This window comes from Salvia splendens, chromosome 12, assembly GCF_004379255.2.
Source record: "Salvia splendens isolate huo1 chromosome 12, SspV2, whole genome shotgun sequence".
Lineage (NCBI taxonomy): Eukaryota > Viridiplantae > Streptophyta > Magnoliopsida > Lamiales > Lamiaceae > Salvia > Salvia splendens.
In genome coordinates, this window is record NC_056043.1 from 1452482 (window position 1) to 1523774 (window position 71293).

At 36.4% G+C, this 71293-nt stretch overlaps 7 protein-coding genes and 1 pseudogene across 11 annotated transcripts; 4 read left to right on the plus strand and 4 right to left on the minus strand.

Annotated features, from left to right (window-relative positions):
• Positions 1–450: 450 nt before the first annotated feature.
• LOC121758902 (probable protein phosphatase 2C 58) lies at positions 451–3816 on the plus strand. 3 transcript variants are annotated; one of them, XM_042154340.1, is made up of 5 exons: positions 451–615; positions 2379–2630; positions 2693–2969; positions 3058–3211; positions 3297–3816. In XM_042154340.1, exons 1-5 carry the CDS (start codon positions 580–582, stop codon positions 3421–3423), a joined length of 846 nt encoding a protein of 281 aa, XP_042010274.1. In that variant the 5' UTR covers positions 451–579; the 3' UTR covers positions 3424–3816. The 3 variants fall into 3 exon arrangements, with proteins under 3 accessions (XP_042010274.1, XP_042010273.1, XP_042010275.1); XM_042154339.1 differs by having other exon boundaries at positions 464–615; positions 3058–3215; XM_042154341.1 differs by lacking the exon at positions 451–615 and adding an exon at positions 647–1211 and having other exon boundaries at positions 3058–3215.
• Positions 3817–8034: 4218 nt separating this feature from the next.
• LOC121758077 (zinc finger CCCH domain-containing protein 2-like) lies at positions 8035–9584 on the plus strand. Its single transcript, XM_042153514.1, has one exon. It carries the CDS (start codon positions 8270–8272, stop codon positions 9314–9316), a length of 1047 nt encoding a protein of 348 aa, XP_042009448.1. The 5' UTR covers positions 8035–8269; the 3' UTR covers positions 9317–9584.
• A 9730-nt stretch (positions 9585–19314) lies between these two features.
• Positions 19315–20299, minus strand: LOC121756795 (ethylene-responsive transcription factor 4-like). The gene has a single exon (XM_042152188.1). It carries the CDS (start codon positions 20177–20179, stop codon positions 19556–19558), a length of 624 nt encoding a protein of 207 aa, XP_042008122.1. The 5' UTR covers positions 20180–20299; the 3' UTR covers positions 19315–19555.
• An 8860-nt stretch (positions 20300–29159) lies between these two features.
• Positions 29160–32522, plus strand: LOC121757348 (annotated as a pseudogene).
• A 3756-nt stretch (positions 32523–36278) lies between these two features.
• Positions 36279–39508, plus strand: LOC121758245 (nicotianamine aminotransferase 1-like). The gene is made up of 7 exons (XM_042153664.1): positions 36279–36568; positions 37312–37651; positions 38106–38324; positions 38407–38466; positions 38630–38785; positions 38910–39003; positions 39136–39508. Exons 1-7 carry the CDS (start codon positions 36306–36308, stop codon positions 39150–39152), a joined length of 1149 nt encoding a protein of 382 aa, XP_042009598.1. The 5' UTR covers positions 36279–36305; the 3' UTR covers positions 39153–39508.
• A 1985-nt stretch (positions 39509–41493) lies between these two features.
• On the minus strand, positions 41494–44193 carry LOC121757332 (protein NUCLEAR FUSION DEFECTIVE 6, mitochondrial-like). 3 transcript variants are annotated; one of them, XM_042152878.1, is made up of 3 exons: positions 43842–44188; positions 43607–43728; positions 41494–41879 (listed from the first exon to the last, which is right to left on the minus strand). In XM_042152878.1, the coding sequence occupies exons 1-3, from the start codon at positions 43988–43990 to the stop codon at positions 41860–41862; spliced, it is 291 nt and encodes a 96-aa protein (XP_042008812.1). In that variant the 5' UTR covers positions 43991–44188; the 3' UTR covers positions 41494–41859. The 3 variants fall into 3 exon arrangements, with proteins under 3 accessions (XP_042008812.1, XP_042008813.1, XP_042008814.1); XM_042152879.1 differs by lacking the exon at positions 41494–41879 and adding an exon at positions 41957–42166 and having other exon boundaries at positions 43842–44191; XM_042152880.1 differs by lacking the exon at positions 41494–41879 and adding an exon at positions 42200–42615 and having other exon boundaries at positions 43842–44193.
• Positions 44194–48823: 4630 nt separating this feature from the next.
• On the minus strand, positions 48824–56900 carry LOC121758649 (26S proteasome non-ATPase regulatory subunit 2 homolog A-like). Its single transcript, XM_042154026.1, has 25 exons — positions 56581–56900; positions 56334–56434; positions 55683–55803; positions 55531–55590; positions 55289–55356; positions 54496–54538; positions 54106–54171; positions 53845–53883; positions 53673–53755; positions 52940–53054; positions 52680–52754; positions 52424–52582; positions 52119–52226; positions 51925–52029; positions 51713–51853; positions 51460–51564; positions 51144–51365; positions 50894–51007; positions 50598–50813; positions 50307–50366; positions 50100–50213; positions 49915–50000; positions 49704–49812; positions 49406–49584; positions 48824–49329 (listed from the first exon to the last, which is right to left on the minus strand). The coding sequence occupies exons 1-25, from the start codon at positions 56686–56688 to the stop codon at positions 49254–49256; spliced, it is 2673 nt and encodes an 890-aa protein (XP_042009960.1). The 5' UTR covers positions 56689–56900; the 3' UTR covers positions 48824–49253.
• Positions 56901–62976: 6076 nt separating this feature from the next.
• On the minus strand, positions 62977–66224 carry LOC121758650 (transcription activator GLK1-like). The gene is made up of 6 exons (XM_042154027.1): positions 65582–66224; positions 65203–65343; positions 64223–64549; positions 64096–64137; positions 63902–63994; positions 62977–63327 (listed from the first exon to the last, which is right to left on the minus strand). Exons 1-6 carry the CDS (start codon positions 66005–66007, stop codon positions 63178–63180), a joined length of 1179 nt encoding a protein of 392 aa, XP_042009961.1. The 5' UTR covers positions 66008–66224; the 3' UTR covers positions 62977–63177.
• Positions 66225–71293: the final 5069 nt, after the last annotated feature.

Consider the following 71293-nt stretch of genomic DNA (forward strand, 5'->3'; position numbering starts at 1 on the left):
TGAATCCTGCACAAATTGTAAGAGATGAAAAAAAAGTGGGTGAGAAAATATAATGGAACGTGGAGTCTATTTTTTATATTAGTTTTATACATAATAGAATATGAGTAGAATGAGTTAGTAGAAAGTGAAATCTACCTACTATTTATAGTAAAAATAAACTGGAATTTCTAAAGGCAAACAGACTAAAATGATAAATCGAGACTCTAATAACTGAAAGAGAGATTACTACTATTAAAAAATTTCTTTCATAGACAACTAATGTTACTACAAAGAGGCCAAATTAAAATCAAAGATCTATCCTTTAAAATTAATGCTTTTATCATTTTGATGAATCCCTATTTTTCTAAATTCACACCTATTTGTTCGTTGATCTGTTTTCGATATTCGTGAATCAATCCACAAGTTAACAATTAATTGCGCCGCCTTTTCGGTCTAAAGTCAAAACTGTCGACTAATTTTCTCTTTTGGTGAATAAAACAGCTAGTAAAATAAATTGATGATCGTAGCCTATTAAAAATCCAATCTTTTTGTGCTTCGCTGAATAATTGAGTTCCATTTTTTTGTGAGAAAGAGACAGCCATGACAGGAGGAAGAGAAATCTTTAATAAGATGAAGGTTACTTCTCTCTCTCTTCTGCTATTTATTGAGTAATTTTTAATTTTTATCATGTCGGCATATAGGAAATTTACCCAATCATTCGTTTTCGAGTTCTTGAACCGTTTATTTGCAGTTTTTTTTTCTTACTTCTTTACTCCTATCTCTGTGTGTCACAGTTTGTGTGTGTGAGTGTGTGTTTTCTGTTTTTTTTGAGGGGGTTTCGTTGGTTAGTGTAAAGGGATAGATTGAATCAAGAAATGGTCTAAATTGGTGATTTTTTAGGTGTTTGCTGCAGAGGAAAAATGAATATTGTTGGGAAAATTTGGGCAAAAGAAAAACTTGCTGATTGCTATCTGTTTCTAAATTGTGGAGGGTTATTGTTATGATTGCATTTGATGATTGTAGAGAAGCTTCCCTAAGTTCAGTTATTGCGGCTCTCTTACAATCACAAGGAAATTATGAATTCGAAAGCTAGTTTTGTTGATGGTTGCTTTTTCCTCGCTGAGATCAAATGTAGATGGTGTCAATTGCTAGAGGCTTATGATATGATGCCAACAATCTGATATGTTGATTGCTTTTTCTGTATGTGGTGAAGATGTTGATTCGCTTGTTAGGTGATTACATACTAAAAAGAGTGTTCTTGATCGCTTACTTGGCTTCCGATTCTTGGAAATTATCTGTAATCTAATGTGGTGGATGATATGATGCCAACAATATGATATGTTAGTTGCTTTTTCTGTATGTGGTGAAGTTGTTGACACACTTTTTAGGCAATTACATACTAAAAAGAGTGTACTTGATCGCTTACTTGGCTTCCGATTATTGGAAATGATTTAATCTAATGTGGTGGATGATATGATGCCAACAATCTGATATGTTAGTTGCTTTTTCTGTATGTGGTGAAGTTGTTGATACACTTTTTAGGCGTTTACATTCAAAAAAGAGTGTTCTTGGTTGCTTACTTGACTTCCGATTCTTGATAATGATCGGTAATCTGATGTGGCTGATGATATGATTCCAATCTGATATGGCCATTGCTTTTTTCTGTTCATGTGGTGAAATGTTGATTCACTTTTTAGTTCATTAGCGTTTTTGGTCGCTTATTTGGCTTCCGGTTCTTGATAATGATCGGATAATAGATTGATGATATGATGCCAATCTGATATGTCTGTTGATACACTTTTTAAACGATAGTAGGTATGGCTAATTAGTGTTTTTGGTCGCTTACTCGGCTTCCGATTCTTGATAATGATCAGCAATCTGATATAGGCTTATGATATGATGCAAATTGCTTTATTTTTTTGTTTTTATGTGGTGAAGATGTTGATATACTTTTTATCCGATTACATGCTAAAAAAGAGTTCTTGCTCGCTTACTTGGTTTCCGATTCTTGATAATGATCGGTAATCTGATATAGGCTTATGATATCATGTCAATTGCTTTTTTCTGTTTATGTGATGAAGATGTTGATGCACTTTTTAACCGATTACATTCTAAAAAGAGTGTTGTTGGTCGTTTACTTGGCTTCCGATTCTTGATAATGATCGGTAATCTGATATATGCCACTTGCCTTTTTCTGTTTATGTGGTGAAGATGTTCGTTTTTTGTGTTCGGGTTTGGGCTTAATTTTCATCCTTAATTTATGACAGTTAAAAAGCCTAGCTCAACTTTTGTGTTCGGGTCTGTGCTTTTCACGTCTGTAGCTAAGCATCCGCGTATTTCCAGTTGTTGTTTAGACACCACTAGTGATCGTTCGACTTTAACCTCCCTTTCCGATTCAGGAAAAGGCGTGCTTTTCCACTCCTCTCACGCCCGATGCAAAGAAAGGCGGCAGCAAATTTGCCAAGCACGTCACACACGGCTCCCATCTAGCGAAAGGAAAGGCGAATCACGCCATGGAAGACTATCTAGTTTCAGAACTCAAGATGGTAGATGAGCACGAGTTGGGCTTGTTTGCTATCTACGACGGGCACATGGGGCACGACGTTGCAAGTTACCTCCAACTTCACCTCTTCGACACTATATTGAACGAGGTATGGTGCTACATTTCCCGTTTCCTCAGTAGCATTCTCTCATATTTCCTATATTCCAACAGAGCGATTTCTGGACCGACACAAAAAATGCACTAAAGAACGCGTATCAGAAGATGGATAAGGTAATATTAGAGAAATCGGGTCAACTGGGGAAAGGAGGGTCGACAGCAGTAACTGCGATATTGATCAACGGACAGAAGCTCGTGGTTGCAAATGTAGGGGACTCCCGGGCTGTCATCAGCAACAAGGGCGTCGCCAAACAACTATCTGTCGACCACGAACCTAGCAGGGAAAGGAAGTTCATCGAGAGTAAGGGTGGATTCGTATCAAACCTACCCGGTACATAATCATTCCACCAAATAATCCCTCTTTTTTGTTTCACAAATAGCAATTAGGTTTAGTGTAATCTCTTTCTCAACTGCCATAGGCGACGTCCCTCGCGTTGATGGCCAGCTGGCAGTGGCGAGGGCGTTTGGCGACAAGAGCTTGAAGAGGCACGTGACCTCGGAGCCTGATATAGCGGTCGAGGCCATAGACGACGATGATGCTGAGTTCATCATCTTAGCAAGCGATGGATTGTGGAATGTGATCATTCGATAAACTTTTCTTCGATTCGGTTAGCAATAAGAGAAGTTATGAGTTACGCATTGTCCTAAACTTTTGCAGGTCGTGTCGAACCAGGAAGCGGTCGACTCCATCAAGGCAATCAAGGACGCTCATGTGGCAGCGAAGCATCTCGTTGATGAAGCGGTGTCGAGGAAGAGCAAGGACGACATCTCTTGCATCGTTGTGAGGTTTCATTAGCCTTTGATTTGATCAGTTTTAATGCTCCCAAAGTTTTTATATAGGATTTGAAGAAGATTGGGGCATACTTGTGTATAGTGTTATGATTCCAAAAATATGTGATTCTATACTTTTGTCGTAAATCGGCATTGCGCTTTTCGCGTGTTCATCCGGTGCCAAGCCCTTCCCATCCGGTCTTCGTGTTTTTCTTGCCTTCGTGCTGCATACCACGCCCGACTCGAGAGCGAGTCGTGTAATGAAGACGTTGGATCGTGTTATTAATATTTCGTGTGTTTTTTTGTTGTACAAATCATCAAACCGGTTCGATGTCCGGTCTTGTTTATAATAACATTGCTTTATGCGAAGGGAGAGAATAAAACATACTTCATCCGTCCGCGAATAAGAGTCTCATTTTTTTTCGATACAGGTTTTAAAAAATGTTAGGAAAAGTGGATGGGAAAGTTAGTGGAATATGAGTCTCACACTCACTTGTATATATTAATTTTAAATGATATGTGAGTGGAATACGTTGGTGGAATGTGGAACCTTTTTACCATTTATGGTAATTATGAATCGGAACTCTTATTTGCAAATGGATCAAAATGGAAAAACGGGATTCCTATTCGCATAGGGAGAGTAGACGTTTTTTCACTCATTGTCATATTTCCAACCTCGTGTGTGCCCACGTGCATATCAAATGCTGATGGGTCCAACAGCAGAGCTGAGGCCCAAACTTTGAGCCCATCATTACGCAACAAATTTCCATTTAACTCTTGCATCTTTCAGTGCAAACATACAAAAATCTTGCAATTTTCGAGATACTCCTTTTACTGGATGACACGTGTCCGCCTCCACCAAAATCAACCTCTTCTTTAACCAATTGTATTCATGGGATCAAAATGAGATATCGACAAAATAGTGAGAGTGTTACACTTCAGTGTTTCGTTTTAAACTGATGTAAATTAGGGTTGGACCAGTACGGTATATCGCGCCGAAATAGTCATACCACATACCGTATCGTACTGTGCGGTATGACTAAAATCATATCTTTATCGTACCGCTTTTGTCGATATACCGCAATTGTGGTATACCGAAAAGTCGGTATACCAAAATTTAGATATCGTTACCGTACCGCTTTTGTCAGTATACCGTACCGTGATTTCGGTATACCGCAATATGCGGTATACCGTATTTGCGGTATACTGTGTTATTTGCGGTATATACCGCAATTGCGGTATAACGCGGTATATACAAAATGCATACCTTTACCGTACCTAAAACTGTCGGTACGGTATGATACCGTACCGAAAAGTACGGTATACCGAAAAGTACGGTATTTTCGGTATTTTTCGGTACGGTAAGTGCAGTATTTCGGTATTTCGGTATATTTTCCCAGCCCTAATATAAATTTCATGTGTGGATTTGTCATAATGTACATTCGGATTAAGCGTTACTATAATAAAACTAAATTAAATATTTAGAAAGATTGAATTTTGTTTCTAAAATAGGGAGTACTACTTCTTTGGTCCAATTAAAATCTCAATTTATCAAAGCTCGGCAAATATTAGAAAGATTGAATTTTGTTTCTAAAATAGAGAGTACTACTTCTTTGGTCCAACTAGAATCTCATTTTATAATTTTAGTATGTCTCTCTAATAATTTTTTTTTACAGTTTATATTTTTAAAAATTTGTGCTAGAAAAAAATAGATTTAGAGGGAGTATCATTTGTTAGATTTAGTCAATTTTCGTAAGTAAAATAATTTCTTTTTTTCAAAGCCACTTTTAGTGGTATGATCAAAAAAAAAGAAAAGGGAGTCACAGTTATTGGCATGGAGTAACTATTTTTCCCCCTTAATTTATAACTATATATCTTATCTAGAAATGATTTTTTTGGCATGGAGTAAATATTAATTTCCTTTTTAACTATATGTCTTATCTAGAGATGAATTTTCTCCTCAAGAATCTCAACTACCTTCTTTTCTCAAAAGGTGGAGTTAAAATTTATATCAATTTTGTGATGTCACCTTTGTGATAAATACACAAGCCGTTCACATTTTAGTTTTTTTATTAAATGGTTTGGGGTATAAAAATTAAAAAGAAATATAATGAGTCTGCAAATAAGTACATATATTAGTATTGAAAATTTGAACAACGATAAATTCGGTAGTTTGCCCATATTTGCATAATATATTAAAATTAAATATGACACTTATTTAGACAAGAAGGAATTTTTATTTTGTTAGTATATATTGAGACTTGAGTGTCACGATCAATTAATTAAACACATTAAATCGATCGATAAATACGAACTCTTCTATTGACAAAACGTTCTTGTCATGATCAGGCTGTTATTTGTCGAATACAGAAAACAAAAAGAGAAGAGAAATAAAGTTAGCATATTACATAATTAAGTAATTAATCTATAATAATAATCCTATTTTTTAATTTCCTCTTTTCATTGAAAGAAAATCAAATTAATTACAGATCATATTTTCTGACAGAATTTAATACAAAAGGCCAAATCAGATCTAACTGCATGTCGATTGACTTCACTAATTCTGGAAAAAACAAAATAGAGATAAGAAAAGGGATAAAATTAAAGTAAATATGTCAAGGAAATTTTTATTTCTAAAGTATAATTCAAAGATATCTCCTTTCATCTACATCTTTGAAAAACCAAGTACCCTTATTTATAAAGAATTGAGGATACACTCGAGTTACCTATAAAGATTCTTGAAATTAAATTGTTTTATTATTTGCGCCTATGTTTCACTCTAATAATTTTAGTAGCTAGGTACATATATTTTGAAATATAAATATGACAATGAATATATTGATAGTAAGTATGTACTATAACTCGAAAAAGAGTATTATCTTAATAAGTACAATTCAAGACTACTCTCATTTATTTTGATACTCTAATACAGTAATTTGTTTTTAATTCAAGAAACCAACAACTTTTAAGCAGTAATAAGCACTTTATTTACAACAGTCCTCTCTTTAAATATTTTATTTAACACCTAATTAAATTAAAAATACAACTTAATTTACCTTCTTTTTTTATACATATATTTCATTTCATATAAAATCAATTGTGCAGTCTCTAAAATCTAAATAGTCTGCAAATTAGTACTATTAAACACTTAATTCCACCCACATCATAAACATTTTTCTTAATTAATGTAACATGCATATATAATAAAAAAATGTAAATGAACAAATTATTAATTGCACATGTAATGTCAGCAAGCATGATTTCACCGTAGTTGAAATTCAATAAATGTTAATTAATGAAATCGATGACGGTTAATATTATTTTACCATTGATAAAGTTGACCAAGTACATAATAATTGCATATTATTAGCGTGGTTTAGGATTTAGTATTTAATTCAATTTTGTAATTACACTATTGAAACAATTGATTAGACTAGCTAGACTTATTTGAATTTCAAGTAGTGAGAGCTATATGCCACTCTATGAGTATTAATACGCCAAGTTTTTTTTGTTCTAAAGTCGCTCATAATGGCGTATTTGATATATAAGGAACAAAAAAGTTTTCCCCAACAAAATTATAATAAAAAAAATTTCAACTTATGATAAACTAATATTTTATCCATCCATAATCAAAATTCAAAGGTCTTGTTTACTTTTTTGGTCAACCATAAAATTAGTTTCCTTCTAGTTCTAGTATACCCTATATCTAATAAGATGGATTTGATTCTCTATTAGTAATATACCCATATTTATAATGAGGATTTTATTCTCTATTACTAATACTTTAACAAATTTTATACTATTTTTTTTTTATATTTTATCAATTTTACATTAAAATTTATGTCATCACTATAAAAAAATCTAAACTGTTAGTAGCAATGACGATCACACTTGTGGTAGGGAAGGGGCTCAAGCCCCCTCCATCCTCTTAATTTCCCCTTTTTTCTATTATTAAATTTGTTAAAAATATTTGATAGTTATTTTATCCCTTACTAAAATGATTTGAGAATAATTACTTAAAATTGGATAGATAAAAAAAATTAAAATTACATCCAAATGAAAGAAAAAAGAAATTTGGTTGTAAGAGATAGATATAAGATAAGGAGATACTTTTAAAAGTAAAGAGTATTACTACGATAGCTCTTACCAACATCTTTCTTTTGTATAAAACTAAATATAAAAGAAATTTAATCCTAAAAGATACAAGTACAAGATAACAAAATACTTTTAAAAAATAAGATAATGTTTAATAGAGTAGATAACTGATATAAAAATAGAATTCTAAGTTATCTATCCTATCAAAATGTTATACAATTATAGCCCTTACTAATATCTTTTTCGGTCTTCATTCTTACTATCTCCTTGCCCGCCATTGCATTGTTGTCTACACTAATTTTCTTCTACATTTTTATGATAGACGGGATGAGTAGTAATGACACTAATTTTTTTCTACATTTTCTACCTTAATTTACTTTTACGATAATTAATGATAGACGAAGCGAATAGACGGGATGAAGTGTTGTCCTTTTCCTAAGAATAGGACGCACAAACGACACAAAAAAGTATAATAACATAAAAACCCAAGGAATCAAACTTAGGAAAACTACAAGAACATGGCCACATTCCCTTCACCTAGAGAGAGACTGATGAGAGAGAGAAACAAAGTATTATTATTGCATGTAATAGTTTGATCTCAAGCTGCCACATATCTCCCTCTGCATGCAAACACCCCTAATACTATTCCGCCACGCACCCCTCTGCCCATCCCCTCACACCATCCTCGTCACCTCTCTCTCTCTCTCACTCTCCCCTATTTATAACTAAACTCAACCCCTTCTCTCTCCTCACACAGAAATCAAAATGATGGGCACCGTTTGCACCGATCACCAACACAAGTTCCACCACTCCCACCAACTCCTCCTCTCCAAAAAATCCCTCGACATCCCTCCCCGCAAGCAGCTCCTCCTCGGCCGCCGTGATTCGGAATCCGGGGCCGACAGCAGCCCCGGATTCTCGAAATTCCTCCCCTACAACGACGGCTCTGACTCCGACTCCGACGACCCGTACTCGTCCGACCACTTCCGGATGTACGAGTTCAAGGTCCGGAAGTGCAACCGCAGCCGGAGCCACGACTGGACCGACTGCCCCTTCGCCCACCCGGGCGAGAAGGCGCGGCGCCGCGACCCGCGCCGCTTCCAGTACTCCGGCACCGTCTGCTCGGAGTTCCGGAAGGGCCACTGCGAGAAGGGGGACGCCTGCGAATTCTCGCACGGCGTCTTCGAGTGCTGGCTCCACCCGTCCCGCTACCGCACCGAAGCGTGCAAGGACGGGAAGAGCTGCAAGCGGAAGGTGTGCTTCTTCGCGCACTCCTCCCGCCAGCTCCGCATCGTCCCCGACTCAGACGCCTCCCCGGCCGCCGATAAGAAATCGGCGGCCGGCCACCACTGCTGCCTCTACTGCCACGGCTCAATGTCGGACTCGCCGACATCGACCCTTATGGGCCACATGGCCCATAATACCTCCCCGCCTCTCTCGCCGCTGGGCGAGAGGGGCGGCGGCGCGTCCTCTTACAGGGACGCGCTTGCTGAGCTCATGGCCTCGTTCGAGGCCATGAGCCCCAGCTCCCCGGCAGGCCGCTCGAGCGGCCTGCCGTGGCTGGACGTGAACGAGGTCATGAGCCCGGGTGCTACGGCAGGCCGCCTGCCGTGGCTCGACGTGAATCTCAACGTCGAGGAGCCGCAGCCACAGTTCATGATGTCGCCCTCGACTCCGGTGAGGCGCGGGCATAGCAAGTTCTACTCCGGCGAGAGCAAGTTTTCTCCGGGGGAATATTCCGGTAGGAATTTGGCGGATGACGGCGGTTCCGGCGGGCCGGATCTCGGGTGGGTCAACGATCTGCTGACGTGAAGAAGACGAAGACGACGGAGAGTTCTCTGTATATATGAGGATGAGGAATGGAGAGCTCGTGTATACATACACGGAGATGTATGTATAGGTGAGTAATTTTTTTAGCGGTGAAATTGTTAATTTGGTGTTGACTTAATGTGTTTTTAAGTATGTGATGAATAATGTCTTTCTTAATGAAGTTGGGAAATTTGGAGGTGTAATTCTTGTTTGATGATCAGCTTCAAGGCTTCAATGATGATCAATGTGAATTGTAATGTACCATATATTATATCTTGATCTTTTTCATCAAATTTTGTGAATTACTTATGTCTTTATTTCTCTTGTTTGCATATTCTTTTCTTGTCAATAGTGGCGAGTCAAAGCATAGATACATAGCATTTTAACAATTGCTTATACATGATCTAAATTGAGTTAGAAGTATAGTATTATCTAAAAAATGTAAAATATATGAATACGAAACAGTAAAGTGGAAATGGGATGTGATTCCAACATAGGTGGCATTGTGGCAAGCAAGCAAACATGCCACGTGAGATATTGAATTTGATAAATAATGTTTTTTATCTTTTCCATTTGTTCAATTGTTTGGTTAATATTCTATGCAATCGTTATTATTAATTAGATACATCTAAAAGTCAATACATTCTTACTCCTCCCTTTTCATGTTAGTTGATGCTTTTTTTTACTCCTCCCGTCCCGTCCCGTCCCATATTACTTGATATATTACTTGATGTTTTTTTAAATGATTTAAGAAAATTATGTTTAGTGAGTTAATTAAAATAGAGTACAAGGTACGGGATTTAAGAAAATTATATTTAGTGAAGAAAATTATATTTAGTGATTTAAATAGAGTATAGAATATTTAAGAAAATTATATTTAGTGACTTAAATAAAGTAAAATTATATTTAGTGAAGAAAATTATATTTAGTGATTTAAATAGAGTATAGAATATTTAAGAAAATTATATTTAGTGACTTAAATAAAGTAGAGTATAGAATAAAGTAATAGAAAGTAAAAAAAATAAAGAGAAAAAGAAGAGAGAGTAAAGTAAATAAAGAATAAAGTAGATTGAGATTAGATGTTTTGTTTTTAATTAAAAAATGAAATGACTTAAGTAACTTGGGACAATGCAAAAAAGAATATGACTCAAGTAATATGAGACGGAGGGAAAGGAATATGACTCAAGTAACGTGGGACCGAACAGTCACTAGCTTCCCGACTTGTTCTGCTTAACCGCTCGTGTCCTACGACTCGTAGGCCACTCTCTCAAACAACTTGCGTCTGGTCTACCCGGGAAATTAGGAGGAAGTAGAGAGAAGCGAAGCCCGAAGTGAACGAGTATAAATTTTTCGAACAACTATTCAGTTTCCATTAACTGCTATTGGCCTTAGCGCACACCTTCCCTAATTATTAAAATCACCTAACCTTTTGACAATAAATTAATATTAATCGCTATATGTTGTCCTAGTAATTAGTTGTATATACTACTCTATAGTCTATCATACATTTATACTCTTGTTCGTTCCATGAAACTAGTCTAGCTTAAAAATTAGTATACCTAATTAAATATGTTAGTCATCAAATTATATACTATATTTAGAAAAAAAGTTTTGATAACCTTATTAATATCCTAACCAAAACCATATGTACAATTCATAAGAAGTTAAATTTATAATCTTATTAATATCCTAACAAACACATAGTATATACAAACAATATCAAAATTCAAAAAGCATCATACACTCAATAAATAAGATGAAAATGGGAAATATATCATAATTTTACTCTCATAATTTTTTTGGAAATGAGACCACTTACTATGTTTAAACAAAAAAAAGATATGTAGTACACTTATTTAGATAGAGTACATCATTTGCATCGGTTTTGAATAATACAAATTAATATTAAATCATTAATTTGAAGTTTATAGGTATACAAGTATGAAGTATTGATCCAAATTATGGTACAAATTAGCTAGGCTTATTTATGTATGGGGAAGCTCATATGTATTAGTGATACTACAACTAATAGTTGAGGTTGTTGCCAAATTGTATGACTACGAACAATAATTCTTAAGAATAAATGTCTAGAAACATTGACAGGTTATTACTTTAGACCTTATAATATCCTACATATAATCCACTAAAACATAACACTTTATAAGATATAATTATATTTTTGCAAATTTAAAATGCTTGTAATTGCTAGCGATCTTGTCACATTAATTAGTGATTGTAAATGACCAAAAAGGTTTCACACCCACTTGTTTAATTCCATTAATCCTAAATCTTTAATGCTATTACAAGGCACATACATACATATATGTAGCAATATATCTATCATGATACCTTATATATAGACATAAGATATCAATATTATTGATGAAGTTGTTGGAAATACTAGAAGAGGACAATGGTGTAATGACAGTGGGACAAGAAAATGAATAATGCAAGTGAATAATTTGATATACAAATGTAGGTGTGTTTCCTAGGAAGGGAACTCATGTGGTGGACAGCAAGGGATGTAGGGTAGTGTGATTGATTTCTTGATTGATGAGACCATAGAAAAGTGTGTGGGGATATATCCAAAGTTAGGGATGATTCATGCCCTAAATTCCCAACTATATGACTCAACATTTTCATGCACTAGCCCATGCTTAAAGTGGCCTATTTAGGTTCTATTTAGGGCCCCATTAATTATACCCCTCACATGCATCTCTAATAACTCACTCAGTCACTATCTATCCTCACCCTCATCTACATTTTTATGTCTCCCATTTTGGAGAGAGAGAAATGATGTGCTTTGTCGGGTTAGAAACTGCCGGTTCCGTTTTTAGAAATGTAGAATTGAAACCGGTTCGGAAAGGATTTTGGTAGTTTCGGGCTTTGAAGTGAAACCGAAAATTCCAATTCAAAACTTGACGGAATAATCTTTAATTTATTTTATTTTATTTTAAATTTTTGGTTAAAACTGAACGGTTTTCTGCTTAAAAAATATCGGTTCACGGATTGAAATTTTCAAAACCGTGAACTTACCACCTATTTTGTGGTGAGGTTTAGGTTTTGTCTGTCGACCGTTGTTCCGATTGAAACCGTGACCGACGACACAATTCTAGGTGAAGTAGCGATTTTGATTTAACCATGTATCACTACTTCTATGTTTATAGATTGTGTCAATAAATGGTGGAAATGAACAAGATCTTAATCAAAGAGTGAATAGGCCTAACAGAGAGCCCATAACTATAGGCCCAAAACGAAATACTATTAAACAAAATATGTATTGGGCCAAAATGATCAATTATATTGAGAAGCCCAGTAAATAGTTTAACTATATTTATGATAATTTTAATATTTTTTGTCTCAAGTTACTAGTAATAGTCCACAAAAATGTACCTAAGGCCAAGAGTATTGATTTCTTGAACCTAAAGATTTCGTACAATGAAAGTTAATAAATTTAGGTTGCCAAAAACTGAAGAAAAAATAATACTAATAATTGCAAAATTGAAAAGTTTGGTAACTTCTAAGCCAAGTTATAACATGATAGTAACAAATAACAAATTTCATGTTAGTCCATAGTGTAAAAAGCAATTAATACTATAATTATATTTGAAAATTTCTATGGCGGGTTTAGACAGCACCGTTGAAAATTTGTAGTACTTGTGTTTTACTTTGATTATTCCTATCAATATCACCTTTGGATCTCGTTGACTCTAATGAATGGATAATATAGTATGTCACTTTAAATAAGTGGACGATTTATTATTACAGCCGTCATGGATTAAAAAGTTTGAAATTAAGAAAATGATTTGGTCAATTACCTGTACTGTATTATAACGTATCTATATAAGAAAAAGTAAATTGATGAAATAGTTGTAGCCATCATCAAAAATGAAATTAAGAAGAAAATTCGGTCAATTGCATGCTCTGAATATTTAATATTTATCTATACAAGAAAAAAAAGTAAATTGAGAAAATCCAAACATATATATGGAGAGAAATGTTATATGGAGTACTACATTATCGTTATGATAATTATCTGTCATCATTGCTCTAGTTTAGTTTATGTTTAGCGTTATTCATTCTATTGTGGATATTTAGTTCGATTTTAATATTTTAAAGAATTGTAAATATTAATTAGTAATGTTACAAATTACTCCTTCTATCCCGCAATAGGAGTCCTATACTTTTATTTAGTTATGACACGGATTTTAAGAAATGTAAAAAAAGCGAATTGAATAAGTTAGTGGAATATGAATCTCACGGTATATTAGTTTTATAATAAAATGTGAGTGGAACAAATTGGTGGAATGTAAGGTCTATTTACCATTATGATAAAAGTGAAAATGTGAAATAAGACTCTTATTGTGGGACGGATGAAAATAACAAACTATAAATCTTATTGTTGGACAGGGGAGTATATAAAAATCAAAATTTATTTATCTTTTTATTTATTTATTTACTTTTTTGAGAAAGTGAATAAATCAAGCTTTGAAGTTTAACTTTTAGAATAATAACATCAATAATACTCCCTCCGTCCCATTACAAGTGATGGATTTCTTTTGGATACGAGAATTAAGAAATTGATATATGTTGATTTAAAGTGGAAAGAGTAAAATATGAGAGGGGTAAAAGTATGAAAGATAAAAAGATAATAAAGTAAGAAAAAGATAATAAAGTAAAAGATATGTAATAAAGTAAGATGGGACAACTCAAAATGAAAAGTTGATGACGGACGGAGAAAGTAATTTTTAAGGTAATTACACTTTATACTAAGGACCCGTTTTATAGGTGATAAACCAAGGTTAAGGTTGGTGGGACCCACCACAATCCAATGTTTGATACAAATTTTCAGCCTGGATAAATGCAATCCAAGGCCCGAAAAAAATTGCGGCGGCCCGCCAGGCCCGCGTGAATAGTGCCCGTTTTCACTATTGGGCTTAGTTAATGTGACCCACAAAATTTGTGGGTTTATTTTATCCTCTTGTGGGTTTATTTTATCCTACATAAATCCTACATTTGGCCCGAAAATTTTATCCTATGTTAATCCTCTTGCTATAACCCACTCACTCTATAAAACGGGTCCTAAGAATATAGTTACACGTCAGCTTCCAACTACCGTGTAACAGAGCTCAACTAACGGCGTACCTATAAAGTCGATGTTTTGTTTGTGATGACGGCATCGCACTGCGACGTGGCGAATATATAAGCAGAAGTTAACGGAGTGGCGGCCCCCACGTGATTAGCCGTCTTTGCCGGCCCCAGGCGGCGCCTTCTATCTTCGCACGACACGTCTGCCTCGCTCACGCGCCTCCAACCACGTGCTGTCTTAATTCTTTCATGTCCCCCATCGGTCCATCCCCACCGTCACCGCTTCCACACGCTCCATTTTGTCCAAAGCAAGCATCCTTTTTCTACCTCTTTTTTAATTTTAAAATGTTTTACCACTACCTATTACTTGAAAATTTAAAATCCACATTACTTTGAAAAAAGTAAAATATCCAAAACAATAAGGTTTGATAAAATTTTGGTTCACCCACAATTTATAAAATCAGTTGAAAAATCATGAATATTGACAATTTTGTAATTCATCGATGTAATTTTTTGATAAATTGGTGTATGGTCACTTTTCATAAGTGTTAAATAATATCGTCTAATTATAAAAAAATATTTTCTTTGGCTAAAACATCAATAATATATCACGTATTAGAGACTAAGTTTTTTTTATCACGAACCCGTCCAATATGGATCATCACATCAATAACACTAAGCTCATTCTAAGGGCATCTCCAGTGATACGGCAAAACGCAAATTTCCGGTGAAAAACACCTCCAATCATACTCCAAAACGCATCCCAAATCGTCAATTTTTTGCGTTTTTGAACAGTATCACTCCAAAGATGCAGTAGCATTGTAGCTACTGCATTTCACTTTTTGAAATTCCTGGAAATTGCACTTAGCTCCCTCATCCTTTGTATTTTCGAATGGAAGCAACAACTGTGGAGAGTTGAAGAAGATGTGAAGGAAAAGCAGAGATGCAGAGAAGTGAAACGAGAAACCAGAGAAGGGGAAGAAGACGATAGCGGCGCTGGGGGAGAGAGAAAATTAGGTTTACAGTGTATTTAATGGCATGGGCAAATTAAACCACCTCCAATTAAACATATGTGGAGTATTTATTTGAGAATTAGGCTAATTAATTACTCGGCTAATTAAACCACCTCCAATTAACCATATGTGGAGTATTTATTTGAGAATTAGGCTAATTAATTACTATTATATGTATAAATGTAATGATGCATAGTATTTATTTGTTTTAGGACGGTTTTATCAATATTTAGTTCAAAAAGTTAATTGATATTTAGTTTATTTTATACTATAAATTATTAGTATTAATTATTTATTTTGTGTGATTTGTGAAATTATATTTAATATAATTTATTAAATAATTTAATGAGTATTAGTTATTTTATTGAGTATGAATTGTAATATTAGTATTTAATATTATAATATAACAAATTAAATAATAGTACAATATTTAGTAATAAAAGTACTCCTATTGCATAACAAGTCCTACAAATGGAAATTATGTTACAACGACATAAAACTAAAATAAAGACAAACGACATATTACAATAACAAAATGAAAAACATAATCTAATAATCCGGTGAACCAGAACCTGACCTCCTATGTTATCGAAGTACGGTATTGGGATAAAGAAGTGTTGCTTGACATAATGATTACATGTATACTTTTGCATAACATGATAGTTGAAGATGAGCGTGACCTGAGTTCTCCAATCGAAGTTGCTAGACACGCACCACAACCAGAAGTTGAGATGACGACAAATGAAGATGTTCGATTTCAAAAGTACTTGACTCAGTATGCCGCAATAAGAAATAAAAATGCACATCTAGAACTTCGAAATGCATTAGTTGATCATTTGTGGGAAAATTTCTCAAATACGCAATCTAGAATTTTTGCTACTTTTATGTGTTGTCCTATGTTTTATATAATCATGATGTCTTTGAATGTATTTTAATTTATGTATAATCATGATGTCTTTGATTGTATTTTAGTTTATGTTTGAATGTTATTATAGTACGATGTATTATAATTTGAAGTTAGTATATATTTTATTGAATGCATAATATATTTAATATATATATAAATTATTATTATAAATAATTCTATCAAATTATTTAATTATATTTGGAAAATTATTGACAAAATGTTGTGGGGTGAATGTGTAATTTAAATAAATATGTAGTTAAAATTGAAAAGGTAAAAAAAGTAGGTGAATATGGAATATTCTTCTGGGTTTTGAGTTTGGTGTAAACGGTTGGAGTAGAATTACTGTTTGAAGTGACAAAACTGGAAAAATAGGTTTGAGTTTGATGTAAATGGTTGAAGATGGCCTAAAGAGGTTCGTGTACGGACACCATAAAATAATACATGGCGCGGGAGAGTGAAATAGTAGAGACATTCAGAGCTTGAATTTCCCTTGCCATCAATTAGTAGTTGCGAACAATTCAAATTATATAATGTCTAGAAGAATTTTATATTTGAATATAAGAAAGGACAGAATTCGTATGAAAATACTACAGTCTATCTAGTTCGAACATATGCAATTCCCAAGTGATCACTCAATAATAAGTTTCGTACCACAATCGGTGGCTCATCATGCAAATACAAACATGTATGTCGACCTGACGACCAGCTTGGCAAATAATCCTTAACCGAATTAGCCTTATGATATACATGTCTCATTAACACAGACCAATTTCTGTCACACATACCCCTAATATTATGAACAAGGCTAAAGCAACTTCCATTTTCTCTATTTAAATTGTTCATAATGACCACATCTTGATCATTATTTTCGATTTCAATACTTTGTGCCGTTATCCCAAGCAAGCTGCAAATAAGAGTATAAGTTGTAATTATATAACTTACCCTCCAATACTTAGAAGTGGGTGTGAAAATAATAAATAAAAGGAAGAAAAAGAATTATACTCCTTCAATTCCTTTATAAGTGGCTAGTCTAGATGTCAAGAAAATATCTAAGGGGTATTATGGAACTGGGAGAGTATGATAAAATACTCCTCCCTTTTTTTTTTATCGTAAGTGACACATATTTTCTTTGAATATTTTATTTTAAATAATATACTTTTAAATATAGAGGCGTAACTTTCTTTATTTTTCTCTTTATTTTATTTTATTTTTTCTATATAAAACAATACCCCCTCCGTCCTTAAAGAGTATGCACTATTTTCCTTTTTCGTCCGTAAAATATGAACATTCCCATTTTGGAAACTACATTCTCTCTAATGAGGTGTATTCATTATCTACTAACAATACTTAAAAAACTTTCTTTATATCTCTTTCTCTTACTTTACAAATAATCTATCGCCGAACTCAAAGTTCATACTCTTTGGGGACGGATGGAGTACTACATAAATTCTCATATTCTTTTCGTCTCATCTCAAGTGAGTGACTCATTTTCGACATGTATTTGAGGAAAATGAATAAGTAGTTAAAGTGAAAAGAAAGTAAAGTAAGTAAGAAAATAATGTAAATACGACTCTCTCTATTTTATTTTATTTTATTTTATTTTATTTTATTTTGTCTAAACTATTTATTACCCCATTATCTTCAAAAAAATTGATAAAAAAAATCAATCACTTAGAATTGAGAGTATCAAATTAGAAAAAAAGAAATCATTCACTCAGAATTGAGGAGAATCAAATTAGAAAAAAGTTTATAAGAGTATAAAATTTAAAATAAGTTGGAAAAAGTATTAAAAAAAAAGGGGAGAATATAGTAGGAAGGTAAGTAGGGGAAAGCGGAAACCAAATTGTATAAGGCCATCCACAATAGGCGCCCAGTGACCGCCCAGCCGAGCGCCGGTGCTGGGCGGTTCGCTGGGCGATCTATTGCAGCCGCCCAGCGGGCGATTGGAGAGAGAAACCGCGCAGCGCTGGGCGGTCGCGTGGCGCTGGGCGGTCCGTTCGGCGCTATTGCAGCGCCCGGATCGCCCAGCGCACCGCCTAGCGCGAAAAAATAAAAAAAAAATTCGAAACACTATATATACGCGCTTTGTTCGTCATTTTCCCGTATATGTCTCGTAAATTTAATTTCGCATATTGTGTGATTGTTAATTATTTCATTTTGTATATATTTGTTAATAGTGATGTGGATAATATTATTAATGTTTCTCGTATATGTCTCGTAAATTAAATTCCGTATATTGTGTGATTGTTAATTATTTCATTTTTATATAATTGTTATTAGTGATGTGGCTATTGATGTGGCTGGGCTATTTATGATGTGGCTAGGCTATGGCTGGGCTATTTATGATGTGGCAGGAGGATTTTTAGTGCCGATGATGTGGCAGTGGCTAGGCTATGGCTGGGCTATTGCTGGGCTATTCCTATTCTGGAAGGCCTAAATCCACAAATTCCGCCGACGAGAAAAAGTGGTGGGCCCCACTCGATAGCGGCCGGCAGATGGCGCAAAATCCCAAGTCATCCGCCGTGGACCCCAGCCGCCTCCTGTCTACCTCCCGCTCCCCCACACGCTTCGTGTTCCCAACTACCCCGAAATTACCAATTTACCCATCCCCTTTATCCACTCTTTAATTTTTTTTCTCATTATTTTTCTTAAATGTTAACCACCTGATTATTATAATTTTGTTTGTGTGGCTGCGTTTAGGAGTAAAAGAGTACTAACATATTTAAACTCATTAAATAATTGAATTTATAGTGGGCGGCAGCAGCAACAAAGTTCACACGTGCCGTCCACCTTAGGCACGACATGTACCCCGTCAACACGGAATTCCGTCGGTGCGCTTCTCTCTCCTCTCTCATCCTTCTCCTTCCGCCACTCGTTTTCCCCTACTTTTCTTCGCTTTTTTGACTACTCGTACACAATAATTTCAGCTGCAAATTCTGCGTAATGCCAATTATTATTCACGAATCAAACACAATTCAACATAGGATTCAAAATTGAATGAGCTAACACGAATTTCATCATTTTTTTTTTCTTTTCAAAATTACAAAAACGGGAATTAATTAATCCACCACAACCCTAATATCCGCCGCCGGCGGTGCAAACAACCAGAGATATCACTCTCTCAGCTGCAAAAAACAAGGGTTCCTTTGTTTAATTTTAAATATATATACAAAAATCAGACGTCATCTTCCTCCCTCAGCTCCGATCAAATTCTAGAACCTTCCTCGCCGACGTTCACACCTCCACCGGCGGCGGCATGTTCAGATCTAGATCCAGCCCCCTCTTCCCCTCCCCTCCGTCAAAATTGTTCTCATCCACCACCGACGAGGTGTCGGAGTCGCTCCTCTTCACTCCGCCGTACCCCGCCGCGCTCATCCTGTACGCCGCCGCCGCCATCGCCGGATCGAACAGGATCACCGGCTGCCCGTTCGGAAGCACCGCCATCCGCCGGAAAAACTGGTATCCTCCGATCGGAGCCGCCTCGGCGACGGTCACGCTGCGATCCGGCGCCGCGCCGAGGCGGCGCGTGAGATCGAGCTCGACGACCCGAGCGCGTGCGTTCAGATCGGCGCTGGAGGACTCGACGGTGCTGCTCTGGCTGGGGCTGCGGACGACGGCGGCGGACGAGGCGTGGGCGGGGAAATTCGTCTTCGCCTTCGCGCCGCGGAAGTCGCGGGCGGCGGCGTCGTAGGCACGCGCGGCCTCCTCGGCGGTGTCGAAGGTCCCGAGCCAGACGCGCGATTTCTTCCCCGGGTCGCGGATCTCGGCGGCGTAGCGGCCCCAGGGGCGCTTCCTCACCCCCCGGTAGTGCACCTCCTTCGCCTTGCCGCTACCCTCCGCCTTCTCCTTCATCGCCATTTTCTAAAAACAGGCGGCGGAATTTTTGGTTTATAATTTTAGTGAGAGAAAGCTTGGTGTAAAAATGAGGTATGGATATAGGTTGGGGGAAAAAGGGTCTTTTTAAATAGGGGAAATATGTTCGGATTTGGGGGTGGTGGCGCAGTCAACGAGGGATTTGACTGGGGGCGGAATTGGTGGCGCCGCCCAGTTATTTGAGTGTATGTATGTACTTACTCCATCCCAATTTTATTATGAATATAATAGTCTAATATTTTATTAATTCATTTTGTTTATATTTTATTTAGTATAAATACTTCATTCATCCTACTAAATACTCATGAAATATTTGGTTTTTGTTATGAAAATTTATGTAATGTTATTTTTGAGTTATTGAATAGAACGGAAAAAATAAAGATGATATTATTTTCATTTTAATAAGCGTTTCATTTTTAATAGAATAAATAGAGTATATATAAGTGAGACTCATATTGTATTAATTTTTTTTTCACATTTTTCTTAATATATCTTAAATTTGTTTTGCAAAAATTAGACACTTAATAGCAGACGAAGAAAGTATTATACTTACTACTCTTTATATCCTAAGATAGTGGAAGCATTTATTTTGATCAATGAATTTAACAAATTAATACAGTAAAGTTTAAAGTTACGAAAGAAAGGTAAGAGCATCCGCAATGGAGGACGTCCCGGCATGCCGGACGTCCGCCATTAGGCGTGGGAGGGGTGGACGCGGACGTCGGCTGCGGACACCGCAGATCCGCGGCTTTCCGACTACGTCCGTCGAGACGTCCGCCATTGCGGTGCCACGACGGACGTCCCGAGGGACGTATCGCTTTTTGAATTTTTTTAATTTTTTTTAAAAACTCTATATATACGGCTCGTTGCAAACTCTATATATACGATTTTTTAAAAAAAAACTCTAACGCATGTATTATCGTCCGAAATGAAGGCATAAAACAAAAACACATCATTCCCCGTTCGGCTAGCGGCAAACTATAGAGATTCAAGGCATAACATGTACTTTGTTTGAATCGTTTTTTGGTTTGAGATATTTTTTTTGGAACTATGTACTTTTTAAATATAAATATGTATGCTTTTTTAAAAAAAATAAAATCGTTGCATTTTCCTCGTATTCGTGTCGAAATTTTAATTCCGTAAATTACATATTTGTGAATTTGTGAATTTTTATTATTGTGGATGTCCGTCATTGTGCACTGAGATATCTTTTTGACTTGGCAGTGCAGTAGGAGGTCCTTATGACGTGACATGAGGTATTTTTGGGAAGTCCGCCAGGGCATCAGCCCCACTGTGGATGCTCTAACATAGATGATAAAGTAAGAGAGATGAATAGAGAGTAAAGTACTCCATCCGTTCCATTTTAATTGAGTCATTTTTCTATTTTGAAAAGTTCCAAGATAATTGAGTTATTGTAAAAATTCATATTTTATCTTAATTTATTATTTCTTCATCTCTCTTATTTTATTATTTTTACTATATTTATTTTTACTTAATACATTATTTTTAATCTTGATGCCGAAAAGAAACGTCAGTATTAATAAGAAATCGAGGAAGGATAAGAGAAGATAGACTGTTTCGAAGAAAAAAATGACTAAAGGTGCAAGAATTTAGGGCATCCGCAACGCGTCTCGCCCCTGTCTCGGAAAGACGAGACAGCAGCGAGACGGCGATGCAGCCATCAATCTCAATCTCGTCTCGGCGGGCGTCTCGCCCCGGAGGGTGGGTTGGCGAGACGTCTCGTCACGCGCCAGCACCACGTGGCGAGCGCTGGCGTTAGGCGTGACGCCCACTCGCCGGCCCGAGAGCAGGCGTCGTCATGCTGACGCAATAAATAATTTTTTTAAAAATTTGATTTTAATAAAAATAAATAAATAAACAAATAAAAATTAAAAACGGTAGTATTACCGTTCACCGGTAATATTTTAATTTTTTATTTATTATTTCTTTTTGATTCTATAAATACTCCTCTTTCATTCTCATTATACACACAAACACACATTTATTCTTTTCAATTCATCTCTCTTCTCTCTCCAATTTTCATCTCAAAATGTCCGGCGACGGAAACTCTGGCAACTCCGGCGGCTATGACTTGAACACGTTTGACGACTTAGGGCATGTACAATGTCTTGGGTGCTTCCGGTTCCCGTTCGTCGACGCCGGACACCCAAGGCTTGTCGACACCGACGGCGTACCAACCACCCTATTTTGATGTGGATGCATACTCTCGTCCCTTGGCCCCGAGGTATGGGCAATCACATGGATTATTCCAAATTAGAGAGGGTTTTCCGGATGAGGAAGAGGAGGAGGCGGCTGAGGAGGACGGGGATGTAGGTCGTCATCCATACAGCCGCAAGGACACGATGACTTTGTTCAACACTTGGGTCAGCGTCTCGTACGATCCCATCGTCGGGAATCAACAAACCCGCAAGTGTTTTTGGGAAAAGGTCACTGACGCCTACAATGAGAACAAGCCAAAGGGGTCCCGCCGCCGCACCATGAAGATGCTCCGCAGTCATTTTGACCGAGTCGGCAGAGATGTCAAAAAATTTTGCGGGATCTACAAGAATGAAGCGGCGAATTACCAAAGCGGAGCCAGTGGAGCCGACATTCTGAAAGCGGCTATACGAGTCTTTTTTGACGACAACGACAAAGAATTCAAACATGTCGATGTTTGGGAGGCGGTCAAAGACGTTGAAAGGTGGGTTGGTGGTGTCCAGTCCAGCACGGGCTCGAGCTCGAAACGCACGAAGCACACGGCGGGTGGCCACCTCACAAGAGGTTGAGGGCACGACCACCAATGCAGGGGGCTCCTCCAGTGAGCACCGTCGGACGCAAGGGACCAAGGCTGCGAAGGCGGTTAGAGGGAGGAGGGGCCGAGGCGAATCAAGCCAGGCGGGCTCGGTCTCGGGCTCGAACACCCTATTGTACATGTACTTGACCGCCACGATGACTGACACTTCCCGCATGACGCCACCCCAATATCAAGCCCATCTTGCCAGAATTGAGTATATGGCAAGACAAATTGGTATTCCGCCTATAGGTAGCTTGAGTGCAGCGCCATCGCCTTCGGGTGATGATTCGCCGACGGAGTAGTTTTTAAGTGTGTAATTTTTAATTTCTAGTATTTTAAATTATGCCTTTTTTATTTTTTTTTAGATTTTAATTATGTGTTTTTTTTTTATTTTTTAGGATTTTAAATTGTAATTTTATTTTATTTAATGAAGTGTGTTTTTATTAATTGAATTTGATGGAAAAAAATAAAATTGAATGAATAGTTAAATGATGAGATGGTTAAGAGATGGAGGGATGTAAGTGTTTATCTTAGTTAAGAGATGTAGTGGAAAGTATAGTGGGACCCTGAATAGCTAAGAGATAAGACGGTTAAGAGACAGATAAGAGGCAGCGTTGTAGATGGCATATGGACTATATTATTGTACGTACGGTAGAGAGAGAAAAAGGGGGCTGTGAGTGTGTGGGGTCCACATGAGGGTAGGGAACGTGCCACGCGGCAGAGGAAGAAGACAAGAGCGGCGAAGATGTTGTTGATGTGCCGGCAATTAGCGTTAATATACTGCCGCTGTTTCTGGGAGATTTAGATAATTGGAGTATTAAATTAGTAATCACACAATACTCGTTTTGGAAAGATAGTAGGTCCACATGTGGATAGTGTTTTATCATTTGATTATTTTGAATTAGTAATACTAATGTAGAGAAATAACAATTTCCTACTTAGGCAATGAGTCAGGTAGATTATTTGATTTGCGAGTTAAATTATTGCATGGCCTGAAAAAGCCTAAGCTAATTTTTCAGGTTTTCTTGGTTAGGTTAACCGATTATATTGGTGGATTAATTCACTGACATTTATTTGGTATACATTTTGTCTATTCAAAAAAATAGTCGTATGTGTAAATGAAATTAATTTCAATACGTAATTGATAAAATATGAGATACCGAAAAAAAATGTGTAAAGTGTCAGAGCGAAAGAGAAAAATGGTAAAAATAAAATTCAATAAGTAAAAATGAAACTAGTTTTTTTGGACGGTCAAACGGAAAAATAAGACTAGATTATATGGATGGAGAAAGTATTATCTGATTTTCAAGTAAATATTGGTTTTTGTAAAGTTCATTTTATCCAATTGCAATTTAAATCAAGTTGCTAAGTTAAAAAAGGTATTGCGAATAATTAATAACAATTCTATATTATATTTCTCCGTCGTCCATGAAAAATAGTTTCATTTTATCATTTTGTTATGTTAAAAAAAATAGTTTCATTTTTTTAAATGGAAAATTTTCTTCTCATACTTTATCCACTTTTTCTCCACTCTCTTATATTTACCCACTTTTTCTACTTATCTCTTTGACTTTACCCATTTTTTTGCATCTTTTTTATTTTATCAATTTCTCCTTAAAACTTATGTCATCCACAAATGAGACTGTTTTTTTTGTAGACGATGGAATATATTTTAGTGTAATTTTTTTAAATATAGTAAAATTAATTTATTCCAATCTGATTTTATTATGGAAAAGACGTCTGGAAAATTAATTTAGAGATAAAGGCTATCGAAGTCTGCTTAATCGAGCTATTAAATTATATTTCTTTAATGTAATACTATAATATTTATGGAATATTTCCTCTTGGTTTTCATGGAAAGGTTTGTAGTGTAATTTATTCCTTTTCTGGACAAGGGTATAAAAGGGGATTCCCAATTTTCTAATGATAAGAGAATGCATAAAATAGTTGAATAAAACAAAAATATCTCACTATGTGTAATTAGCATTTTCCTTGTTGAATATGTTAGTATGATTTTTTGTTTTTTTCCTTCTTGAAGTGTTAATATTGATTTGAATTCAAATCAGTAGCTCTCTTTGTTTTATTACAGCGAAAAAAAGTCATTATCGTTGTAAGTAGATACAATAAACAGTCGATCCTAACAATAAATGTCGCTTGAGTAGGTGCCAAACATAGGTTAGTAGTATCTCCAAATCAGAATTAAATAATTTTTCAGTCTTCATAGATCTTCAAAGAGATAGAACCTGTTTTTTCTTATTGAATTGTTAATATTGATTTGAATACAAAGTAGCTCTCTTTCATATCATATACTCCCTCCGTCTCATAGTAGATGTCACATTTTCCTTTTTAGTTTATCCCACAAAAGATATCACATTTCCTTTTATGAAAAAAGCTCTCTCTCACATTAATATAAATATACTATTTTCTTTCTTCATCTAACACATAAAACAATACTGTATCTCCTAAAATCCCGTGTCATTCCCCAAGTGTGCCATCTACTGTGCGACGGTGGGAGTATTATGTAAAAGGTCATTATCTGTGTATATAATATGAACATGTGACTCTAAAATATGCAGAGTTGAAATGAATGATATTAAAATTGGATCGGTGGAAACACACGGCAAATTATTAGGGCACCCGCAACGTGTGCCGTTGCGGTTCCTATGCAGTTCCGGCGGAACGGTTCCGCGGCGGCACGCGTTGCGGGGTGCGTTCCGTCGCCGTTCCGTGCCGTCGCCGTTCCTATGCCGTGCCGCGTTCCGTTCCGGAGGAACGCGGAACGGAACGTTCCGCCACGCGCCGAGGCGACGTGGCGGCCTCCCATTCGACGCGTGCAGCCCACTCGCTGCCCCGCGAGTGGGCTTCGTCCGGTGACGCAATAATTATTTTTTTTTAAAAAAAAATTCGAATTTAATAAAAAAAAAAAAAATTTTGCAACGGTAATGAGAGCGTTTTTTTTATATCCGTTTTTTATTTTTTTTTAATTTTTATTTTATTTATTTACTCTATAAATACTCCTATTTCATACTCATTTCAATCACAAACACACATCTATTCCTCTCTATTTCCACCCCAATTTTTATAGGAAATTGGTTCGACGACGAGGCGGGAAATTGGTTCGACGACGAATCCCCCGGAAGCTCAACCGCAAGTAGTCCGCCTCGAAGTGGAGCGCATCCGTCTATACAAGAACGGTTATCTATTCGTGCAAGGACACGCGACTCTAGTGTCCACACCCAACTCCAACATGATCTAATTGAGCACATTTGGGCAAATTTTGGCGGATGAAATTATTAAAATTGTGTACTTTTATTTTTTTAGGATTTTAATTGTGTGCTTTTTATTTTTTTACGTTTAAGTTGTAATTTTTTTTAATGTTGTGTGTTTTTTTAATAAAGTGTGTTTGTTTTTTAAAGTGTGTTTATTTAAATTGAATTGGGTTGGAAATAAAAAAAAATGAAATTGAATGAATATTAATTTAAGGAACGGTTAAGGAACGGTTAAGGAACGGAGGGTTGCAGGCTCCGTTCCTTAGTTAAGGAATGGAGTAAAAAAGTACAGTGGGGCCCTCAAATAGTGGTTTAAGGAACGGTATAGGAACGGTATAGGAACAGCGTTGTGGATGGCCTTAGGAAGCGACAAAGTACAACCGCATGAGACTAGTATTCCACCGCCCACGCTGCTTCAGTTTGTTGTACCAACTCAAATATTTACACTATTCTCTTTATAATATTGAAGGTACAAGTCTCTCTCTCTCTCTCATGTCTTTATTAATAATATATCCATCCTTCAAAATAGTTTAGTAAAAAAAATAAAAATCTTTCATTTTCAAGTTGTAAACTTTTATCCAGGACATATCGCTTGAATGTTTCAATTTATGTAATATTTTCATCATGTATTTTCTTCACATACAATACATAAGTAACTTTTATTAAAATTCACATTATTATTAATATCTTAAAAATTCAATGAGAGCGGTGCTAAACAAAAATAATCAGCCGTCTTCGCATTAGCCTTCAATTGAACATCTCGTGCTCCATCCACATTATATTTTCGAGTTTGATAGTGGAAGAATTGGTAAGGTACTAAATAAAAAATATAAATGAATAGTTAAATAAATAAAATATGTATCTTTTAAAAATAGTAGAATTTAGAATGATCAACGTGTTATACGACGGTCCATTAATTAGCACTAGTACATAAGACATTGTTATTAGTAAAATATATTAAATCCACGATGCACAATGTACAAATACTCTAGTTACTTATTCACGTGACATGAATAATCAAATTTAATAACAAAGCCTTTTAAATAAAATTAAAGAATGAAGTTATAAACACATTATCTCATAATGTTAAAACTTTGGCATCTACTCATTTGGTGGGCCTGGGCCTGATTCCTCCTCAGGCTAAATTTTGGCCCAAATAATTAGCCCATGAAGTTTGAGGGTAAAAAGTGAGATTAACTTTAAGCATGGGTTATATAAAAAAGAAAAAAATATTTTTTTTGAATTACATTTTGTGGGAAATTACATTTTCTAAATCGCCAAAATTAATATGAATACATTAATATGACGCATATTATATTGAAATATAATGCACTAGTACTTATTTGAATGTAAATAATAACTTCATAATAAATTATAGTACTCCGTATTACTTGTTGAAATCAAGGAAACATTTTTAACTTATTAGTATTATATATTTATACCTCTCTAAAGCACAATCTTATAATTCAAAATTATTAAGTACTCCAGTAGTAGTAATTTATAGAGTGATGTAGTAAATATTTTTGAAAAGGAATATTTGAACTATAGAACTACAGTTGAAGTAATATGGCCAAGCATAAACATGCATTCACGTGATAGTGACAAGTGATGAAGACTTGGAATTGCCACAAATATGACGAATCCAACCATTTAATTATATAAAATACTATAAATATATAGTAATACACAATAATTGGAATATCATTAATATTCCCACTTCCCAACTTGGCTAATACTAGTATATTTATATAGAAATATGTTGTTACTGTAACTTATGGAGCATCATTTCATAAACATTGCTTAGCATTACTCATTTACATATCGAAAACAATATTCACATTTAGTCCAGTAAGCATTATTATTTTGCTTTAGAAGAAACATCATTTTTGGTCCACGAACTTTGCCAAAGTATCATTTTAGGTCGGTGAACTTTGAAAATATCATTTTAGGTCCGTGAACTTTGAGTTAGTATCATTTGAGGTACTTTTTACTATTTCCAAGTTTTTTTGGACGAAAATACCCCCAATACCTAAAAGTGTATATATTTTTAATAAATTTATCATATATTCATATTTTTTATAAATATCTTTACAATATATTTTTGACAAATTTTCTAAATATAATTTGACCTTAAATATTATCACTTAATTTTGTGACATGCAAGTAAAATTGCTTCTTCAATTTTTTATATTAATTTTTTAAAAACTGAATAAAGAACTTTCTTTAATAATAAAAAATTGAATAATTTTTTTTTATAAATATCTTTACAATATATTTTTGACAAATTTTATAAATATAATTTGACCTTCAATATTATCATTTAATTTTGTGACAGGCAAGAAAAGATCTTTATTCAATTTTTTATTATTAAAGAAAAGTTCTTTATTCAATTTAAAAAAAATTAATATAAAAAATTGAAGAAGCAATTTTACTAGCATGTCACAAAATTAAGTGATAATATTTAAGGTCAAATTATATTTAGAAAATTTGTCAAAAATATATTGTAAAGATATTTATAAAAAATTATGAGTATATGATAAATTTATTAAAAATATATATACTTTAAGGTATTGAGGGTATTTTCGTCCAAAAAAACTTGGAAATAGTAAAAAGTACCTCAAATGATACTAACTCAAAGTTCACATACCTAAAATGATATTTTCAAAGTTCACGGACCTAAAATGATAATTTGGCAAAGTTCGTGAACCAAAAATGATGTTCCCTCTTTGCTTTATAAGTATTAAGAAGGTGGTAAATGTCATTAGTATAGCATGTGACGAGACAATCGCCGTTTTAAAATTAAATTAAACTAATAAAAAAATTAATAATACTAATAAATAAAAGACGTGAAGAACTTTTTATAGTGGATGCCTCACTAGAAACTACTACCAAACAAAAAAAATTCAAATATTCAATGAGCCAAAATCACCTTTTCTCTCCCCACTTGAAAAAACACCGCAAATTCAACAGAAATTCCAATTCAGAGAGAGAGTGAAGAAGCCGTAGATGGAGAACGGAGGCTCAGCGGCGGCGAAAAAATGGCGATTCGCGGGGAACGAGTGGCTCACTCTGGCCGGAGCAGTCACCGTTTGAGGCGTGGTCGACACTATCAAGGGAAATCTCGACGGAAACGACGCCAGGCATGTTATTCCGCTCGGCCACGGCGATCCATCCGACTTCCCCTCCTTCCGCACCTCCTCTTTCGCGGAGGACGCCGTCTGCGCCGCTGTTTGCTCCGCTAAGTTCAACGGCTACTCCTCCACCGTCGGTATCCCCGCCGCTCGGAGGTAGTATATAACAAGTGAAGTGACTGATTTTTGTGTATTGCTGTTAGATCGTTGAGTTTTTGGAGTTTAATTGTTGCTCATTGTTAGGAAAACGAAGCGAAGCAGCTACTGTTTTATGTGATTTTCGGATTGGTGGTGAGCTTAATTTAAAGCATGTGTATGCTATTGTGCGGCTTATTTTGGTGGATTAGAAGGTTTTCTGCATAATTTCGTTGCTCATTGTTAGGAAAACGAAACGAAACAGCTACTGTTTTATGTGATTTTTGGATCGGAGGTGAGCTTAATTTAAAGCATGTGTATGCTATTGTGCGGCTAATTTTGATAGAATAGAAACGAAATCGAAGCAAAACAGCTACTGTTTATGTGATTTTTGGATCGGAGGTGAACTTAATTTATAGCATGTGTATGCTATTGTGCCGCTAATTTTGATAGAATAGAAGGTTTTCTGCATAATTTTGTTGCTCATTGTTAGGAAAACGAAGCGAAACAGCTACCGTTTTATGTGATTTTTTTTGGATCGGAGGTGAGCTTAATTTGAAGCATGTGTCTGTTATTGTGTTATTGTTCGGCTAATTTTTGTAGATTAGAATGTTATTGTGCATAATATCTTAGGCATGCGGAATGTACGTGATTAATTGGAATCGAAGGGGTTGATTTGTAACTTTGATCAGCTGCAGAATGATTTCGTTAGATTATCAGATGATGTTGATACAGGCTTCATTGAATAGAATATCGAAATATAGTTGAGTTTTTTTGGATATAGGTAATGTCTTTGGTGGATGATCTTCTCTTTATTTTAATCATGTTGCTATACAGATTCTGTAATCTATGGTTTTGAATATTTCTCATTGTAATATTTGTAAGGTTGATGAGTATCACTAGTTATCGATCTAGGCCGGTTTTGAATGTTTAAGTTAATCGTTTTTGTGCAACTTCTCTGTATCGGACAGCTCTGTAGCTGAGCACCTTTCTAAAGACCTCCCTTACAAGTTATCACCTGATGATGTTTTCCTGACCATTGGATGCACCCAAGCATTAGAAGCAATTGTAACTGTCCTTGCTCGTCCCGGTGCTAATCTTCTGCTTCCAAATCCCGGATTTCCATACTACGAAGCCAGTGCTGGCTTCTCTGGTCTCGAAGTCCGCCACTTTGATCTTATCCCCGAACAAGATTGGGAAGTGGATTTGGCTTCAGTTGAAGCTCTTGCTGATGAAAATACAGTGGCTATGGTTATTATAAATCCTGGCAATCCCTGTGGAAATGTTTTCAAGTATGAACACTTGAAAAAGGTGCCTAGTTTGTAATATGTTGAATGAAATATGGAGACTCTGATATTCGTGGAAATGGTAGCCGCGTTAATGAGTGTATATTTGCTGTAGGCCGCGGAGACAGCAAGAAAGCTTGGAATCTTAGTGATTTAGGATGAAGTGTATGACCATCTTACTTTTGGTAACAACCCTTTTGTCCCAATGGGAGTCTTTGCATCAATTACCCCAATCATCACTCTTGGATCGATATCTAAGAGATGGATTGTCCCTGGTTGGAGGCTTGGCTGGATTGTCACAAACGACCCCGATGGTATCCTTACTAAGCAAGGGGTATGTTCTTGTCGCTCAACCTTTTCCTTTGCGCCGCGCCCAAATTTGGTGCTAGATGGTTCTGTTTATGAGCGTTGGGCATGTTAGATTTGTAAAGTTATAAATAATTATTTTAAGAATTTTATGAATGTTGATACATCATGTAAATCTATTTGTGTAGTGTTTCCTTTGTGGCTTTCTCTCTATTTGTCAATATATTGAGAAAAATAAGAATATTGTCTGCAGATTGTTGACAGCATCAAAGGTTTCCTGAATATTTCCTCTGATCCAGCGACCTTTATGCAGGTTCGTGATTCTTCTTGTGCTTCCTGTCCCGTTTCTTTCTTTTCTCATATATGTGTGCTTGTTGGTTTTTTCTTGTCTCTTTCTTACTTGGTGAAATCTGCAAGTCTAATTCCGATGGTTCTTTTAGTCAAGTCTATGAGCGAGATGCAGAACTTGAGTTTCCTAAAGAGCCCGAGCAAGATGAAATCGAAGTTTAGGTCCTTTGCTATAGTAAAAACATGAAATTGAATTAATTATGCAATATTGCTAAACACACACTCTATGTAATGTAGCTTATCTGGCCTCAGTTTCTCATATCTGTAGTGATTCCGTCTCACCATTTATGCGAACAGGGGGCAGTTCCACAGATCCTTGAGAACACCCCACCCGACTTCTTTCAGAAAATTGTTAGCACGCTTAAAGAAACTGCAGACATTTGCTATGAACGCAGCAAAGAAATTCCCAGCATAACTTGCCCGAGCAAACCTGAAGGATCCGTGTTTGTTATGGTAAAGACGAAACCACTTCATGACTCGTTTCTTTACATAATTATACGCCGTATTAACCTGCAATGAGGGGTTTTGCACATGCCAGATGAAGCTCAATCTGTCTCTCCTCGAAGGCATCAAGGATGACTTGGACTTCTGCTGCAAGCTCGCGAAAGAGGAATCCGTCATAGTCCTCCCAGGTAAAGAAACTAGCTATTCGCGTGAGTCTCAACACAAACACGTTTTTATCTTTACAATGAGGAGAGTTCTCGTTCGCAGGTTTTGCTATAGGGCGCAAGAACTGGTTGCGCGTTACATTCGCCGTTGAACCATCATCTCTCGATGATGGCTTTCTCAGAATCAAAGCTTTCTGTCAAAGGCACGCCACGAAACCATGAGACGTCTTGTTTCAGTCTCGTATTTCGATGATGGTTTGTTTGGACACCGAAGGATCAATAAGGTGTCGTGTTTCGATCTCGTATTTCTATGATTGTCTGTTTAGACATTGAAAAGATCAATAATATGTGTTGTGTAGTGCTCAAAAGTTTGAACACGAACATGTAATAATGTTCACAATGTCGAAATTTCTGGTTTTTGGAATATTGCAATAATATCACAATTTGTAAATTTGTTGCAAAATTGTCATATTTTGTTCTTTGGCGACGGAAAGTTGACATATTGAGCATAATAATAATCAAATTCCGATTTACATCTAAAAGTGGAATTGTTGATTTTGCAATAAATTGAAAGTTGCATTAAAATTGCAAAACATATAAAATTGAGTGAAAAGTAACTTCAAATTGGAGGTTGCATACTTCAAAAATTGCATGGATTTTTTCCTTTCAAAAGTTCTTTTGTAGCATTATAAATGAGTCATTTTCATTTAAGCAAAAAATAACATTTTTACTATCTGTTAGTCTTATTATCTTCCCACTTAATTTTTAAACATCATTTTCTTAAGAATTGTTATTACTTATTAAGTTATTCTTCACTATTTAGGCTAATTTTTAAAATAAATTCCTTTTTTTGTCTTATTCTCCTCTCTCTATTTAGGCTAATCCATGCAACCTCTAAAACAAGATTATCTTATTTTAGTTCACTCTAAATTTTATAGAATTAATAGTAGTACTACACTTTACCCCCCTCATAAAATAGTACTTTTGAGATACAAGATTTGAATATATATCTAAAAAAATCATAACTGAAGCATACAAAATTTTGTATGTTATCTTTTCTGGCTTATCACATAAAACAATATTCTTGGATAAAATAATTGTGCGATGAAACTTGTCCAATTGGAAAATGTTGAAATTGGTGGCCAACATGTATTATATATTCATTTTCTTGACAATTACACACATATACCAATTTGTTTCAAATTCAATATACTCCATTTAACAGCGTTGGAGAAAATATATTAAAGTCATGGAAACGTGAAAAGTGAAGTAGTTGTGAATCTCATTTAAAATAGAAGTCGTAATGTCGTTTGTTACAAGTTAGATAAGACTCACACATATGCTCGAAATGATAAGAACCGTCATTTTATTAGTTGAGGAGAAACGATTCGTGGCAATGATAAGAACCGTCATTTTATTAGTTGGAGGAGAAACGATTCGTGGCATGTATAGGAAGTGTAAAGTAATTGGAACGTTTTAGTTATTTCATACGCTTTTGTCAAACATGGAGTATTTATTTTTCAAATAGTTATCCAGGTTGTATAAATATATATAGACGTTATATATTGCAGCTTTTCCGTTTGCCAAATAAAGAAATTTAATAATCCTAATATAAAAAGAAAAGAAGAATAAAGATTTATGCTAATTTGAGATTTGTACCAAAATGTGACATCACTTATTCGATTATTAAATTAATCGGGTAAGGGGCGTTACACGATTTATCGACTAAATTGCGACAATATGTGAAAAGTAGTCACGACTCTCGCTTGTTATAGGTTGGATAAGTGGCTGCCTTACTAACTTACCTGCACTTTGTCGTCCCCTATTTCATTCTTACTGCGACGTATTAATTGGAGGGTAAAAAAAAAGTGATCGTGATTCTCACTTGCTATAGGTCAGATAAGTCCTCACCGTTTGTGTTACAACTCGCACACCGACACACATCCGAGTTGACTAGACCACTGTGATTTATTGGTTCGACATGTCAAAAAGTAGTCGTGAATCTCCTTTGTTACAATTTAGATAAGTGGCGCTTGCTCGTTGTAGTTCCTCATTGCCTTTTTTCACGTGTACTTGTTGTTTAAGTTCATGAATCTAAGAGATTTACAAATATTGTCACAAGCAATTATGAGCTGGACTATTGTCTCCTTATCCTAATCAATTTTTTTTAGAAATCAAACCAAAATGATTGTGAATCATGAATCACGAGTTCAATCTAATGTACTGTATATATGCATATTAAAAAAATATAGTAATATAGATATGCGTGAGCAAATTTAAGATTTGTAGTTCGTTTTACGCAACCTTTTATTAATGAATAGTTATTGGAAAATTATTTTGCTATACAAAATTTTTATTATGATTGTTCGCCGGTAGTTCGGTAACATTAGCCCATCTTCAATCCTTGAGCACTACACTTCATTTATTTTTTTTATATTTCTCATTTCTTATCTTAAATATAACTTACAATTATCCATAACTCTTAGCACTAGTTCACCTACCTTTTATATTTCTCATTTCTTAAATTAATTTATAAATAAATAATACTACTAAATTTTATAAAAAAATGGAATTTAAATTGAAAAAAAAGAAAAGAATAGAGTTTTAAGCATGAAAGAAGTGACTAGTGAGGAAGTGATGGATCATGAAAGTTAAAATTATTTGTTAAATAGTTAGTATTATGAAAGTTAAAATTATTTGTGAAATAAAAACTTCTAACCACTGAGCAAAAATCCAAACTTAAGAAAAAAAACAATATTTATATATATAAATCATCAATGAAATATGATAAACACCCACCATAAGATTTTATGATATTAGCATATTATTGAAGCGAGTTTAGGTGAAGGTTTTTTATTCTTTTGTAACCAACTAAGTTAATACGAAGTAATTGTTTATTTGAATTTCCCTTTTCTTTTTTGATGAAATTAATAAAGAAGATCATCAAATCAGAGTCGATGAGCTAGAAGATAATTGGTTGTCTGTTGTTTGGAGTTCTTATATCGTGATATCATTTATGGGTGTTTATTGTTCATAAATGATAGTAGTAATGCAGAACATTGATTAATTTTTTTTAATCTCAATTACTTCTCTATTAATATTTTGTGGGGGAATTACATGTTTCATACAAAATGTTTTATCTTTGTTTAAATTTAGTATAAAAAGTATTAAGTTTACATATTTCATGCAAAAAGTTACATTAGTGTTTTACATTAATACATTCTGTTAAATATTTTAAACAGTGTTAGTTAGTTTATAATTTGTCCAACTTATCATCTTAATAAAAGAATAATTAGAGATTTAATACGATTAATCACTCTAAAAAATAAAAGTCAATATCAATTCTTTCAGCAATTGATCATGGTTTAAAAAAAATATGTCTCTCAATATACTCTATTTTTATTGTATTCTTTATAGAACGCCATATAAAATAAGTCCATATTTCATCTTTACAAAATGGCTAATTTGAGCTTCAAATAGTCAATAAGTCAATATTTATTTTTTTTCAAAAATGATTCAATATCTTTTTAGTAATACAGAACATTGATTAATTTTTTTTTAATCTCAATTATTTCTCTATTAACATTTTGTCAATGTGATAAAAATCAAGTATACACGTCAACAAAAAACACAATAAAATAATGAGCCCCGAATTAAAATTGAAAAGTTTAAAAAAATATAAATCGTAATTATGAAATACTAATAAATATCTAATGATAAAATTATTAATTAACATGCAATTAAAAAAAAAGACTAAAAACAAAAATTGAGAAAAATGAAAAAGGGATAAAGGTGGTATACCATATATAAGTGGAATGGTACCACTAATATAATCATCCTTAGTGATCTTAAAAAGGAAAAAGTTCATCTTATACGTAAACAAATAAATATCGAGTTGAATGATAATATATAAATAACTAGTATTAAAAAATTAGCATAGTATTAATATTTAATTGTAAATCGAATTACAGCACACAATTAGCACATTATTAGTTAATTGTAAACCAAGGTTGCGCACAGGCATACTACAATTTGACCAAACTTCATGACTTTTTCCGGCAATTTGCCTTAGTAAATTAGGGTTTAATCGTAAATTGCACTACACACTGTGCATCAGTGATGGAGCATTGGAGCCTATATATACCCATACAGGAATCCATCTTCTTCATTCACATCACTCCAAGAAAGAGAGAGAGAGAGAGCTACATATATTCACACAAAACTGAGAGAGACGATGGAGAGCAAACTGGTGAAATGGGGTTTGAAGAATGAGAAAGAGGGTTGTGTGAGTGTGACTAATAGAGATTTGATCAAAAAAATAAGTGAAAATCTTAACAAAAATGATCCAAGATCAATCATCAATCTTGGAAATGGAGATCCAACTCCTTTTCCAAGCTTCAAAACAACCCTTGTTGCAGAAGAAGCCCTTCTCAACTCCCTTCACTCCAACTCCTTCAATGGCTACCCTCATCCTTATGGTGTTTCCATAGCTAGAAGGTCTCTCTCTCTCTCTGTCATGCATGCTTGATCATTCTTTGTTATGTCGTCTCGTTTGTTTTATGTATGCGTTGTTGTTGCTGGCTTGGTTGATTTCGATTGTACTTGTTTTTTGATATGGTACAACGTGTTGAAGTAAAAAATACGACGAGCTAGCAGTATAATACTCTCTCCGTCCCATAAAAATATGGGCAATGGGTATGACACGAGAATTAAGACAAAATTGATAAAGTAAGAGAGAAGATGAGAATGATAGTTAAAGTAGTGTTAGTGGATAGTGAGACCTACATAAATAAATTAATATAACTTTTCCAAAAATAGAATGCACATATTTTTGTGGGACAGACGAAAATGAAAAGTGCACATATTTTTATGGAACAAATGGAGTACGATAAAGAAGTAACTCGAAATATAGAAGTAGACATTGTATCTAGAAATATTGCATAAAATAAAAATTGAACCAAACAAACAACATATATTGGATTGGATTGCACTTGTTCTGATGATGTTTTAGCTCGTCTCTTAAAAAAAAGGCTTTGAGTGTTGTTTTTTATCGACAAATGGATGCATGTTTGATCATTTCTAACACATGTTACACATGGTACATGCATCTATTAATATTAGGCACATGTGTTACTTAACCTATATACCATAACAAGGTCAAAATTGGAAACAAAAAATAATGTTGATTTGAGATTATTCAAATTTGTTGTCACATTTATATTGGTTTATATAAATCCTAGGGCCGTTGCAAATCATTTGAGTGGAGATCTTCCACACAAGCTGTCCGAGGATGACGTGTTCATAACCTCGGGTGCGAGCCAGGCGATCGAGCTCCTGCTCACGGTCCTGGCTCGCCCCGGGGCCAACGTCCTCCTTCCCCGGCCCGTGTTTCCGCTGTACAAAGCACGTGCCGAGCTCGTGGGGCTGGAGGTCCGCCAGTTCGACCTCCTACCCCATCGGGACTGGGAGGTCGACCTCGACGCCGTCGAAGCTATGGCTGATGATGGGACCATTGCCATGGTGGTCATCAACCCTGGTTACCCTACTGGAAATCTTTTCTCATTGGAACACATGCAAAAGGTATGTAATTGTGTAACATGGCTTAACATATGTGTTGAAAGTAACAATTCCCTAAATAATTAGTTGATGTGACAATTTTATAAAATTTGTCAATGCTTAAAATGGTAAGTGTTAGTTAGGTGTTGCTAGGGAGCCATATGTGTGATTCAATTAATGTCATCAAAAGTTGATTGCAAATTTGGTTTTTTTAAAAGGGATAATTTGTATGTAAATAGTAAACTCTCATCAAATTCTTGTTTTGCATACCACCTTTAAAGTGTATCTATAATTATTGAACTATTGATTTATTCTGATTTTACAACCAATCAAGATTCTAGCATTGTCAAGGTGATGACTTACTTACGTGCACTACACCATAAATCGGATTATAATACAAACAAATATACTGAAATCATCTATATATTTTTTTGAAATCACAAAAATGGTTAGTTTTATTAAAAATTTTGTTTTGAAGATTGCTGAAACTGCGCAAAGGAAGGGGATTATTGTGATTGCAGATGAAGTTTATCGACACATTGTTTTTGAAAGTCAAGAATTTAAACCAATGGGGATTTTCGGATCCCTAACTCCCATCCTGACCGTTGGATCACTTTCCAAGAGATGGCTCATCCCGGGCTGGCGTGTCGGTTGGATCGCGGCTTCCGATCCCAACCGACTCCTTAGTACATCAGGGGTTTGATCTCTAAATCTCTATGTGTATATATAGTTATTATTTCATTATTCACTAATCATTTCAATAATTATTTTTTTATCAGATTATTGAATCCATTCAGAAATATCTATGTATGACATCTAGCCCTGCAACCCTAATTCAGGTACTTATATATAGCAAAAATTAGTCTCTCTCCATTTTTATACAGACTCTTTCTCTACTTAAAATATACGAACCACTTTTATCAAAACTTGTGTCGCGCCCATTGGACATATTTTAAGGGACAGATGGAGTATTATTTGATGACTGTATATCAACGTGTACAGGGAGCGATTCCAGAGATCCTCGAGCGGACACCGGCCGATTTCTTTGACAAAATTGTTGTCACTCTTAGAGAATCTGCAGAGAAATGCTACCGACTTACCAATGAAATCCCATGCATAACTTGTCCCACCAAACCTCAAGGATGCATGTTTGTCATGGTAATTAATAGATAAAAAAAAATTTGCATTAATATACAATTCAAGTTTTTTCCTCTATCCCATGAGAAAGATGGTAGATCATAATAATAATTATTATATTATGGTTTATGATTTTGCTTATCAGATAAAATTGAATGTGGCTATGTTGGAAGGGATTGTAGATGAATTGGATTTCTGTTGCAAACTTGCTAAGGAGGAATCCGTCATACTTCTCCCAGGTGATAAAAACGTGTTATCGTTACATATTTTATATGAGCGTAATATTTCTCTATAAATATTATTATTACAAAAAGTTAAAAATCGTTATATAATTGCAATATTTTAAAAGTCGGAGAAAATTGCAAATTCAGGGATTGGAGTAGGCTGAAGGGTTGGATGCGAGTAACATTTGCCATTGAGCCTTCATACATAGATGATGCATTCGGAAGAATCAAAGCTTTTTACTTAAGGCACGCGAAGAAATCACACAGTAATGGTTCTTCATTTACCCTGTAGTTGTGATGACTCGAATCTCTGACCCATTGGCTAGAGAAAGAGTGTCAGTTCATCCTCGTTGTGTGTTGTGTGTTTGATCTTGGAGGGTTTGAGTCATTTAAATTCTTCTACATTTTACAAATCTTTTTGTATTTTACTTTGATTTTCAACAAGTGTGAAGTGAACATGTAATAAAGTGTGTTGTGCTAAAGTAATGTGATGTGGAGTAAATTTATTCTTCGATTTCAATAGTAGTGTCACAGACTCACATGCCTTTTATCCACAATAATACTTCCTTGAATTTAACTATTTGTGGATATCCTCAACACAAAAGTCAAGGATGAATAAGTACAAAAAATATCAAATGATTTGCTTTAGTGAACAATTAACACGTGCTTCAATCATCTGACATGAGCCAACAAAATTGATTAAACTAGATACAATCTAACATGACTTATTATCCCTCCGTCCCACTTTAGAGTTCCGATTTACCATTTTTTGGTGTCCCACTTTAAGAGTCCCGGTTGAAATATTCCATAAATGGTATTGGGCCCCACATTCCACTAACCTTTTTCCACTCACATTTTATTATAAAACTAATATAAAAAAGTAAGACTCACATTCCATTATATTTTTCACCAACTTTCCTTACATTTCTTAAAATTCGTGCCGAACTCAACTGGGACTCCTAAAGTGGGACGGAGGGAGGGAGTACTTCGTAAGCACACCATTTGGTTGCCATGATTACTTGTGATTAAAAGTTGTTGAATATTTGCGATAGACCTTATTTGGGCTGTCTATTATTTCTGGCCCATGCAGAATTATTTGGGTTGAGCCCAAATCCCTTCCTCTCTACTGTCAGAGTGTGCCACGTGGACTCACCCGGATCATGGCTTAGAGCTGTTGGATTGAGATGTGTGTTTGTTATGTGTGAGACGACTCTTTGAGTGTCATTCACTCTCTCTATTCTCTCTCTCTCTCTACTCACTCTATTCAGTGTGTGCTCTCTCTTCTCTCTTCTTCTCAGATGACTTCTCCAGCTGTTCCCTTCGGTTATCATGGTTTCTTTGAGTCATAGACCGGTGGCTTTGCTGGTGTAGGCAACTACTTCGGTTGCTGGTGTGTTTGTGAGATCTAGGGTTTTGTGTGTGAGAGATCTGGTGCGAGGTTGTGTTCTGTGGTTCTAGATCCGGTGTGAAGGAATTGTGTGGTGTTGATATCTGCGGTGTGAGGTGAATCACTAGTGGATTCAACGGTGCTCCCTTGGGTCTGGTTTCTGGAGAATAGATTTGTTCTATAGGCGGGTGGCTGAGCCATTGCCTTGATCTGTTCTGTGTTTTTCTTGTTTCGTGATCTACTTGTGTAATTGCTTTAGATCCAAGAGGATCTTATTTGTTAGTACTAACAGGTTTAGTGAGTGTGCAGGTTCAAGAAGTGACAACGGTGAATCAAGAGTTAGCTAGTGTTATTAACTATAATTGTAATAGTTGATTAGCTATCCCTTATAATCTTGATACTAATTAGTCGCATGGTTGAGAGTTTGACTGAGCTCTCTTGAATAAAGAACAAAGAGGTCTTGGTAATTAGTGAATCCAAACTGGTCCGATCCCTACAAAAGTCATGACTAATTTTCCTCTTGACCGGTTGCTTTTTCTCAAAAGGCCATGACTAGCGCAGGGTATTCGGTCGGTTCGGTTCTAACCGAACCGAATACCCGGTTAACCGAAATCAAAAGAAATCGAAATTGAAGCACCGGAACCGAAACCGAATTGGCCTCGGTTCGGTTCGGTTCCTAACCGAATAGGGTCGGTTCGGTTCCAATTAACCGAACCGGAACCGAATTTTAAAAAAAAGTTTTTGCAGTTCATGGGGATCGATCCCTGGACATTTCATACGAAAAATTCCCAGCCTAGCCACCACTTGCGCTATATTGCGTTTTTGGTATTTAATCGGTTTTTCGGTCCTAAATCGGTCACACCGATCGGTTATCGGTTAGAACCGATAACCGATCAACACTTGAAGATGGGAACCGAAATTAACCGATAACCGAGATGGGGCGGTTCTCAGTTAACCGAGAACCGAGGTGTTCGGTTTGGTCATCGGTTAACCGACTAACCGATGACCGAATTATCAGCCCTAGCCATGACAATGTATCTTAGTCTGCTCGTGACAGAATAAAGAATGCTAATACACCCGTTTCAGCTTAATTAAGACGTTCCTTTTGAACACAGAGATTAAAAAAGCGTCAGGTGAATGTTAAGATATTTTTATATACGAAAATGAGTCGTTTAATAGGGTCATCCCGAAATACTTAAATTCAAGATATATAATCATCCGACTCTCTTTCAAAGAAGATTCCACAAGTTCCATTATGCTTCATCAATACCTGGTAAAAAGCAAGGATGGAAAAAAATCCATTTAACTTATTGTCTATTTAATCATATTTGCTTCAGCAATCCATTCAAAAAACAAGACATGTTCAGCTGGAAATTCGTCGGAACCATAGCATTAAACATGGAACGCTCATATTCGGTACACAGAGTCTTCCGATCACGTATCATAATATCAGAAAGAGACGACGCTGGTTGATCTGGTACTGATCACAGATCATTATTGCAATCTGATACATGTGCAAACAATCAGTATATATTTCGACCAAATTACTAAGCATTCATAGCACACATGAGGCATACTTCGAGAATAACTAAAGCAGAGGAAGATGGTATTTAGGCATGTTCGTAAAAAGATATTCGACAGTTCTTGTGTCTGAAATCTGAATACAGTACAATTGGGCCTTCTCAAGCTCAAACAAGACTTTCTTCACCACAACCATGATTAGAAGGAACAAGGGTTTGAACAGTTATTATCCTTTGGCTTCGAAAGATCATCACACATCATCATTGCAAGCTGATTCAGTAATGGTAAAGTATAAGTTGAAAACGCAGATGGCATTGCTCTAAGGAGGTCTAAACTGCATTAATCACATGTACTATACTAATACAGTTAAGAGACGTAATATTATTGAGAAATAAAGAAGATGATGGAAGAATACGCGAAAGCAAACACATAAACCCAATTAACATAGTTAGGTAATGCGCAATTTGATTAAGGAATCTGAGACATGGGCATTTGAGAATGAAAAGGGTGAGTGGTGAACAGATACGATGTATAGTAGAAATCTACAAATGAGAGTTCCATAAATTCTTAACAACTGGAAAATATGAGTCTTTATTCATGTAACAGCAGCCAGACATGTCTAAGAACTTAAGCATTGTCTTCTTGTAGGTATGTTCTAAGGAAAAAGAATCCAAGTAATCCCTATTTGCCTTGCCATCTTCATCTAGTCTTGTCAAGGCCTACAACAGGAAGAAAGAAGCAGGGACTTCTTTATCAAAATAAGGAAATAGGCATGTCGAAGATAGACATATGATACTACTCAAAAGGATTATTTGTATAAAAGTCCTCAAACTGAATGCAATCTAAGTAGCTATCGTGTTCTCGAAAGTTGACCGTGCCACTAAGGGGGATTTAGGATATAGAAGGAAACAGCATCACTTAGTTAACTAGCTTTGACTAAATCAATATGTATTCGGTTAAACCATTTTCAGGTGCCAGGAGACTCTTCACAGAAAACTGACTCACCAGGGTTATGAAAAGAGGACAAGGTCAGCAAAAGAGGAATCTACATCGCTAGATACCTAAATCAAGATGAAAAGCTATTGGTTAGGCAATCCATCAGCATTGCAATTGTAAGCATTAGACTAAATAGAAATCTGAGCAAACAGTGTGGCTCATGGAGAAAGACTCAGGATTGGAATACAAGAAATTCTAATGGACTCTTGAGTGAAGTTTCATTCAGCTAGAAAAAAAAGCAGAAGCATACAGCGGTTACTCTTCGCACAAGCATTTTCCACATCAGGAGTCGTTCAAACAACTACACATTTAAGACTAACACGAAAATTCTCAATACACTCTATTATATCTGATTCTCTATATCAACTATCCAACATTTTGTTAAGACTTTAATTTCCACTGCTGTTTATAATTTATAGTATTCATATACGATCACATATTCCCCTTTTTGCACGCACACAAGGTATGGAGATGAAATTAATTCATGACTTCGCTAGAAATATAAACAAATTACAAAATAAACAGTTCACTATATGAACACATATGCAGCACATCACTCAGAAACAAATGCAAACCGTTTTCCAGCGAGAAATTAGCAAAGCAACACAAAACGTCATTACAGTTCAAACAAAGGCTAAAATACGCACACAGAGTCGCAATTCACTAAAAATATAACGAAAATTAAATTTAAAAAAAAAGACCATGTTAAAGTACCTTCAGCGAGCCAACCGTAACCGAATCGAGAGACGGTGAGCATCGATGTCATCAACGCCGAGGCGGTGGCTGTGTGGAACGGCTGCATCGACTCCACACACGCACTCAATTCAGCAGGAGACCTACGGTGCACATTCCACAACGATAGAAACGAGCTTAATTGATTAAATTCACAATCACATTATCGCAATTTTCGATAGAGCTCGAATCTATAGATGGAGGAAAGCAGAAGTACCGGAAGATGCGATGAGCTAGCAGGGGAGTTCTGGAGGGGAGGCGGAACGGCGAAGGGGAGGGAGCGGACTTTGCTTGGGACGCCAGCCTAGTGGCGGCGCTGCGGACGGCCGACGACCGGAAAACGGATCTGGCGGCGGCGATAGCCATTTCGTTCCTTTTTGTGCGAAGAGATTTGGAGGTGATATTGTAATTTGGGGTGGAAATGAGGAAACTGGGTTTATATCTCAAAATTTGAAGGTTTTACTAAAACCCCTATTGATAGTATGGAGTAGTAATACAACTTGCTATAATTGAATAGAAATCAAAACTTTTAGTAGTTGAGATTCGTTAATTGTCCACGATTGATTGGATGAATAACGTCTTATCAAGTGAACTTAACGTCTTCATCGCTTATCAAGTTCTAACCAATGATTTAATATGTCGGGTAATAAACCAAAAGGATTATTCGCATATTCAAAATATAAAAACCAATTCACTAACCATCATGATCATCTTTCTTGCTGGAGATGACAACCGTAAATCATATATAGTAATGCTACGATCACTGCAATTGCAAGGGTGAAACATTATCAGTGTAGCAACCTAAGCTTTACAATCATGTGACAATTCAGCCTGTGTGAACATTATGTAATCTAAATAAAATATAGTGCAGTCCTGAAAAATACAGACCTGCCTGATGTTGCTAACACATTTGGTTCTCCTGAAAAAGTTCGGTATACCGAAAACTTTGGTAAGGTAAAGGTATGATTTTTTCGCATACCGTATTTACGGTAAGGTATACGGTATGGTAGTTTCGGTAAGGTATACCGTACCTACCTACCCCTAGAAATAACTGTATCTTTTCCCCATTCAAAACTGTTGATTGGCTGAGACCTGATTGTGAAAGAAAGTTAATATGTTGGAACCTACTGCATTTGCAAATAACAAAACATAATTTGAACGCATTTAAAACCTGTTGTGGTTCCATATGTACTTGAGCTCCAGCTGAAGCAAAAAGTTCCCCATTCTCTTGGTGATCAACACCCCTGAAAGAGAAAAATAAAAGAGGGAGACAAAAAAAAGTTCTTCAAATCAAGAGCTTTAAAAAGCACAAGCAGATTATGTTATTCGTATTAGTCTAGTCAAACATAAGACATTTCATGTAAAAGCAAACAAAATTTACCAGAAGGCACTTTTCCAAACATAGGTTGCTAGTGGCTGCCAAAAAAACAAATCCAAATGTACTTGTTTAGGTGAATAGAAGATCACTGGTAGACGTCACCACGGTTCGGGAACCGCCGGTTCCGATTCAAGAAATGCATGAACCTGAACCGGCCCGGCCAAGCTTGGACGGTTCCGGTTCCGGAACCGTGAACCGCCGGTGCATATCCGGTTCCGGGCCGGTTTGGACGGTTCGGCGGTTCATGTTAATTTATTTTTTTATTTTTTTTACATTGTAATTCAATTCAAGTAAAAAATGTAAATATACTTGCATAAATAAAATTAGAATACAGCGATGTACAAATGCAATTTTATTGATACAAATTACAAATTCAAAATTACAAATTACAACTTTAAAATTGCAAATTACAACTTTAAAATTACAAGTTTACAACTTAAAATTTACAAATTACTACAACTTTAAAATTAGAAATTACAACTTAAAAATTATAAATTACAAAAGACTTAAAGTCTTGATTACAATTTACAAATTACATATTCGAAACAAAGGGGAGAAAAAAGAAATAAAGGAAAAGGACTTGAGCTCAACTTAAATTTAAAATTTAAGTTGAGATGCCTACGTATCCTCAATGCACAATTGCATTTTGGAATCAAAGTCCACGTAGTTCTCTTACCTTACTTACCTATTTGGATTGATCGGAGGAATTGGCGCCTACTCTACTTCGTCGGGGAAGTAGTCTCGGTCGGGTTGTACTACTTGATTGTCTCAATCCGGTTCTTGGTCTCTAATTTCGGCGGAGCACCAATCATCAAGTAACATGGTGGCTTCCCGGTGAGTCTACTTCTTCTGTCGTCCAAGACGTTGCCTCCAACACTAAAGGCGGACTCAACGGCGACAGTGGAAGCCGGAACAGAAAAGATCTCCTTGGCCATTGATGCAAGGATGGGAAAATCTTTCTCGTGTGATCCCCACCAATCAAGGACGTCGATTTGTTGGGGAACGGGACCTCCTTCTTCCTCATTGAATGAAAAGTGTGAGTCAAAATATAAATCTAACTCACTTGTCGAATTTGCCGTCCTTCCTCCGCTGCTGAAGCCGTATAGGTCCTCCAATTGGGATTGGGCGTCGGAGTCATCAACTTGGAAGAAGTCAAAGTTATGTGTTTGACGGGGGGTCTAGGTCTCACTTGGTGGGTACGGTTGTACTTGGCTTCGTAATCGTGAAAGAGAGCCCGCAAGTCGAACTCAAAACTTCTTTGGAGGCTTGGGAGGTGGAGGATGTTTATTTGGAATGTTTGGGCTAGGTTTATGTAGTTGTCGTCCTCGTCATTTTGCAAAGCTCGGAGTGGTTCAAGATCAATAGAAGTCAAATTGTTGTAATAAAATTCTAAAATTTTGAAAGTACCAACTAGTTTCCGCTTTGGATCCAAAACTTTGGCAAGCAAAAAAACCGTTGGGATCTCATTGAAATACTTGAGGCATTTGTCAACCATGTAATATAAAACACACATTAACTCAAGATTGTTTGTGGAATTTTTCATTGCAGTTTTAAAACCAAGTGATATGATCATGCAATGTTCTAAAACACGAACGGATGTGCAATAATACACACCCGATAACTTAACATTGGCATTTCGAAAACCTTTGAATAATTTAAATAAGCTCATGCTTTAATCCCGACAAGAAGATGTTAGATATAAATCATCAACATGGTAAGTTCTATAAAAATCAACCAAATATTATATATGCTCTAATGTAGAATGCAACATATCATATGTAGAATTCCATCTAGTAGACACGTCTAAAGTAAAAGTTGTGTACCTTATTTTCTTCGAGTGGCAATACTTCTTCCACGCCTTGCCAATTTGAGGCTTCCAATAGATCAAGGATACAGCTGTAGTAATAGGTTGAATATGTCTTTGCCATAAAGACAAAGCATCTTGTACACATAAGTTTAAAATATGATAAATACATCGTTGGTGAAAATACTTACCACTTATCACCGGGGAACAAGCCGCAATTAAATCGGATATACTTGCGGTGTTAGCGGTTGCGTTATCAAAATCAATCGAAAATATCTTGTTGCATAACTCATACTCATTCAAAACTTGAATAATTAAAGATGCAATTGCTTTTGCGGTGTGTGGGGAAGGAAATTGTCTAAAACCAATTAACGTTTATTTAAAGACCAACTATTGTCTATAAAATGACATGAAATTCCCATGTAAAAATTTCGTTGGAAAGAATCCATCCACATATCGGAGCAAATATTAACTTTGTGCCTCAAGATGGATAGAAATTTTCCAACCTCTCTTTTTTTGTCAAAAAACTGACGATTGTTAGATCTTTGAGCAGTAGAGGGGGGAATTCTTTTTGTAGCAACATTAAAAGCGGTTTGCATAGTAACTTCATATTTTTTGTCATTAAAAAAACTGAACGGCAAATGTTTCATTGCCGCCCATCTTACCATAGCATCAGTAACATTTTTGGGATCATATTTAAATAGAGGCGTACCTGTTTGAGACGATGAGCCGGCGGGGAAGTTTATTTGGCTTTGGGACTTAGTATGCCCATATTCCACGGGGTGTTTTGCCTTCAAATGGCGATGGAGAGTACCATATCCCCCACCAGTTCCAAATGGATAGACTTTATCGCAATAGTTGCAGTATGCTTTGAACTCACTTGTCTCCACGGTAGTGGTCGGATCATTAGGATTTGAAATTACCACCGAGACCTTCTTGTAATGTTTGGTGAAAATATCGGATTTCAACTTGGGAGGCATCTCCTTCTTTTGTCGTCCTGCGGAAGGAGGAGGAGCATCGGCCTCCTCCTCATCATCATCATTTTCGCCTACTTGGCCGGTGCTAGAAGGGGGGAATTGATGCGATCCATCATCGCCTTCATCCGACGATAGATTCACATCGTACTCGAAACGCGAAGCCGAATGTGAATGCCCCCCTTGTTGGTCGTCGTCGTCGGCGAGGGCAAGTAACAAGACCGCATTTCGATCTTCTTCCTCCTACGAAAATTATACAACTAAGTAAAAATACTAACACAAAAATAAAACACATAGACACATAGATGATGAAAAATGAAATTATAAATTTAATAAAAATGAATTAACAAAAAAACTAAAACATATTATAACTTACTTGAGCTCGAAGAGCGGCTCGCCTTCCCACCTCCTCAGCAACTTGTGCTCTAGTAGGGGCACGTCGACGACGAGTATCACTTTGATCTTGGGCAATTCTCTTGCCCCGATCACCACCACGACGAGATGAAGACATGATATTTATGAAAATTGAAAGTGAAGAATATAGAATAGTGTGATTGTGTGAAGATGATAACGTGAACAACGTGAGTAAATTATGAGCGCAGATAACGTAAACAACTTGAGAGAATGAGGATGGAGAAGAGAGAAATTGAGATTGAGAAGAGAAATTCTTATTAACAAAAGAATGGGGTGAGTAGAAATGAAGATGAGGGGGTGTTTATAGGGGGAAATTGTGATTAAATTTTTTTTAAAAATTCAAATTTTGAAAATTTGAAAATCCGGCGGAACCGGCGGAACCGCTGGTTTCATGCGTAAACCGCCGGTTTTTCAGTGGAAACCGCAGGTTTCGTCAACGGTTTTCTAACAAAAACCAGCGGTTTCTGACCGGTTTCTGAAAAGCCTATGGTTAGGTCGGAAATAGGCCTGAAAAGTTGTCGGGAAATAAGCCTACGAGCAATCAATCAACAGATATAGTATTAATTAAATTTAACTAACCAAGTTCCGAATCTTAATACTTTTTTAAATATTACCAAATAGAAGAATTATTTGTTTTACGAGATTCATAAGAACATAGTATTACGCTTATCAAAGGTATACAGTGAAATGAGTTCCTAACAAACAAATATAACGAGTTCGTGCATAGGTTCGAGAGATTAACTCCTATGGTCCGGGAGTTATAAAGTATTCAGACTTTCTTTTTGATGCTGCGATCACATAAAAAATAATGTTGAAAATAACACAAACTACCCAGAAGAACACAGACGAATCACGTTCTTCGTCGGAGACAGATCAATTTACAACGACCGGAGCATATAATCCGTTCAAAATGGATGAAACATAATATGGCACCAAATCACGCCCCATCGCCATTTTGCTCATCCATGCCTCTTACTATAGGCACGGTTCTGCAACGTTGAAAGTTTAAACCGTTGATCCGTGACAGACCCCGTGTATGATATGACAGCCTAGTCAGCATCAACTCTCTTCCTTATAGTCTGGGTTCTCTTTCAAGATGACAAATCCCTCGAGAATGGGAGAGAGGGGAATATACCTGCAAAGGCATCCGACATTAGTGTGCAGTTTTCGTTGAGCATGAGATAGAAGAAGGAATATAGATGAGAGCTTACTTCTCGGTTGCAAGCTCCGCTCTGTCACCAGCAGCCAGAAGGACGGGGGTTGAGTGGGTCTGGAAACCTGTTATGGTCTTGGGACGACCTGCTTGGCCAACGACATCAACAGCTTGGCCAACACGGACGGGTACAGAAAGAGGCTTCAAGTTCTCGTCCACAGTCAGCAGCATTCTAGGCTGTAAGTTGCACAGACGCGTTGTTTGGAAAAAAAGGGTTTTACTAATGTGGAGAAGGGAAACACGAGAGAACAGAACCCAAAAGAACGAATACTTAAAAACCAACATTTTTCGATTACCTGCATGGCCAGGACGAGGAAGTATAGAACGTAATGATATTTCCCCAAGATGAGAGCCTTCATATCAAGACATGCATGAAGCATAACCACAAGTCCAGCGAGTGCAGTCCTGGAAGAAGGCATAAAAGGGAGCAAAAATTAGCATCCTCCGTCATAGTACTTAAATCAAATTTAAAATTAGCCACGGGTGGAGTTTCAATGAGTAACATACGGTGACATCAGGAAACGTTCCGAATGATAAGGAGACAGAGTCAACAACCCTTTTCCAAGATGAACAAGACCTTGAGCAATGCGGACCTGCATTTTAGAATCTATATTGAATATACTTGCATTTTGATATGTACTTAAAAAAAAGGATCTTTGTTCAAAGAGGATCTTTGTTCAAAGAGTACGTACACAAAAAAGAAGGCTAGCATCTTTGTAATAATAGCTTGACAGATTGCGAAGCATTCCAGCTATTCTGGCATTGTTGGTTCCAGCACCGATCAAACCCAGAGAAATCATGGCAGACTGTAACATCCAGAAGGTATGCACATTAAGAAACAAGAGACTTAGCGCACGGAATAATTACGAGAATAAGAATTATAAAGGAATTAATATTACCATCGCAACTTCTGAGTCTGTATCGTGACTGAGCCTGCTTAATGTGTCCATGACATTGACCTGTTGAAAACAACAATCATTCAATTATACAAGTAGATAACGATCTAAGTAATAAGAAATTCTATGAAGATTCTGTAACTATCTATGATGCTATCATACACAAGTGGATAAGCAACACTACCACACAGGTTCATTTTCTATGGTTGAAAGAAGCCGAGCCACAAATCAGTTCTTAGAACATAAAAATCAATCCTCAAGTTTTTAGACCTGGTGACACCTAGAGCAGATTACCTTAGGATTGGATATACAAAGGAGACCAAGAGCCAACGGGACAGCCCTTCTAATATTCTGCTCTCCATATTGCAAAAGATGCTCCAATGAACGAATGGCCATCTCAAGCCCGAGTTCCTCAGCCATTGCTACCATAGCAATTCCGAGAACAGCTGGTCCCTGGTAGGATTCGCCCTTCTCAAGATGTTGTGCACACTGACCAAGGAAGTGTTGCACCTGTGATAGAAAGGCAATTAGTTAACATAACAGACATCGGAGAAAAGTCCACCCTCACTCCAACTTCAATAACTTGTAACCTTTAGAACATTTCCAGTTCCTGCATATGCGCAAGATAGCAGGGTCATGTCGCAATGTTTCCGAATTTTTTCATTAAATGTCTTTGAAACCTCAGCTGTAGCCTCAACGTTTTCCTGTCAGAAGTAGAGATAAGATGTTAGCTACCTACAAAGAGAGCATTGAAGAAGACAGAATGAAATGCTTTCTGGTTCTAGACAGACAGCCCACAATGCTGATTGAGCTTTACTAATTTTAAGCCTAAATTATTACCTGCTTCCCTAAGAAAAGTAGACCAAGGCCCAAAGGCAAGAAACGAGCTAAGGGATCCCCTAATTCTGCCTCACTTCGTTCCATCAAAGCAAGTACAATGTTCTGGGCAACATCTTCATTACATGAACCCACATATACTAGGCCCAATGCAATAGCAGCAAATGCAATCACGTCAACAGATGATCTTCCATCTAGAAGGAGGGGCATTAATATGCTACGTACCTGATAACGTTACAAAATATATAAAACCCCAGATAATCAAGGCTATAAACTCTATTTGACCAATTTAACAGAAAGGTGACTGAGGAAAACTCACTTGCTCATTTTGAGAACCTGCATGTGCAAGACCTAGACCCATTATTGCACCTATTTTAATCGAAGCATCTTCTTTTTCCACATACTCTGCCAATAGAGCCAATGCCTGAGAAAGCAATCAACACTTAGTACAGGAAAAAATCAAAGTACGCATTGTAGTTGCTTAGTAGTTTTAAATTAACACTTTATATTTATGCATTTCCTCAATTGTACTTGGAGAAGATTTTATATTGGGAAAATTGTTTGAATCTTACAGGATCGCAATCACTCGTTACGTTACAGTTTACAATCCCTACTCCGAGTAATGCGCCAGATACGACATGAGTGTCACTAGCGTGGAAATACTTGTCCAGTTGTGCAAGTCCAGAATCAATATCCCAAAGCATAATCATGCCCTAGAGTAGCAAACAGAATGATTAGCAACCACTAGAATAAGATGCAAGTGCAACACAGAGTAGAAGCGCACCAGACTTGCTGCAGCACTGGCCTTTCCATGTTCCTTATTTTTGAAGAGCCAGCTTGAGGAGGAACCACCGCTAGATGCTTCAGCTGGAACTGTCATCAACTTGTCCTTCACAGACAGAAAGGAACACCACACTCAGCATAAAGAAACATGTAAAAATGTTCCCTTGCGATTAACACATACGATCTTATACAAACCTGGCCAAAACCAGCATTTACAAAAGCATTAACAAAGGTTGCTGCCAAATTCTGTCTGGCAGAATCAACAGTTCCCCCACCACTACCACGGCCTTCAATTAGATGTGCCTGCCAAGCCAACATAGCTACATTAGAAACATACAAAATATTTTGAGCATTATGCCCATCTTGAAGGAACTATATGGAAAACAACACCAGCATGCCCAAATTAAAATTGGATGCTTATCAACGGGATCAAGAATAAATGCATGATGCAAGAAACAACAATCAGAGCAATCTGGACACTGATGCTCAAGAGAGTCTACCTTGTATATGTCCTCAGGAGATTTCGGCTCCATGACTTCAATATCACGAGCAAGTGTTAGATAGCCTTCATTCAACTTCGTATTGTTGATGAGATTTTGCAAAGCTTCCCTTTCTTCATCGTCTGCAATAATGCTCTCAGTAAGTTCAAACGAAACGCCCTGCACATGACAAACCATTAGCGCATTGTAACCTATTGGGATGAAAATGTAGGTGAGACTACATACAAAACAGTACAGGATGCTCAAGATAACTTACATGGCGTGCCAGGATGAAGCAAAACTGCTGCCTTTTGAGAGGATCCTCACAACGCTGAAAAAGTTCGCTCACATACTGCAAAGGCACAACCAGTCAACATAACTAAATCAGAAATCAGATAAAGTTTGGTCCAAAAAGTGTCAAGTAAATCATATTGTGATCTTCATTTCATAACCAAGATAAAGTTACAAAACTTGATCCCAATAATTTTAAATTTTCTACCACACAATTAAGTGTCTCGTAAATACTAAAGTATGAACCTGGAAGTTATCAAGATACAATGCAATCTGTAGTGCTCTTGGATACTCCTCAAATTTCATATAGATAGAATGTGCAATATCCAAAACTAACATGTCATCCGGTCCAGGAAGGTATCTGCAAAAATTTACATATGCGACATTACAATGAGCTAACATCACCATAGGCGAGAAACTTTCTATCAAAAGAAAGAGACAGAGCTAAGCATGATCCATGGACATCCCTAACAGTTATCTGTTGTAGTGACTTAGAAGGTCACCGAATGCAGAATCAAATTGAATTTTTTTTTAAATAAAAAGCAGCAGAGTGGATACATAAATTAAATAATTATCAGAATTCAGTTACCAAACTTTGAAATGTGAAGCCCCATATATCATACTATTATAAGCTGTAGGCAGTAATTATGGATTAGTGCGACTTATGAATTAACTCCACCAACATAGATATATACCCCTGCAACCAATATAGGAAATACTTGCCATATAAGACGGAAATTGACTCAAAAGTGAAAACCAAACCTTATCTTAATCCATCCAAAAACCACTTCACATGCATTGGAGTTATATTTTTCAAATAGCTGATGCTCATAGATAAGAAGATATATTCACATGAACAAATCAATTAGTAAAAAGAAGATAATTTCTTTGTAACATTGATGTCATTGACAATGTAAAAACACTCTGGCAGTAACATACAGAACCAAAAGTCAAGCTACAGGCATCAGAACCCACTTACTTTGCTGAACTAGTAAGATACAGGCATGTCCGCTTAAAGTTTGTACTATCAACATGTTCCACAAGTAGATCAAGGTCCTCCACCTGATAGTAAATAGGCCAAACTTCTATTATTCAAGGTTGTTCTGAAGTAAGATCAATGATCCAATTATAATAGTAGATGGTTACAATACCTCCATAAGAAGATCGACTGCCTCAGGCTCAGCATTATGCTGCAAATACATTAAATTTCCATGCTTAGATTCATATCACAAAAGTGAGAAGCATATATGAAGGCATAGTGTAAATTGTGTAATAAATGTTCATCTCCATGATGTCTTCTAGATTGTTGAATTGCCAATCCTAACCAAAGTTCTAAGATACCATGCTATATGGCAGAGTATTTTCACAAAGAGTGAACCTAAATGACTAAATAAATAAATTATGGAATATACCTTCATATGGAAGGCAACAATTTGCACCACCAGGTCCATTAGATCATCTATTGGGGCTTCTTCACTCTGTAAAGCAACATACGTGGAAATTTAGAAGGTAGACAATGCATGGCATTCAAAATTGATAACTTCAACAGAACGTATATTTGTGTATATACCAAAATGTCTCTGCTCGAATTCAACTAGTACTAATATGGAAAGCAATAATATAGCTTTACATCTAATTACTATTAAGTACTAACTTTTCAATATATTAACCTACTAACTATTGATATATTGTTCTTTTCAATATAGAAGAGATTTGTGTTTATAGTATTGAGATGCAAGGGAAGAAACCCAAACTTTTTGCAGGCAATAAGCATTTTCCTCAAATCATGTAGAAGTTCTAACCTGCCGTTTTGAATACTCTTGAGAAATTTCCCCAGCTAAGTTCCTGCAACACATTCATTACTTCAGATTAAACTCATACACAATTTTCAGGATCATATTCAAGTATTAACTATTCAAAAACAATAAAAATCTCTAGCTAAATTGAGTTTACAGATAATACACATACACACACACACACACACACACACATATAATCATCAACTGTAAATCGTTAATATTGCTCTGCATGTCTCATGGAGGTATGCTTTATATCTTTCTTAGAAGGGTTACATTTGGAATGCAATACATAATCTGTGGAAGAAGATAGGGTGGACTATAGTCCTTCATCTTAAGATTTATAAATAGACGACCAAGACATGTGACAAATGACGGCAAATGGACTTCTAAACTATAAATTGAGTTTATAGATAATACACACACACATATAATCATCAACTGTAAATCATAAATATTGCTCTACATGTCTCATATAGGTATAAGTGCATCATATCTTTCTCAGAAGGGTTACATTTGCAATACGTGTTCTGTGAAAGAAGATAGGGTGGTCTATAGTCCATCTTAAGATTTAGAAAATAGGCGATCAAGACATGTGACAAATGAATGCAATGGAATTTTAAACTATAAATGAAGACAACCATACGCCATACTCAAAAGAAATCTTTACTGGCAGAACAAATGAGTATTGCAAAGGAGGATAAAATAATTATGTGCAGTGCACAAGCTGATTGGCTGATATCATGCAGGAGAATCATCACTTGCTCACATATTTAAATTTAGCGGTCCAAATCCTCACCTGACATACTCATGTCCCCAAGAACCAATATCACCATCAGAACCAAGTAATCTGTACTTTAAGCTCTCCTGAAATTACGCATCATAACAGCAGATAGAATGAATTAGTCTCTTAGTGAATCCTTTTAGAGGTTCCAGAAGCTTGCCAGAGAGACAACAAATGCCATCAAAGACAAGACCTAACATTCTGATAAAAGAACCATAGACTATATGATATTGCAGCAAATAAGAAATGCAACATACTCTTTCTCCTTCAGGGGACATTGTCAAGGCCAAAACAGAGAGTATATCTGCAAGCAGTTTCTGAAGAGAAACGAATTCAGAAGAGATATGGAGCGGAGGTGGGCATGAATGATAAATAAGAAAAGAATTTAGCAAAACCAATAGTTTATCACCTTCAAATCTGAATCTGACATTTTCTCATAGTGTGCCTGTAGGGTTGCATAATGAGGACGTAAGAACTTCAGTGGCTTGGGCACTGAAGTCATAGAACTGGTTGCAGTACGAATTTCTTCCCTGTATAAGAAAATTTACTATAATCAATCTACAAACAGCAGGTTCTCCATTGAAGCAAAACTCAGTTCGTGAAGATGTTACAAAAAATGGAAAAACAAGTGAGAGCTTGGGCTGAAACGAAAGCCATTTCTGCATACTTTAAGGTTTGCATGGTCAATACAAAATCACAAGTTGAAAATCTCAAGCTCATTTACTAAAGCTACCGAATAATGTATTATTATACTAAAAATCAAACAGCACAATGATTTGTTGAGAAACAAGTAACATCATAAGCTTATGTATGCAGTTAAATTCATCCTCACATATTTGGCATGGTTGACTTTGTGGCTGTTCAAACATCTTGTTTTTTCAGAATAAATGAAGAGGTTAATGGTAATCTAATTCAATTGAGAAAATTCCAATTCAATTAGGCAATGCACTACAAAATTCTTTCTTCCTTTGCTTAAAAATAGTAAAAGATCTGGTCATCATAGACTCAACTGCATTACCAGCTAATTTCAATTCTGAATATAAAAACGAAAACCACTCACCGCATGCTCTCTAGCGCAACTTTCTGCAATCCAGGATCTGCGTCTTGTGCTCTCTCCACGTAAAGCTCCAATTGCTGCTTCAATGCCAAATCCTCCTCCGACTACATCACAAAATAAAAAGGATGTCACGAATTCATGACTTAAGCTTCAAATGTCAATCAAAAACCACTTAATTTCACCCCCAAAACTAAAAACCACACCAAATTCCAAGCTTTTTCGAGTGACACAATAATTTCTACAAACTTACGAGATCTTCGTCCTTCTTCTCATCCTTTTTCTTGAGGTCCTTCGCCGGCGCCTTGACCGGAGGCTGTTCTTTGGTGGCTCCGCCGCTGTTGGATTCCGCAGGCGCCATTGGCAATGGTAGATGCTAAAAAACCCTAGAAACTGAGCAGCGATCGAACAAAATGCTTGAATCAAAACGAAGATGGTAGAAATCGAACACACAGACTCCTAATAATTGATAGAGAAACACAATTTGTGGATCGATGCAACAATCCTGAGCCTAGGTTAAGAAAATTGAGCTAAACGAAGCTGGGAATATAAAGGTTGAACGAAGGTTTCCTTCTCGACAAGAAAGGTGTTTAGTTAGTGTATAATGAAATACGAAATTGGGCCTCCTTATGACGGCCCACATATCAGGCCCATTTTTTGAATGGATGTTAGCTCAGCTTAGCCCGAAACCAAAGAGTCAGCCCAAATAGCTTTGATGAAAATGAGGGATTAGGTCAGCTTGACCAAAGCTGGATTAACCTGAACTGAATACAGATCAAACCCGATTAAGCTTATTCGGAAATGAATAGATTGACCCAATTGACATCCGTATATCTGATGATAAACTTAGCATTCCATTGTTTGTCACATATTGTTAGAGCCGTTCCAAGTGGCCGGCCTTGTCAATTTTGGGTCGGATTGCGCGCTTCTAAATCAGTCCCTAATCACACGTTGCCACTTGCCATATTAGTGAATTTCACTCCTACGTTTTTTTACAAAATTAACTCCTATATGAAGGAGAAAATTACAAATAAACTCATATACTATAGAAAGGAGGTCATTATAACTAATGTTGAGAAGGCTCGAACTCGAGCCCTCATACAATAATATCTAAGCTCCTTGCCGCTAGGACAAAGGCTGTGGACAATTTCACTCCTACGTCAAGATACATATATTTCACATTATTTTAATTTATTATTTTTTCAAATTCACATACATCCCCTAACACATCAAATCCAAATTTAACAAAAATGTTGAACAAAACTTATATATGTCGCACGTGCGTTTGATTTGGTGATAGTATTTTCTTTTGAAAACAATCCTCTTTGTTGGAAGATACACAATATCGCATAATATCACGGAAGATACACGAAGATTACGGAATAAATTATAATTATTCTTTCCCTAATTCTAGCTAGGGTAAATCATATTTGTATCTTACCATGTGTAGAATTCCTTAGCCTATATGAGGCGTGTAATCCCTCCACATTGTATATACTAGAATACATATAAATTCTCTTCTTCAACATGGCATCAGAGCCATATAATCACAGGCTCAGAATATAATCTCGTCATTGCCCGAATACCTGTCCCGACCAGAAGGCGGCGACGGACGAACCGGACCTGAAAATGGCAGAAGGAGACGATGTTAAGAATGGCGATCTCAGATTGAAAGCAAGCAAGAATGTTACAGTAGCATTCAAGCTAAATGGAAGAAATTATGCACTATGGGCCCGACTGATGCGGGTAGCCATTGAAAGCCGAAGGGCATTGCGGCACATCACCGGGGTGCCGGAACCCCCAAAACCAACCAACAAGGAGTTTCTGGAATGGGAGGAGACCGATCTGGTGGTCTTCTCCTGGATCGTGGACAACATGGAGATCGAGATCGTGGCAGATTTCGCACACCATCAAAGTGCGAAAGCTAGTTGGGATAGCTTGGCTGTGACGTATCAAAGTACGTCCGATTCATACTTGATCTATGACCTGGAGGACAAGGCCATCCGGATTGTCCAAGGGGACACCGACTTGGAGACCTACTGGAGGACCTTACACGGAGTATAGATCGAAATCGACCGTTGCCAGACCAAAACCATCACGTGCTGCGACAAAGGGATAGGTGAATATCAGAACATCATCAATCAGCGACGATTGTACAAATTTCTGGCGGGATTAAACCCCTAGTTCGAAGGAACCAGACGGGACATCCTCAAGGAAAGCCCGACGCCTCCGGTAGACGTCGCATACGGCTGGGTGAAACGAGAAGCCATACGACTCAAAATTATGTCGTCGACTAGTCCCGACTCAACCACAGCAGCGAATGGAGTCGGACTCGGCTTTGGAGCCCGACAAACCAGACCCCGTACCCAACCGACGCCGCCTCGACCTGGACAGCCACCCACTGCCACCAACAGCCGCCGTGGAGCCACCAAGCCCGACAAAACAAAATTATGGTGCTCTAACTGTGGAATGAACAAACATACCCGTGAGAATTGCTCAAACTGATCGGGTTTCCAGATTGGTGGGACGAGAATCAACAGGGGAAGGCCAAACTGGCCATTGGAGTAGGGGAAGCCGGCGGAATAGACAACCCCACTCGAGGACGGGACGCGGACGGTGTCCCTCCACACGGCGGCGGCGGCAAGCGGGCAGAGGAGGTCGGACAAGCAGCGTTCGCCGGGCGATTCGGGGGAGTGGAGAGCGGCTGATCAACCGACGAAGGAGGTAATGGGCTAGGGATCATAAAACCTAGCCCACATGATTTTTTGAACTTAAACCCCCATACTTCCCTTAGTCCACAGATTGAACCCCAAACTCCCATAAATTTGCAGTCTGACCCCCGAATTATGCATGCAGCCCCCCATACTTCCTTTAATTCACAGATTGACCCCGAAACTCCCAAAAATTTGCAGTCTGAACCCCGAATTATGCATGCAGCCCCCATACTTTGAATAATTCGAAAAATGACCCCATACTGTGTGATGATTTGTTTATTAGCCCCAACAGATTTGAAATATTGCATGAATTACCTATTGCTTGTGTTGTACAACATAAGTCTTGTAAGAAAGATAATCGGTGGATTTTTGACTGTGGAGCGACCGATACAATGACTCATGATAGACAGGATTTTGTGAATTTTTGTGGGGCTATGAAAAGTCATATACAAACTGCGGATGGGGAACTTACGTCAGTAGAAGGGAGTGGGACAATTGAGATATCCCCAACGTTGAAACTGTCAAACTGTCTTTATGTTCCCAAATTGTCGCAGAAATTGATGTCTATTAGCCACGTGACAAAGGAATTGAATTGTACATTACTGATGCATCCCAATTTCTGTGTATTACAGGATATCAGGACGAGGAGGATCATTGGGCGTGGCACTGAGCGTCAAGGCCTCTACTATGTCGACGAGATGGCTCACCAAGACAGTGCCGCGATGCTGGCTCACGGATCTGCAACTCGAGACGCTTGGTTGTGGCACAGACGTCTAGGTCATCCATCTCTTGGTTATTTTAAATTGCTTTTCCCGAATTTTTCGCATCTTAAGGATTTTGAGTGTGAGTCATGTGTTTTGGCAAAAAGCCACAGACAGTCATTTAAACCTACTGAAACTCGTGTTAAGAGTCTTTTTTCACTTGTTCATGTTGACGTTTGGGGCCCTGCGCCCGTTATTGGTGATCATGGTTTTAGATATTTCTTATTGTTTGTGGATGATTGTTCAAGAATGACGTGGGTATATTTTTTGAAAAACAAATCAGAAGTTTACGAAAAATTTGTCCTTTTCTACAAACTAATCGAAACTCAATTTCAGACATCCATAAAAATCCTTAGGTCTGATAATGGGAGGGAGTTTGTTAATAAAGAAATGTCAAATTTTTTCTTGAACAAAGGGTTAGTTCACCAAACCTCGTGCCCATATACCCCCGAACAAAACGGAGTAGTCGAACGGAAAAATAGGATCATTATGGAGATAACTCGTGCTTTATTCTTTGACTCTAATGTTCCAAAATTTTTATGGCCCGAAGCGGTTGCTACATCTGTTTATTTGGTGAACCGTCTCCCTACAAAAATCTTGAAAATGAAAACCCCATTGCAGTTTTTATCTTCTCTAGCCGATGTGCCTGAACCTCTTACCCTACCCCTTAAGATCTTTGGGTGCTCTGTATATGTTCATGTCCCTAAACACGAGAGAACCAAATTTTCCGCGTGCGCAATAAAGTGTGTTTTCTTGGAGTATGGAATAAATCAGAAAGGATATAGGTGCTATGATCCGTCGTCTAGGAAGATAATAACGACCATGAACTGTAACTTCTTAGAATGTGAGTACTACTACACCAATTTTAGTGGTCAGGGGGAGAGTAGAACCATTAATCGGTCAAGTGGACCCCTAAATTGGTTCGTGCCATCACCAAGCGAATCTGCGGCGGAACTAACAGAGACAGCTAGCACTGTCGCCGAGCCCGTCTTGTCACCGGCAGAGCCTCCTCAGTCATCCACACCCGACCATTCTCCTCCAGTGATATCCGAGGTAACCACTGAAACTGATGTCAATAGTGCAACTATTCCTAACAGTACTGATGTAGAACCCGTGGAGAATGCTGCAATTGATGGGGACACTGGACAGTACATCCTCCCCAACAGGAGCACAAGGGGCGTCCCACCTAAGAGATACAGTCCCGAGCGTATATCAAGAAAATACAGATATTCAGTGGCGAACTTGGCGACGGCAAATCTGACCAAAATGGCAAAGGCCTTTATGGCCGCACTATACGAGGAAGAAGAACTTCCCCGGACAGCAGAGGAGACAATGGAAATCCCACATTGGAGGGAAGCAATGCTTGTGGAAATGAAGGCACTAATGAAGAATAAAACATGGGAAGCATGTATGAGACCAGAAGGATCTAGACCCGTGGGATGCCGGTGGGTTTTCACAATCAAGAGGAAACCAGATGGATCGATAGACCGCTACAAAGCAAGGCTAGTGGCGAAGGGTTATACTCAAACCTATGGAGTCGATTATGCAGAAACTTTCTCACCTGTAGCCAAGATGAATACTATTCGTGTGCTATTCTCTATTGCTGCGACGAAAAACTGGCCACTGTATCAATTTGATGTAACTAATGCGTTCTTGCACGGGGAGCTAACTCGGCCAATCTATATGGAAGTTCCACCAGGGTTCAGTGAGGAGTTCAAGGCAGGGGAAGTATGCAGACTCAAAAAGACACTTTATGGTTTGAAGCAATCACCAAGGGCGTGGTTTGGAAGATTTACTGAGGTCATGAAGAAATATGGATACCAACAGAGTAATTCCGATCATACTCTGTTCATAAAAAGGAAGGAGGGAAAGATCACTTGTCTAATTATTTATGTGGATGATATGATCCTTACTGGCGATGATGAGGAAGAAATCAGAAAGTTGAGGGAGAACCTGTTTACCGAGTTCGAGATGAAGGACCTGGGTCTATTGAAATATTTTCTAGGTATTGAAGTAATGCGATCAAAGAAGTGAATATTTATTAACCAACGGAAGTATGTTCTGGACCTCTTGGCTGAAACAGGAATGCTAGATTGCAAGCCGGCAGAAACCCCGATGATGCAGAATCATGGTCTGCGACTGACAGAAGGAGCTGAACTCACTCATCAAACGAGATATCAACGTCTGGTGGGTAAACTTATCTATCTCTCCCACACTAGACCTGACATTGCATATGCCGTGGGAGTAGTCAGTCAATTCATGCACAAACCCCAAGTTGATCATTGGGAAGCGGCTCTAAGAATTGTGCGCTATCTGAAGGGAACACCAGGGCATGGGATCCTATTCGAGAACCACGGGAACTTAGAAGTACACGGGTTCACAGATGCAGATTGGGCAGTGAACCCGAATGATCGAAAGTCGACTGCAGGGTACTTTACCTTCGTTGGAGGTAATCTGGTGACTTGGAGAAGCAAAAAGCAAAAGGTGGTAGCCCTATCAAGTGCAGAAGCAGAATTCAGGGGATCAAGAGTGGGATAACGGAGATCCTATGGCTAAAGAAGTTACTGACGGAACTAGGCTTGATGTCAAAGGAACCGTGCAAGCTCTTTTGTGACAATAAAGCAGCGATCAGTATATCTGAAAATCCGGTACAACACGATCGAACGAAGCATGTTGAGGTAGATCGACATTTCATCAAAGAAAACATAGAAGCAAGAGTGATAGGTCTCCCATATGTTCGTTCAAAGGACCAGCTAGCAGATATCCTCACGAAAGCAGTTGACGCTAGAAGTTTTGGTGAAGTATTAGGCAAGTTAAGAATGGGAAATCCCCTTACTTAACTTGAGGGGGAGTGTTGGAAGATACACAATATCGCATAATATCACGGAAGATACACGAAGATCACGGAATCAATTATAATTATTCTTTCCCTAATTCTAGCTAGGGTAAATCATATTTGTATCTTACCATGTGTAGAATTCCTTAGCCTATATGAGGCGTGTAATCCCTCCACATTGTATATACTAGAATACATATAAATTCTCCTCTTCAACACTCTTAATAAAATGATTTTAATGTTTAAAAATTAAATGTCTATCTTTAATCTTATTGCTATATTATTTGATCTCTAGCTAGGCTACATATACAAGACAAATTACTTTTAACTCGAAAATGTTATAGCCGCATAATACTCTATTTTTTTCATGATCATAAGATGATTAACATTACAAAAAGTTAATTGCAAAGCATCACCATACAATTAATTCACAAGAAAGAGAGAGCACTTTAGATGATGATCCAATTGTGCTGTGGAAATGTCGTCGAATTGGATTTTTTTTTCTTGGTCATAAACCTCCCAAGAAATATACGATGGAGTCAGCCGCAAGCCGGAGGCACTTTCGCCACCCCTTGCCGCTGCAGCTCCACCACCACGCTGTCCACAGACGGCGCCTTCAGCCCCAGCGGCAGCGGAAGCCACGGCTTCGACAGCAGGTCTCCGATCGCCGCGTCTACGCTCTCCTTTGACTGCAACCACCGTGGATGTGTTATGTTTATAGTAGTGTATTAAATCAAACTTCTTTTTATTTAGTTTTGTTTCCTATGTTAAAAACAAATACACTTTTCTATAGTCACATGCTTCTAAAACGAATCATCTTATTCTTATCTCCATAAATGGTCCATGTGTAAAAGTAGTAATTCCAAATGAATTAAATAGCAGTATTCGAGTATTAATTCAAGGGTATATTTTTGGAAAAATTATAGTAGAAGTTTTGTGAGATTTTGGTTAGTCACAAAGCTATAAAAAATCAGCTAAGAAAACCTTTGGATTTGTTCGGGATTATTTCATGCGAAACAATATGGTTGCCTACGTGTAATATATTATTAATGTTTTTCAATCAGACTAGCCTAATTTTTTGTATAAATAGTAGTAATATTTTTTAGCTCACCAGCATTTTTGTACATGCATAGTTGACAATATTATTTCGGGTTGACATAATTTGTCCTAATTCCATGATTTTTTTTTGTCAATTTGACCTAATTAAAGGGTGGAGGAATTTATACAATTCAAGAGACATGTATGCTAGAAAAAGGGGCTCACCGGGTGAAGGTCGGAAGGAGGACCGACGCTAGCTTGCTCGATTTTGTACATGGTTGGAGGCGGTATGCATGCAACCGCCGGAGTTGGAAACCCCTGGAATAATAATGCAAAAACCCGGCAAAAATTGTTAATCTATTTTATTCATTTTATAAAATACGAGACTGGAACATGATAGACGAAGGTTTCGCCATTACCGTCATCTGCGGCGGGAAGCAAGGCGTACCCTGAGTAAGCACCTATATATATACATACATACATACACATAAATTATTAGAATAAACAAGAAATGTATAATCAAGAGTGCATGTTACAAACACTTACATGGTGGTGGTGGGGTAGCCAAAACGAATGGTCACCGAGCGGCAGCGGTGGTGTTGGATGCCAACCTTGTGGTGGCGGTGGCGGAGGGGTTAGATGCTTTGGCCACATGGGCATCACTGATTGGTCGACGGATGGATGGCCCCACACATGTAGGGGTCTAAAATGAGGCATTGAAGTCACCGGTGGAAACCCCATTGTTGGTGCAATCCAAGGGCTTACATGCTCTCTCTTCACGCCCGCCGAGGCAGCATACACCTGACGCCTCTGGCTCCAGCCCGCAGCCTCGGCTTCGCGGGCCAGCAAGTGCTTCCGATGGGACCGGTATTTCTGATTATGTGAATTAATTTTAGTAACTTTATTGAATATTATATATTTTATGGTATGTTACATGCATATATAGCTTTAAACTTTAATAGTATACTCTATGAAGGAAAAGAATAAAATGAATTCACTTTTTAACCTATTATGATTGAAGAAAGATGTAAAAATTTTGGCAAAACGTGACCTACTTTTTACCACCAAGATTAAAGAGAGAAGAAATTAAAGCCACTCAAATTTGTAAAAGACAAAGCTTTTTGCAGACATGTTCAGGATTTCATTTGACTAACTGAAAAGAGAAATAATGTGAAAACTCCACTTCAAAATTCTCAAAATCCAAGAACAATTACATGATTTTAATAAAAGAAAAAATATCATTTAAATCACACCTCTTTTTTCACTTCTGCTTACTTCTATAATTTTCAAATTAAACGGTATCTTTTCTACCATTTGGGACTAATTTTCGCTAAAACTGGTGGTCTCGTGAAAGTTGGAATTTTCGACTCACGATTGTGGTTTGCAACTCACCGCAATGTGGAAGCTATGCTTCATCTCATTAAATAAGCATCACATAATTATCTAAAAATTAGTTTCATGGGACAATTAAAATCACAATTTTCTCTGTAATTAATTAAGCGTACGAACAAAATTAATATACGTACTTGAAGATGGCTAGCAATGTTGTGTCGAGTGAGGCAATCGATTCCCATGAGCTCGAGAATTCTAGAAGGAACCGCTTTATTAACGCCGAGCTGCTCCACCGCCTGCACAAACCGCCGGTGAAGCTCCGGCGTCCAATCCACCTACACACAGTTCAAATCTTCATTCCATTTTTAAAAATTAAAATTACACGCAGATTCTCGTGATCTCTCTATATACGTAGGCTTTCTCATGAAGCGCGGGAGATTCATAAATATGAGAGAGAAAATTTGGGGGAAAATGAAAATCTGTTTATCAATTCGTAACGAAGAAATAATTATGATTAATTAATTAATTAATCATATTAATTAATTAATTAGCAGTAAGCAATTAGTTAATTACCTTAACTTTCCTCTTCGTCGAAGAGTTTTTGGAGCTGTGAGAGATTGATTTTCTTCCTCTGTCAGTCTCCTTCGGCGACGGATTCGTTTCACCTTTAACAGAAATAGCTTCCTCCGGATCCGCCGGAGTAATCTCGATCGGTTGATTTCCCGAGCTGTTCTCGTCGTCCGATTTGTCGAGCGGCGTGGTTCTCAGCTCCGATTCGTCGCTGGCGGTGGCGGAGAATTCGGCGAGGAGCTCGGGATCCATTTCGAGATCGGGCAAAACGTCGCCGTCGCCGATTCCGAGGAAGAGATCGTCGAAATCAATGCTGTCGAGGAGATTGACGCCGGAGAAATCGGGGAATTCGGCGTCGTCGATTGAGAGGCCTTCCATTTCGCCTTCGGATTCATTCTTGGGGTTTCTCAGCGGGGAGACAGCCAGCATTAGTCTTCGATCGAGTGATTCCGATCAGTTTGAGGCTTGATTAATCTCTTTCTCTCTCTGTTTGGATGCTAAGTATGGATTGCTTGCGATGTAAACTTCGCATCAGCGGAAATATGTGTTTTGCAGCAATTAATTTATGTTTGTTGAAGCTGATGGATTTTTGAGAATGTAGAGAGTGGGTTGCCACCAACTTTTGCCCATATTTCTAGAAATTGTATTCGCATTTCCAAAAATAAATAAGAGTATTAAAATTTCATTTTAGTTCATTCCATATTAGGATTCTGGTTATAATATTTTATACTTTCTCTATCCTATAAAAATATGTACACTTTTTATTTGTTCATCCCATAAAAATATGGATATTTTCATTTGTAAAAAAGGTAATTATCAAAAGTTATTATCCATATACATTAAATTATTTATAACTCATACCACCATTAAAACATTAATAATAATGTGGGTCTCACTATTCACTAACACTACTTTAACTATCATTTCCTTCATCTCTTTTACTTTACTAATTTTATTTTAATTCTCATTTCATATCATATATACATATTTTTATGGGACAATAGGAGTAAATGGTAAGAGGTCCTACAACAAATAATCTAATTCCACTCAAATTTATTATATAAAAATGAGATCCATGATTCACTATTTTATTTTTATTAAGTTTTTTTATATTTTTTAAATCTGTATTAAACTCAGTTAGGACTCCTAAAATAGGACATATGGAGTAAATAGTAGTATACCGAATTTTGAAGTCGGGTGAGCACCACGTACATAATACTTTTACGAAATTCTTTTTTAAAAGGATTTTATTTGTATATATCATAGTGGAGTATAATAGTGAAATGTACCCATGCTATATTTAGTATTCTTGTATAATGTATTATTATATAGTGAGGCTTAATTTGCCATATGCACTCATTATATCTTTACATGAAATATTGTCAACAAAATAATTATAAACCTCCATTAAAAAAAGTCAATTTTTTTATTATTCATTATCCAATAATTGACTAAAAAAATTCAAATAAAGCCGTAATGATTAATAATGATGGGCCTTTTATCCCTTTCGTTATCTTTGTGTTTTGGGATGTTTAATTGTCCGATTATTTTTCTTCACCTTTTGAGTTTTGACTGCAACCGACATTTGATATTGTCCGCTTTGGGTTAAGCTCGCACGGATTTATTTTTGAGTCTCTCTCAAAATATCTCAAACTAATTAGGATTGGACATGATTTATATACACTTCCAACTTCCCTCGGACTCCCAATGTGGGATGAGTTTGTACTCAACAAACCTCCCCCTCGAACTAGATCACATCGGGAACAGACAGACGCAGTCGACCTGGCTCTGATACCACTTGTTCAGATTGTCGACTGCAACAGACGTTTGATATTATCCGCTTTAGGTGAAGCCCGCCCATATTTATTTTTGGATCACTCCCAAAAGGGAGAGTTTGGACTCAACAAACCTCCCCCTCAAACCAGATCATATCGGGAACAGACAGATCAGGCAATAGACGTTTGATATTATCCGTTTTGGGTCAAGCCCGCTCGGATTTGTTTTTGGGTCATTCCCAAAAGGCCTCAAATCAATTGGGGTTAGACAGGATTTATATATATCTTCTAACTTCCCTCAAACTCCCCGATGTGGAATGGATTTGTACTCAACCCAATCAAATGTTGTAAAAAGTCAGAAATGATTAATGACTTAAATCTGATTTTAATCTTGGAAAATGTGGTTGAAAATCAATGAAATGAAAAAGGCAATATCATAATCTTATCCTGTCTATACCTAAACGGCACGTTGTTACTTTGGCTTACGGTCATAATTAAGAGATTCATCAAATTCTAGTTTTGTCTAAATTTCGGATTTACTTGAGAAGAATATCTACAAAGACCTATTTTAATTTTTCGTCATTTAATGTGATACTTGTAATTATTACATTATCAACAGTAAATCCCCAGATATGCATTTTGTGTTTACAAATTTAGAACTGTACTCAATATCAAATCAGTCTTAAACGTTAAACGTCGAACGACATCATTATAAAATAAGTCAGAGTAAATTCATGAGAAAAATAAGATATGTTGATATTTTAATTTTTTCTTTTATTTTCTCCTTTTTCATACTAATAATATTTTTTCATTTATGTTATATTGTGATATACTTCAATTTTTTGTATATTAATTATATAAATCAACTAAGTTACGTTTGATGCAATTATGAAGCTCACGTTGACTTAGTCAAGTACTTGCCTATACCCAAAAACAAGATTGTCTTACGTCATGGGACCCTGTATAAGGATAGTCACAATCAAGTCATAGTCTCCTTCAAATTTAATATTTGTTCATTTTATTATTAATTGAAAAACTCCATCACATTAATTATTAAAGTAAATATATCAAAATCATGACGTATACTTTCTATATATATCAATAGAAATAATTATGGAAAATTGCATTATCAAAATAGAATGATTGATGCCCTTTGCATCTCTTTGCCATTTTGAGCCAAAATCTTTTATTGGAATATTACTCCATGATAATTTATTTATTTTTATTCCTGGCATTCTTCACTTCTTTTTTATAAATTTCCTTCATGCTCCAACTTACTTGAGCAAAAATAAAAAAACTGAAGTTATCTATGGTATATAAAAAAGTTACTACTACTATTTTAATTCTTTTCCTATTAAAAATATGCACAAAAATATACCTCTTGAAAACACAAGAAGTTAAATACTCTTTTAATATGAATATATCTCTTGAGTGTTTTATAACTAGAGTTGATACATATATGGGTAGAGTATTAGGAATTTCATGTAATACTAGTATAAAGAAATCTAGGACATGAAAGAAGAACCTCTAGAATTTCTACCACACAAGTTAGATTTTTATTGAAATAATTTGTCTCATATGCTCAAAACCGACATTTAAGTTTTTCTTTTTTGTTTTGTTTCATTTTTCATCTTTTTTTATTTTTTTTCCTTTGCAAAAATCAAATCATTTTGTGAAGTCACTTCTTAAGATATTTTGGTCCAAATTAAATTTTCATATATGTAATAATTTCATGTGTAGTATCTGTACTGAATATATTCTACACTATTATTATACTTTTGAAAAAAGTGTTGAGTATTTCTTGAATTTATGCTTAATTAGATCTAATTATCGAAAAATGTTTAATTAGATCTAGTAAAATAAAGACTTCGAGTTATTAACAAACATGCTATAATGGAAAATAATATCATTATAACATCATGTGTGATGGTATTTAAACAATACTATACATCGTATTATTTATACCCAAATGTAATTATATTTAATCAAGAAGAAACATAATGATATTTTATCAAACTCATAATTTATCTCCTTGTAATTTCATGCAATCATTGGATTTGGTTTTGATGAATCATGTATATCAAAAAATTAATGATTAAACGATTTATATATGGACTTCATAAATATTGACTTTTTGGTCTATTCTATAAAGGTGTATATACTAATATACCCACAATTCTATTTATACAAATAATAATTTATGATCGTACAAAATGTATAAAACAATTAAATACAATAATATATATACTACAAACAACTGTCTTTTACTATAAAATACTCCTACACAATAAGAATATTTATCCTCTTAATACCTAAATTCGTGACCCACCTAAATTGACATTTTTGGGGTATAAGATTTATTAAATAATAATAAAAGAATCAACATCACTTAACTCACAATCATAATTCATGTTGAGCAAGACAAAAGTAGTATGAACAGAGAAAAACGAGTGTATTTATACTTATCAAAAATAGACTTTTTCACCGTGTCTTTCAGCTTAATTTCCTCCAAGATTATATTTTAGCGTTAGAAATTGGAAGAGAAAGGAAATAGCTTAGAAGGTATATTTGTAAATAAATAGGATGTAAATAACATCTAGGCAAAAAAAACTAGTAATAAAATAATCATTTATGTTGGGTGGTGCTTGTTACTTACAATGAACGATAGACGAAGAACGAAGTACGGAGTGTTGGGATCATCGAGTACACATTAGTTTGATATTGTCCGTTTGGGGTGATGCCTGTCGGCACGAATTTATTTTTGGATTACCCTCAAAAGGCCTCAGATTAATTGGAAAAGTTGGACAATACTTATATATACCCAACAGGGGGATTGATCCACACCATGAGGTCGATGTTAAAATTCTTAATATCTTGTCTCACATCAACTTGGTAACGATCCTAGCTCACCTATAAAAGTATGGATAACCCTCCCCTTATAAGGCCTTTTAAAGGGTGAGTGACTAATTTCTAATAGTCGAGTCTTGATCTAACTTGGATCAACCATTATACAAAAACAGTGATACACATCGATCGATTATTTAATTACTAGAAAAGATATATCTCTTTCTATCTCTATAAATATATATCAATTTCATCATGATGTCCAACTAATCAATGAAGCAAAGATTGTGCAACCTGAAAAATAAATTTGAGTGTAGTTGTTTGTGAAAGGAGTTGTTTTCATGGACCTAGAAGGGGTTTATCTTATAAAATGGTGGGGGTATGATGAAGTGTGGATTTTGGGACCATGATTGAACCATTTTATTTGGACTATAACATTTTTTAAGAAAAGACACCAATTGTCTTAATTAATTGTGGACATGCTACTATGTCACCACAAATGGGACCCTATTAAAATTCAAAATTAAATTATCGTTGTTGTTTTCTTGATTTAATTTTAGAGTAGTACCAAAGGTCGTCAAACTATTTTGTACATATTTTATTAGGACTTGTGTCAACGAGGTCCACCCTATTAAGATTGCCCCACCTTTCTTCAATTATTGAATTATAGACTTGTTACAATTATCAACTCTCTCTTTCTCACACACACATACACATGTGTGTGTGAGTAATTATAAATAATTTAGGAATTTGTTTATATATGTGTGTGAGTATTTTAAAATGTCTTGTGTTATGAGACATGGAGATGCTTCTTGATGATCAATCACACACACAAATCTTTAGTGGGCCATTTAGAATTTAAGATTAATTTGACTTTGAGATTGAATACAATATTTAGAAAGTTAGTTAACGTTATAATTATTGTTTATTGTAGTTTAGACATATGAACTACATTAGTTAATTATGATTATATACCTTCGCATTAAAATATTTAACAAGCTTGATCGCAAGGGATTGAGCTGAGATGTGAACAACTCACGAGGTCGTTTACAATCATCGATCATTTTTACGAGTAAAAATATACTATAAACTTTAA

Excerpts from the sequence above, each read along its gene's own strand:
- LOC121758902 (XM_042154339.1), top strand. The coding sequence starts at position 580 with ATGACAGGAGGAAGAGAAATCTTTAATAAGATGAAG. Across the intron at positions 2,631-2,692 it reads TCGACACTATATTGAACGAG|AGCGATTTCTGGACCGACAC; the intron begins GTATGGTGCTAC and ends ATATTCCAACAG. Across the intron at positions 3,216-3,296 it reads CAAGCGATGGATTGTGGAAT|GTCGTGTCGAACCAGGAAGC; the intron begins GTGATCATTCGA and ends AAACTTTTGCAG.
- LOC121758077 (XM_042153514.1), top strand. The coding sequence starts at position 8,270 with ATGATGGGCACCGTTTGCACCGATCACCAACACAAGTTCCACCACTCC.
- LOC121756795 (XM_042152188.1), bottom strand. The coding sequence starts at position 20,179 with ATGGCGATGAAGGAGAAGGCGGAGGGTAGCGGCAAGGCGAAGGAGGTG.
- LOC121758245 (XM_042153664.1), top strand. The coding sequence starts at position 36,306 with ATGGAGAGCAAACTGGTGAAATGGGGTTTGAAGAATGAGAAAGAGGGT. Across the intron at positions 37,652-38,105 it reads CATTGGAACACATGCAAAAG|ATTGCTGAAACTGCGCAAAG; the intron begins GTATGTAATTGT and ends TTTGTTTTGAAG. Across the intron at positions 38,467-38,629 it reads GCCCTGCAACCCTAATTCAG|GGAGCGATTCCAGAGATCCT; the intron begins GTACTTATATAT and ends CAACGTGTACAG.
- LOC121757332 (XM_042152878.1), bottom strand. The coding sequence starts at position 43,990 with ATGGCTATCGCCGCCGCCAGATCCGTTTTCCGGTCGTCGGCCGTCCGC. Across the intron at positions 43,729-43,841 it reads CTAGCTCATCGCATCTTCCG|GTCTCCTGCTGAATTGAGTG; the intron begins GTACTTCTGCTT and ends TGTGCACCGTAG. Across the intron at positions 41,880-43,606 it reads TTACGGTTGGCTCGCTGAAG|ATTGCAATAATGATCTGTGA; the intron begins GTACTTTAACAT and ends CACATGTATCAG.
- LOC121758649 (XM_042154026.1), bottom strand. The coding sequence starts at position 56,688 with ATGGCGCCTGCGGAATCCAACAGCGGCGGAGCCACCAAAGAACAGCCT. Across the intron at positions 50,214-50,306 it reads CAGACTCAGAAGTTGCGATG|TCTGCCATGATTTCTCTGGG; the intron begins GTAATATTAATT and ends TGGATGTTACAG. Across the intron at positions 49,330-49,405 it reads GCGGAGCTTGCAACCGAGAA|GTATATTCCCCTCTCTCCCA; the intron begins GTAAGCTCTCAT and ends ATGCCTTTGCAG.
- LOC121758650 (XM_042154027.1), bottom strand. The coding sequence starts at position 66,007 with ATGCTGGCTGTCTCCCCGCTGAGAAACCCCAAGAATGAATCCGAAGGC. Across the intron at positions 64,138-64,222 it reads GGCTACCCCACCACCACCAT|GTGCTTACTCAGGGTACGCC; the intron begins GTAAGTGTTTGT and ends GTATATATATAG. Across the intron at positions 63,995-64,095 it reads GCTTCCCGCCGCAGATGACG|GGGTTTCCAACTCCGGCGGT; the intron begins GTAATGGCGAAA and ends TTATTATTCCAG.